Source organism: Pleurodeles waltl, chromosome 9 (assembly GCF_031143425.1).
Source record: "Pleurodeles waltl isolate 20211129_DDA chromosome 9, aPleWal1.hap1.20221129, whole genome shotgun sequence".
NCBI lineage: Eukaryota > Metazoa > Chordata > Amphibia > Caudata > Salamandridae > Pleurodeles > Pleurodeles waltl.
In genome coordinates this window covers 588,144,325-588,216,413 of record NC_090448.1, presented here as the reverse complement: position 1 = coordinate 588,216,413, position 72,089 = coordinate 588,144,325, and positions in this window count along the sequence as shown.

Genomic DNA, 72,089 nt, shown 5'->3' with positions numbered 1-72,089 from the left:
CAGATCGCCTTCTGGCCACCATGTATGCCACCACAAGACATTCCCCCGATGAAACGATACTTGCACACACATCTCCATGCATCCTTCCCACATGCATCATGCCCAAGGTGTAGGCCCATACACCAGACCTTACTGTGGTAGGACCCCATCCACCAATTGCTCCAACTCCTCTGCAGTGAAGGCAGGGGCCCTTCCCCCCCAGTCACACGGGCCATGGTAGGTTCCAGACACAGGTCACAGCAGCACACGCAGTGTAGGTGTTCTGCTGTTGGAGGTCAGGAAACAAGTGAGAATTCAAATAGAAAATGGCAGTCACGTCCGCGGCGGTGTACACCGTCACCCCTGGCGCTGATCCCCACTCGCCACTGTACTCCATAGAGCCCCATATTTTCCAATGAGGAGTTACTCACTTCCACCTGTCCAAACATAAAGGAACCGCGGTCGCCATTTCATAGTGGCGGACAGCGATCAGATGAACCTTAACTGCATCACTGCCCAGATTTGCACATACCTTGCCATTCCCACTGTCCCATCACATAAATGCACTACGTACACTAATGTGGGGGTTCTATTGTTCAAATTATGACTGCCTACTCACTCTTGTGTCCCTTAGATACCTGCCGCTGTAGATGAATGGGAGAAGACAAACCCCCATGTACAGACCCCTTGTGGCTACACTGGAGGACAGGCACATTATACTGACTTATAGACTGGACAGGGCCACAATCACAGATCTGTGTGCCCAATTGGAGCCTGACCTAATATCAGCTATCCATCATCCCACTGGGATCCCCCTCCTTGTGCTAGTGCTATCAGTGTTCCATTTCCTGGCAACTGGTTCTTTCCAGGTGACAGTGGGCTTGGCAGCAGGAATGTCACAGCCAATGTTCTCAATCATGCTGGCAAGGGTTTTGTCTGCCCTGGTGAAACACATGTGCATCTACATTGTTTTCCCCCCAGGTGGAAGATTTGGCCTCTGTGAAGGCAGGATTCTATGCAATGGGGCATATCCTCAATATTATTGGGGCGATTGGTGGAACACATATTGCGTTTGTCCCCCGGCAGAATGAACAGATGTTCAGGAATCGTAAAAGTTTCCACTCACTGCATATGCAAATGGTGTCCTGGTGGACCAGTACATCTCCCACATCACTGCCAAGTATCCTGGGTCGGTGCATGACACCTCTGTCCTCAGGAATAGCAGCATCCCAAATGTGATAGCCCAACTACAGAGGCACAGGGTATGGCTAATAGATGAGCCAGAGTTCCCACCCACTGCATGTCAGTGTATGCCTTCAGGTGTTATCACCATAGCATTGTGTAAGTCCAAATGTTGTACCTCAATACTTGCAGGTGACTCTGGCTACTCAAACCTATTGTGGCTCCTGACCCCTGTGAGGACTGCCAGGACAGGGGCTGAGTACCGTTATAATGAGGCATATGGACGAACAAGAAGAATAATTGAGAGGACCTTCGGCCTCTTGAAGGCCAGGTTCAGGTGTCTCCATCTGACAGGTGGAACCCTGTGCTACTCACCCAGAAATGTCTGCCAGATAGTAGTGGCATGCTGCATGTTGCACAACCTGGCCCTCAGATGATATGTGCCGTTTCTGCAGGAGGAGGAGACTGGAGATGCCCCTGTGGCAGCAATGGACACTGAGGACAGTGAGGAGGAGGAGGCAGAGGATGAGGATGTGGACAACAGAACATCAGTTATACATCAATACTTCCAATGACACACAGATGAGACAGTGGAACTGATCATTGCTCTGACTATTGATTTCATCTGTGTGGCTGTAGCATGATGGCATTCACTTCCTTTGCATCTCAACTTACTGTCACCTACGGCTTCTCATTTTCCAGATGTTGGTGATATGACAACAATGTCCTGATGTGAAATCATACAGACAGTTACAGGTCACTAATTGTATGCTATCACAGTGTTCAGATCATTTGCACTAGAGGTGACTGTTTCCAAAAATGCACATTTTCAACACATAAAAGTGTCACTCAAATTGTGTTCAAGGGTGTCTATTGTACTGCAAATAATTGACTGAAAATGCAATGAAATGGGGTGATGGTGGAGGAAAGTCCTGGGTATTGTTCCAGTCTGTTTGTAGCACAGGTCCAGTGTCCAAGAGACCATAGGAAGGGGAGCAAAGGCAGTTCAAAGTGGTCAAGGTGACAAGGTGGGACACAATCAGGAGAGTCTCATTTCCTGGCGGTGGTCTCCATCTTGACAAGTGTCTGGCTTCTGTCTGGCTCACAGGGAACGTTTGCGGGGTGGTTCAACTTCTGCAGGGGGAGCGGTGTTGGTGGTCTGTGGGTCCTGTGGCGGGGCCTCCTGTCCACTAGCAGCAGAAGAAGTTGTGGGCTGGTCGATAGACTGGCTAGTGGTAGGGGCCCGCTGGTGTGCTGTCCATTCCCTCATGATGTTGGCCATGTCTGTCAGCACCCCTGCTTTAGAGATCATGGTGGCCTGCAAGTCCTCCCTGATCTCCTGATGGTGTTCCTCCTGCAGCCGCTTGTTCTTCTGCATGTTGATCAGGATATGGCCCGTCGTATCCAAGGATTGCTGGTAAGCCCTCAGGACATTAGTGAGTGCCTCCTGAAGAGTCGGTTCCATGGGCCTGTCCTCCCCCTGGCACACAGCAGTCCTCCCAGTGTCCCTGTTGCCCTGTGCCCCAGTCCCCTGAACGGGGTGTCCACTGTCACTGACCCCAGGTCCCTGATTGTCTTTGGGGTGAGGTGTGAACTGGGGTCCCTTTACAGGTGGGCACACTACTGATTGATGTGTCCTTGTGACAGAGGTGTGGGGACGCTGGGTGGGAGATGTGTTGTTGGATACTGAAGTGGGAGGCTCTCTGGTAGACGGTGAGTGGGCTTGGGTGACCGACTGTCCAGTGGACCCTGATGGGCCAGGTTGTTGATCCAGATCCTGAAGTCCAGAGTTACTGTCATCACTGGGGGCATCTTCTGTTGAGGGACTGGATTGTTGTGGCACCTCCGCTCCACCGACTTTGGCTGGAGCACCTGTGGGGATGTAAGTGATGTATTATGCTTCATGCCTGTGACATATTGTACATCCCTAGCTTCCCCACTATTGTTGCTGTTGCCCTGCCACCTTTGAATGTGCATGGTGATGTATTATGGGATTGTTAGTACCCGTATGCTGTGCATGCTTTGGTGATGGGTGTCCATGCAGGGTTGGGAGGGCTGTCCATGCATTGGTATGCCATGCAGGGCTTTGCATTAGGGTTAGTCATCTGCGTTGGTGCAGTGTGTGGGATGGAGTGGAGTGATAGGAGTGAAGGTGAGGGTGTGAGATGGCATGCAGGTATGTGGGGTGATAAGTGGTAAATGTTGACTTACCAGTGTCCAGTCCTCCGGCTTCTCCAGTGAGTCAATCTGGATGCAGGATTGCTAAGTCTTGCTCCTCCTATGCTGTAAGCTGTGGAGGAGGAGGTGAGGGTCCACCACCAGTCCTCCGTATGGCGAGCTGGTGTCTTGCTGCCACGGAACATACCTTCCCCCGTAGGTCGTTCCACCTCTTCCTGATGTCGTCCCTTGTTCTTGGATGCTGTCCCACAGCGTTCAACCTGTCCAGGATTCTCCGCCATAGATCCATCTTCCTTGCAATGGATATCTGCTGGACCTGTGCTCCAAAGAGCTGTGGCTCTACCCTATTTCCTCCACCATGACCCGCACCTCCTCTTCTGTGAAATGGGGGTGTCTTTGTGGGCTATGGATGTTGTGTGGTGTGTGTAAGTGTGTGGGTGTTGGGTAGTGTGGTTAGGTGTGCGTAGTGTGGTGCGTGAGGGATGTATGGGTGTGTGTGTGTGTAGTTGTCACACTGGTATTGATGTCAATCTGGTGGCAATGATTTGTATTCATAAGGGGTTGGGGGTAATGTGAGTGTGTGTTTTGTAGTGGTGTGGGTGGGTGAGTGCAGTGTGTATATGAGTGTCAGGTGTGTGTTTTTTTAGTTGGCCAATGTTGTGTCGTTTAGTATTTGGGTGTCCGTTCTGAGCGCGGCTGTGTGTACCGCCAATGGTTTACCGCTGTTGAATGTCTGACCTGGTGATTCGTGGGTCATGATGTGGTCGGCATTGTTTTGTTGGCATAACGGCATGGGTGTTGGTACCGCCACTTTAGAACTGAACTTTGGGCTGGCAGGTTTGTGCACGTGGCTGTATTCTGTCAGTTTGGCGTGTGTGTCATAATATGGCCACTGTGGTAGTATGTTGGTGGCCGTCACCATGGCAGTTAGCGGGATTTACCGCCATAGTCATAATGAGGGACTAAGGCCCTCATTACGACTCTGGCGGTCGGCAGTAATTTGGGGAAAGGTACTGCCAACAGTTCACTCCCTGGCCCTGATAGGGGTCTCCCCCGCGCCCCTCCCCAGAGTTCTCCCCACCCTCCCCCTCCCTCTCCTGCCCCCCACACATTTACACACCCACACGCGCACACACATGCACACACGCATACCCACATCCACCAACGCATGCACACATACATACCCACACACCGTAACACATACTAACATACATTGTTGCACACACGCATTCACAACCCACAACATACACATACTCTCACATTCAGGCATTCACACACTCATTCAGTGCGACTCATACCCTAATGAATGCATTTATAAACAGACTCCCCCCACACACGCAACACCCCCACACATGCACACAACACCCTTCACCCCCTTCTCCTGTCAGAGAACCTGACTTACCTGCTTGCAGGGTGTCCTCCGGCTGGAGACGGGACGCAGCACTGTTGTCAGCAGCAGTGTCCGCCAGCAAAACACTGCCAGGCCACATAATTGCTCATGATACGGTAGGCGGTGTTTTGCTGGCATGGCGCTGCTGCTGACAGCAGCACTACCTTGCCGCCATGACCGTCGGTGGTATTCCGCCAGCCTTCTGGCGGAATTTCATTGAGGGTCATAATGCATGTGGGCGGCTGGTAGCCACGTGACGGTATGTTGGTGGCCATCGCCATGGCGGTAGGCGGCAGTTACCGCCAATGTTGTTATGAGGGCCTAAATCTTATCAGTTAAACACCGTACAAACAATTACTGCCATAATGAGTCAGATAACTAGCAGAGAAAAATCCTTCAAAAAAGATGATGCAATTGTGTAAAAAGCATCTTTACAGTTCAATACTAGATTTTTTTTTTCAATAAAATGTAGGTATTTATCTGTGATACAATATCAATCAATCAAGAGGGTCTTGTAGAGCGCAAATTTGTCATCCCAGGGGGGGTGTTTCCAGGGGCTGGAGGGATGCTGCGGGCCTTGTCCTGCTGGCAATGGTGGTCGAAGGGCCAAGTCTTGAGCTGCTTTCTGAAGTCCTTCAGAGAGGGGGAGGTGCACAGGTGAAGGGGAAGGTCATTCCAGAACATAGTGGCGAGGTGGGAGAATGAGAGACCTCCGAAGTGTTTGCAGCAGATGCTGGGGACGTGGGCCTGGGCGAGGGAGGCTGAGCAGAGTTCTGTGGTCGCTCAGTGTAAAGTGAGGCAGTTGTTGATGTAGGCGGGTCAGGCATTGTGAAGGGTCTTGTTATCATGCGTGAGGAGCTTCAAGAGGCATCTGTGCTGGACCAGGAGCCAGTGGAGAGCCCTGAGGTGGGGAGTGATGCTAGTATTCCTGGTGAGGTCGAGGAAAAGTCTTGCTGCCGCGTTCTGGATGGTCTGGAAGCAGTTAATTAGTTGTTTCGTGATTCGGGCGTAGAGTGCGTTTCTGTAGTCGAGTCAGCTGGAGATGAGGGCCAGGGTGACTGTCTTCCTGGTAGAGATGGGAATCCATAGAAAGATCGTGAGGAGCATGCTGTGGATGTGGAAGCAGGCAGATGAGACGGCATTGATCTGTTGCTTTATGGTCAGTTGTGTATCAAGGATAATCCCAAGGTTGTGTGCATGGTTGGTGGGTGCGGTTAGGGGACTGAGGGTTAATGGCCACCACGTGTCATCCCAGTGGGAGGGCTTGTTCCTAAAGTCTGAATTTAGCTTGAGGCATATGGTCCTTATCCAGTTGGCGATGTTGGTCATGGTGTTTTGAAAGTTGGTCAGTGTGGTGGTGACGGCGTCCGTGAGGGATAGGACGAGCTTGATGTCGTCAGCTTATGAGACGATGTTGAGTCTGTTGGTGCGTGCGGAATCAAGTAGGTATTGAAGAGGGTGTGGCTGAAGGAGGAGCAAAGTGGATGCCAGAGATTAAGGTGTTCATGCTGGCGGTCAAAACACTGACCGACCCCAGAGCCCCGCCGGCCAAATTAGGAACATTTCTGGGGGCCGGTGGGTGGAAACATTGTTTCCGCCCACCGGCTCACAGAAAGGCCCAGCCGGGAGACTGACGGTGGTTCACATGGAGCTGCCGTCAATGCCTCTGTGCGGCACGTGCAGTTGCACCCGTCGCGCTGATCACTGCCCAAAAATTGGGCAGTAACCTGTGCGACAGGGCACTGCACCGGGGCCCCTGCACTGCCCATACAAACTGCATGGGCAGTGCAGGGGCCCCCAGGGGTGACCCGGGGCACCCCCTCCGCCAGCCTTTTCGTGGCAGGTGAACCCGCCAGGAAAAGGCTGGTGGAAATGGGAACATTATCTGCAGGGTAGCGCAGCTACCCTGGGGTATAGAGTTTCCACTCACTGCCAGGCTGCCTGACTGCGGAAGCCTGGCGGTGAGTGAGGGCTGCCGATGGCGGCCCTCACCTGGTCCATTATGCAGCAGGTTGTCCCGCATACCGGCTGGCAGTTTCAGCCACCAACGTCGGCATGGCGGGACAACCCGCCATGTTCATAATGAGGGCCTAAGTCTTTGGGTGCAAAGACGAAGGGAGGGAGAGGATCCTCTGTGATCAGCCGGAGAGGAAAGTGAGATCCACTTGAGTGTGTTGTCTTGGATGCCAATGTTGTGGAGTCTGATGATGAGACTGTGGTGGGAGAGAGTGTAGAAAGCTGCTGAGAAGTTGAGGAGGATGAGGGTAGCTGTTCCCCCTAAGTCGAGGAGACGTCTGATGTCGCCGGTTGGTGCGATCAGGGTGGACTTGGTCCTGTGATTTGCCTTGAAGCCGGACTAGTATGAGTTGAGCATGTTGTTGTCTTCTAGGTAGTCCATGAGCTGGCAGTTGATGGCCTTTTCCAAGACTTTGGCGGGGAATGGAAGGTGAGAGAAGGGGTGGTAATTTTTTAGCACGTTGGGGTCAAATGAGGGTTTCTTCAGTAGGGGCTCGACCTCGTGTGCTTCCATGCACCAGGGACGGTGGCTGTGGAGATGGAGTGGTTGAGGATTTCTCTGAGGGCAGCTCCGATTACTTCTCTTCCTAGGTTGTAGGAGTGGTGTGGGCAGTTTTCCAAGGGGCATCTGGAGTGGATGGAGGTCATGATGGAGATGGTGTCTTTGGTAGAGAGCTGTCCCCTGTCAGTGATCAGGTGAGGGCGAGGGCTGGTTGGGGTGCGGGGGTGGTCGAGGTCTGCAGCCTGGGGGTCGAAGCTACTTTAGGTGTCAGCGATCTTGTGGTGAAAGTAGGTCAGTAGTGTGTCACAGAGGGCTTGGGAGGGGTGAATCATGTTCTCTGTGGTGGAGGAGCAGAAAAATTCTCTGATGATGCAGAAGAGTTCTTTGGCATGATTGGTGCTTGCCTCGATATGTGTGTGGTGAGTGCTTCTTTCGTGGTCTCTCTGAGTGGGTGGTGGTATCTGCTGAGGGAGGACCTGAAGGAGTCGAGGTTGGCCTCGTCTCAAGGCTACCCTCGCCTCGGTGTGGCGTCTTGTGGGAGCACCAGTGTCTTTCTCGTTTTCTGCAGCGGCTTTTGAGGGTTAGCAGTTCTGGGGTGAACCATTTGGCTTGCTTGGTGGGCTTACTGCTGGTGGTGCTCTTCAGAAGGACAATAGGGTTGGCAGCTGATGAGATCCACTTGGAGAAGTTTTGCACACAGAGTTCAAGGAATGGGTCTAACTTCCAACGATCCAGGGTGTTGTGGCGGCACGGAGGGTAGGGGGTCTCATCAGGGCTTCCAGAAGTCCTTCGATGGTGAAGTGAACGATATTGTGGTCAGTCTATGTTACCTCTGTGGTGTGTTATAACTTGGCTCTGTCATTTGTGGAGAAAATGGGGTCCAGTTTGTGCCCTGCGCTGTGCGTGGGGGCAGTGACCAGCTGAGAGAGGCCAATGATGCTCATGTTTTGAAGTAGTGAGGTGGAGTTGGTGTCGTCCGGATTTTCTAGGTGGAAGTTCAGGTCCCCCATGAAGATGTAGTGGTTGGAGTCGATTGCCGGGGGGGCAAAGAAGTTCAGGGTGGTGTTGCAGAAGCTGTGGCAGGGCCCCAAAGGGTATGTAGGCGAGGGTTTCTATGATGTTTTTTTTTACTTCAGGTTTGATCTGGAAGTTGAGGTGTTTCACGATCAGTGTGGTGTCGTCATCTGAGGTGGTGCAGTGGAGGGAGTTCTTGTGGGTTATGGCGATGACTCATGTGTGTCTATTGGGACGGTTGCAGTGTTTCATCTTATATCTGGGGGGGTTGGGGTGACGATGTCCGGTGCAGATGGGGGTGAGCCAGTTTTTGGTGATGAACATTAGGTCACGTGCGAGGGCGGTAATGGTGTCACAGATTTATATGGCATGCTTGCAGAGAGATCAGATGTTGAGTAGTGTGCAGTGGAGTTGAAGTTTGTGGCCGAGAGCCTGTTGGCCTTTAGTGGATCGAGGTGAGGTAATGCTGCAGTTGGAGTTCTGGGTCTTCGCCTGAGGTTTGTGATCTTTTTGGAAGAGTAACGGTGCCGGGTTGCAGATTCATGGGTTCTGGCATTGGGTGAAGTCCAGACACAGGTGGGCATTGATGGGCTTGCCCTTGGTACATCTTTGACATGCCGGTGATGCTTTCACACAGAAACCGCCTGATAGAAATGGGGTCTCTAGTTGGTAGTCGGTTTGCACCCTATCCTGACTTTAGTCAGGATAAGGGAGATACCCAGCTCAGATAACCTCTGCTCTTTCCCCTGGTAGCTTGGCACGAGCAGTCAGGCTTATCTCAGAAGCAATGTGTAAAACATTTGCACATAACACACAGTAATACAGTGAAAACACTACAGAAGGACACAACACCAGCTTTAGGAAAATAGCCAATAATTATTATATATATAAAACAAGACCAAATATGATAAAAATCCAATGTACAATAAATAAGATACTAATTTTGCAAGAATTACTCAAAAATACAGTTCCTACAGTCAATAGCTCCATCTTGGGCCATCACTGCATCGTGAACAACAAATCCAACAGTTCAGGTTGGCCACTGCGTCGCGGGCCAGCTACGGTGTCCGGAAGACCAAACAGTACCTTGGAATTGCAAGGGGTTGTGACCCTCGCGATGAGGTCCGGAGAGCGGTGTTGCTGGTGTCACGGTGTTGGCTTCCAGAGGTTAGGCCCTTGAAGTTACACATGTTGCAGATTGAACTCCTGGTTGATGAAGTCAGGAGTACTGGCATCGATGGTATCAGGGCTGTGGTGTAAAGCGGGACGATGAGACGTGCAGTGCCCATAGGTCACGGTGCAGGGAGCGGCGTCAGTGAGACCAGGGCTGCAGTATGAAGCGGGGCGCTGTGATGTGCGGTGTCACAAGGTCATGGCGCAGGCAGCGGCATCATCGTTGTTGAAGCGCTGTTGTTGGTAGGGCCAAGTCAGCAGTGCAGAACAAGACAAGCTCTGTGCGACATCCACAGGTCGTGGAGCAGGCAGGGATGCCTGGTAACAACACTGAAGTTGATGGTGCTGGCATCTGTGGACCAGGGCTGCAGAGCGGGACAGGGCTTTGTGTACCTCACAAACAATGTCCACAGGGCATGGTGCAGGTAGCGGCGCTGGTGTCAGCAGGAGTGTCATTGTTGGGGATGCCCAGGCTGAGGTGTGAGCAAGGCGCTGCCGAAGTGTGGGGCCCACAGGTCACGGTGCAAGCACCAGCTCTGGGGCAGCATCAGATGACGGTGTCAGTGAGACCAGGGTTACGGTGTAAAGCGGGGCGGTGCATCTCAGTGCGGTGTCAGCAGATGACAGTGCAGGCCAGCGGCATTGCAGTGTTTTTTCTTCCTGAACAACACAAACACACAGTTCCCAGTGCCGTAAACAGATGAAACTGAAGTCTTTGGTATCCCTGAGACATCCGACAGAAGGCAAGCTCTACTCCAAGCCGTTGGAGAACTCTCTCATGCAGGATACACAGCAAAGGTCACCCTTTGCTCTCTTTTAAGGCAGAAGCAACAACTGCAGGCCAACCCAGCAAAGCAACAGAGCAAAGGGCAGTACTCCTCCTCCAGCGCTTCATCTCTTCTCCTTGGCAGAGGTTCCTCTTGATTAAAAAAAGATTCCACAAGTGTGGGGTTTTGGCTCCATTACTTATATCCCTTTCTACCTTTAAAGAAGGTAAACTTCAAAGGAAAGTCTCTGTTGTTAACAAGATCCTGCCTTGCCAAGGCCTGGCCCCAGACACACACCAGGGGATTGGAGACTGCATTGTGTAAGGGCAGGTACAGCTCTTTCAGGTGTAAGTGATCACTCCGCCCTCCACTTTAGAACAGATGGCCCATTAGGATATACAGGCTACACCCCAGCTCCCTTTGTGGTACTGTCTAGAGGGAATTCACAACAGCTAACTATCAGTCTGACCTAGACGTGAAATACACAAGCAGGCAAAGGTGGCATTTTCAAACAGACAATTTAAAAAACAACTTTACAAGAAGATGTGTTTTTAAATTGTGAATTCAGAGACCCCAAATGTCATATCTCTATCTGATCACAAAGAGAAACTGCACTTAAAAGTTATTTAAAGACATCACCCATGTTAACCTATGAGAGAGATAGGCCATGCAACAGTGAAAACTGAATTTGGCAGTATTTTCTCTGTTTGGGCATGTACAACACATCAGTACATATCCCAACTTTAACATACCTTGCACCCTGGTACTTAGGGCCTACCTTAGGGGTACCTCCCATGTATAAAAAGGGAAGGTTTATGCCTGGCAAGTGGGTACACTTGCCAAGTCGAATTGGCAGTTTAAAACTGCACGTACAAGCTCCGCCGTGGCAGGTCTGAGCCATGTTTACAGGGCTACCCATGTGGGTGGCAGAATCAGTGTTGCAGGCCCACTAGTAGCATTTGATTTACAGGTCCTAGGCACCTCTAATCCACTTTACTAGGGACTTACCAGTAAATTAAATATGCCAAACAGGGAAAAAAACAATCACCAATACAATTTACACAGAGAGCATATGCACTTTAGCACTAATTAGCAGTGGTAAAGTGCCCAGAGTCCTAAAGCCAACAAAAACTGTTCAGAAAAAATAGGAGGAAGGAGGAAAAAAGTTTGAGGATGACCCTACAAAAAGGGCCAGGTCCAACAAACAAAATTTCTAAAAATCATAATTTAACATTCATACATATAATCTAAATTTGCCTAGATTAATTAGTTTGAGGTTGTGTGAATGAAGTATTTAGCAGGCTCCTAGCTAAAGTTGTCAAAGTTGGCTTTATGTGTTGTGCATATTTATCAACATGTAGTCTCCCACTGCTTCTGTGGAAACTGAGGCCCAGATTTTTAAGAGGCGCTTGCGCCTCCTTGCACCACATTAGCATTGTTTTTTACGCTAATGTGGCCCAACGAGGCCAAAATCGACACACCAGATCTACAAAGTGGTGCAATGCATGCATAGCAACACTTTGTAACCCCATGCCCCACATTATTCCGGCGCCAGGCATAATGTATGCAAGGGGGGCATTCCACCATTAGAAGGGCTGAAAAAATGGTGTAAAGAAATCTAAAAGATTTCTTTGTGTCATTTTTTTCAACATTGTTAACACCTGCTCAGAGCAAGCGTTTAAGGTTGTATGTCGGAACGCCGCCTGCCAAAACAACGAGTGCCTGAACAACGAGGTCGGAACACCGACCTCGTTGTTACTACTAATGCCTTGACCACGAATGCCTTAACAACGCTATTTCGTTGTAAAGGCATTCCTGGTAAAGGCATTAGTAATAGGCACCCATTGATCCTGCATGCGTCACCCCAACCCCCCAACCCCACCCCAATACCTAAAACGCCCCGCCCCCCAACCCCACCCCACCCCAAAACCTAAAACCCCTGACCCCCCACCCCGCCCCAAAACCTAAAACGCCCCACCCCAAACCCCGCCCCAAAACCTAAACCCCCCAACCCCCCACCCCAAAACCTAAAACGCCCCGCCCCCCCAACCCCCACCCCAAAACCTAAAAGCCCCCAACCCTGCCCCAAAACCTAAAACGCCCTGACCCCCCACCCCCGCCCCAAAACCTAAAACGCCCCAACCCCCAACCCCGCCCCCCAACCTAAAACCCCCTGACCCCCTATCCCACCCCAAATCCTAAAACGCCCCGCCCCCCAACCCCGCTCCAAAACCTAAAACCCCCTGACCCCCCACCCCCGCCACAAAACCTAAAACCCCGACCCCCCCACCCCGCCCTAAAACACCCCGCCCCCCAACCCCGCTCCAAAACCTAAAACCCCCCGACCCCCCACCCCGCCCCAAAACCTAAAACCCCCCGCCTCCCCAACCCAGCCCCAAAACCTAAACCCCCGACCCCCATCCCCACCCCAAAACCTAAAACGCCCTGCCCCCCAACCCCGCCCCAAAACCTAAAACCCCCGACCCCCCACCCCCACCCCAAAAGCTAAAACCCTCGCCCTCCCAACCCCCGCCCCAAAACCTAAAAAAAAAACGCCCCCCCACTTACCTGAGTCGTCGCCTCGTCATCTGCGTCATCCTCCTCAGCCGACTCCCTTGTTTGTACCTTAACCACGCATGTTCATTGTTCAGGACATGCGTGGTTAAGGCACAAAATAACGAAGTCGAGGTTAAAGAAAGCGTTGTTCCGCTTTCGTTAACCAGGACTTCGTTATAAAAAAGTCGGCGTAGAGGACGTTTCCCAGCGTTTAAAAGGGGAACCCCATTTTTAATAATGGGCCCCTATGTACTGTTCAGGGTTAGCACCAATATTTTGGTGCTAACCCTGAACAGTACACCAATAGTGTAAAAAATGTTGACGCTATTGTCGCCCCCTCTGCATCATGGTGCACCGTATTTTAAATGCGGCACACATATGGCAGCGGTAAGGGGCTCTAAGGGGTGCAGTGCCACTTTACTTAAGTCTGCCAATGAGTCTTTTTAAAATTCAAGTTGCCACTACCTCCATGTTTTCAACATGAATCAATAAACAACTGTGCCTTGTTGTTTCAAAGCACAAATATAGCTGACATGACTAATGTCATATTTATACCCTAAATAATGAAAAGTAGGTTATTTGACTATTTAACAAAGAGGTCTTCTTGGTGGTGCTACATGTCGCCTGTCCACCTATTTGCAATGGTGTTAAACCCACATGTTCATGATGAAAAACTGTAGCCCATGCCATGGCCTGTTACATCATCTATGTAGTTTGTGCACCCATTAATGTGCACTTTCATAAAAATGTGCAATTTAGGGTTTTACAAATGGTTACCACAGATGTTTTCCGTAAAAAGCGTATACATTTAGCAGAGTTTAGCAGCCCATAACTGTAAAGAATGCCCGAACATCAGCAATCTGGATCAATAAAAATAGAATGATCCAGGAGGCCACTTGAAAACCTGAGTGGAATCCCTTTTCAGATAAACAAACTCAACAATGATGGGTTGGTAGATATCACCCAAGAAAATAATTGCTGATGGCCTATCACAAGGCAAAACACTTTTGCTTTCTTTCTCACATAAAATGCGTTGTTATAAAAACAGACAGACATATCAGTACCCACTTTTCCTTGATTAAAATTGGAATACCTAGAATACACACCTAAATGTGGCAGACATGTTCTGGGTGTTCCTCTCCAAGTATCACTTGTAGAAAACAAGCTAGAAAAATTTTTGTATCACTGAAATATGGATGCCCACCTGAACCGGTAAGCAAATTCCAGTCACTGTTGTTTTAAAAAAGTCTCAACAAATGAACATCCCTTACTTCTTGCAGCCTTATAAAGCACATTTGTGTGAAATATTCCCTAATCCAAGTATGATCAGCCATTTATGATGGGATTACCAATGAGCAGCCTTCTAGTCATTTTTTTGATTAATTCAGAATATGTATTCCAAGATTCTACTATAGCCTTAGAACCCGCCGTAGCGGGCTCTACCGGCTATTAAAGGCCCGCTCCCGAGTTAAATGCCCGAGCCGAAGGCGAGAGCATTTAACAAGGGAAAGGGCCTTTAATAGCCGGTAGAGCCCGCTACGGCGGGTTCTAAGGCTATTAGAACATTCTGCCACTCAGGGCAGAATGTTCTCTTAAAAAAAACAAATTGCTCACGGAGCCCGAGGGGATTAGAATCCCCTCGGGCTCCATGAGGCTTTGTTCACAGCTGCTGCTGTGAACAAAGCCCATTGGAATGTTGGCGCAGCGGGCTTTTACCGGCCAGTAAAAGCCCGCAGCACTCCATTGTTTTCAATGGAGCTGCCAACTTCCAATGTTCTAATATGAAATTTGCTTGCCACTACTGAAGTTGTGTTGCCCCACATGCATATTCCCATAGGATCTCAAAATCAGGGTTCTCCGCTTAATAATTGATTCTTGCTTATGAAGACAAATTTTACCAAAGGTACAGATAGTATCCAGGCCATTGTTCAAACAAATTGTAATGATCTTGACATACATTTCTAGAGTCATTAAGAAATTTAGACTAAAATGCAGAAATGTGTGGCCTGTGTTGAGGTGCCATAATAATAGAAAGGGGGTGGTCTGATTGTAAACTTTGCTTGTGATGATTTTCCACAATGAATTCACTCCGCTCTGCTGAATGGCTTACCAGAGATTCACCTAGATGAGTGGCTATCTGGTAGAGCACAATTCATCAATGGTCATCGGAACAAAATCAAGATCACACCAATTAACATAGAACTCTACTTCGAGGTCCGGTACTTCAATATTGCACCTTAATTATCAGGTATCCAAGTGCCTACAAAATCCTGACATAATCTAGACATTACACTACTGCCTCTGGCTGCATGTGGGCATCATATTCAAGACTAACTGCACCTCTTACTAGAATGTCAACTCTGCCACCCATCGTACCTGGTCATCAAGATTAAGACCTCCATTCATCTGTGCATATGATGTAGAAGCAGCATTGTCAGTCTGAAAATCAGAAAAAAGGCAAAACACAGCTCTTTGTGTTATCTCTTTCTGGCCCTATGATGTAGAATGCCACTCAGTCTAGATTAGTCCAGCTCTAGCCCTACTCTACTAATTCAGTGAAATGAAAAATTATATCTTCAAATAACAGCTCATTGGAGCGTAGCCACCCAGATACTAGATAACTTGTTAATAGATGCTCTTCCCAACTCACTCCTACACCTACCAGTAGCTCTACCAGTATTAGTGTTTCAAGAACCTACTTGTAATCCCCACCTAAGGACTCCTCCACTCTTCACTTGAAGCCTGTGCCTTACTGCTGCCACCTTGCTTCCTCTCTACCCTTTGTTACTATAAAGCTCCATTGCATGCATGTCTAAACAGACAGAAGTGGATAACATTTTAAACTAAATTTTGTGTTGTGAAATATATGGTGTACTTGATTGCCACTTGATTCAAGAAACCTTTGTAAATTATTTGTAATAAATTGTTTTATTATTATTATTAATAATGTAATAATGTTTAGGTGGTTCTAATAGACCTCATTGTGCAGTTTTTGTGCCTTCACTTATAGTCAGGCTTTCTTCACCCTAGCATAAAATATATTTTCAATTAAAATATTGCCTTTTAGAATTCAGACATACGAGGTGCATGGTGCAATTTATTATCCGAGAATGGGTGGAGAATGATTCATGGAGCATATTCAATATCAACATTAGCAGTGTTTTTCTTTCTGAACAACAGTAGTTCTGACTTTCGGCCTATTAGGTTCAGCTATCCATGATTTATTGACAAAGAATAAGGTTACTATAAATTGGATTTAGAGTCTAAAGCATAGTGGCCTGCTGGTTCACCAGGCCAGCTTGTCTGTGATCGCTTTTAAAGAAAGCAATCTTTTTTTGATTAAAAAAAACACAGCCTGTGTTCTCATAAAAAAAAGGATGTGTTTTAAAATAATAAAAAGTTAAACAAACCTTTTTAGGTGTAGGCAGTGATCCCTTGGGTCACTGCCTACTTCTAACAATCTCAAAGGAGAACGGGAATCCAGGGGAGATAGGTTGATTAGTGTGAAGACGCACTGGTATATGCCAACGGTACCCCAATGGTGTAAGTTGACCGGACTGCAAAAGGATTCTGGATTGAATTGACTAACTGAATTTTGATTCAAATGTTGTGATTAATTGAAATTGTGTGAAAATGAAATTTTTCAAAGCTTTATGTGCTCTGAGAGGAGATGGGTTTATTCCATTTCAAAAGGGTGAAAAGGTCAAACCAAAGGGAACACCAGATTACAAAGTGTCAGAAACAAAAGGAGTTTCAGCATGCATATGGCTTAAACAATGGTGTAAAATACTGAGAATGAAGGTCAACTAGCTTTTCCTTGTTGTGGAACGTTTAATATGAGAATTTTAGACAATTTAAGGAGAGTAATGTTTGAATCAAAGCCTCCTCCAAGGCCCACATAATTGGAAGCCCTTACCTTTTTGGAAACGTGTTGCAAGACAGTAAGTAACAACAAAATTTGAGAGTATAATGCAGAAAGCAGTTAAGACATTAGTGGAAGCTAGATGGAATGAAGAATAAAAAATGTGGAGAGCAGCAATACTAGATAGAGTGAGAATACTATCACAGAGGAGGGTAAGTGGAGTACAAAATCAAAGACAAAAAAGAAGTGGGACAACTAAAGCAGAGCTGACAGCAGATGAGAGTGAAAAGACAGCCACATATGAAAGTGATTCGGAAGATGAGTTAATAAATCAGCTTCTGATAAATTGTCCCCCACTATACCATTCAGTTGTCGAAGCCGTACAGAGTGTAGACAGGAATTCGCCAACGACTCCCATTATACATGGCCCAGTTCTGATAGTTCCAAGTACACCTGCAAATTCAGTGACACAGGTGCCTATGGTTTATCCACCGGTTCCGACTGTCAATAAAGCACAGTCCATTACAAGTCCAGTTATGTATCAGGTAATGCCAAGTCAGCATGTAAATCAGATGGTGCTAACACCTAATGTAGCTACACTGCTGTAGAATTGTAATCAGAACCAGACTATGCCCAAGTATACACCAGCGCAGACAATGTCAAATGCTACCTCAAGTCACACAAGACAGACATTCAGTGCTGTCTTAACAGGTCAAAGTACTGGAATGGAAATTCCACTGTTTCAGAAGGGACCCATCAGATCCGATGCATTAACAGTTTCTATGACTGTAGGTCTAGTTGTTCCATTGTATGCTTAAGGTAACTCTGGAAGTGATGCCCAGTCAATGAATGTTTCAGCAGTCCCTGAAGCACCAGTATCTGCAGGATTGTCACCAATTGGTATGCAGGGATCAGTATATTCAAACAATTCCGAGACGGAGAGAAAAGCTTCTTGTGTCCCAACTTTGACCCCTACCTGCAGAACCTAATCAGATATTAAATCAAGCAGGACCAGTTCTTAATGTGAGATTTTCTCAGAGAACTTCACTTCCTTACATGTCCACACCAGATCATATTACCAGTGTGCATTGCAGTACCCCACAAAATATGCCCCAGAGAAATAATTTTAGTTTACGTGTTTTTTTCAGCACAGCAGTTAACTGAATGGTTAGACAATCTAAGCTCAAAAGGAGCAACAAGTGCAATGAATGTTAACGGTAAGTCGGAAGAGACACCAGAGAAAGACAGAATAGTGAATGTACTCCGATTAAAATTAGAATGAAATTAATTAATTATGGGAATGCTCAAGATAGAGCAGTTCAAAACTTACACAAAAGATGAATTGCGATTCATGTGCAAAGATGTTACTCAACGTGCAGGACTGGCTATGAGAAATCAGCAGAATTGGCCAAAAAATATAAAGTAGTTTTAGAAACATTTAAACCCTTAAGAAGAAGTTACAGATTGGAGTTCAGTGCCAAAGTTATTTAGAAAATGAGATCACCCAGAATGAGAATGCACATTAAAAAATTTATTACATGCATTCAATTGTGGGTATTAGATAATTGGGAAGGCAGATGGGCAAAGAAAAAACATCAGAAGAAAACAAAGCAAAATTTGTCTCCAGCTGGAGCAAACCAAGCTGAAGACAATGAACAAATGATGCTGATGTGAGAAAACCAGGTGGAGGTTATGTGCATTTACCTTGGAGTAGGAGGGATGTATTGTCATTCACAGATGATTAGCCGAGATTGAAAGAAACGCCAGCGGAATTGTACAAGCAGACAAAGACATTTGTGAAACTTTAAAAATTCCTGTGGGAAGATTTGAACACATTATTTGACAATGTGGTTCCAGCTGATCTGTGGACAGAGTGTAAAAGATGCGTTGATTGGGCAGAATGTGAGCCTCTGATAGATCGAGTGACAGGTGCACTGTCTGAAAAGGTGATGAAAGGGTTCTATAAAGTAATTGAATTCCTGAAAAACAAAGTTTCCCTGAAAGATGTTGAGTGGCAGAAGATTGACAGGACAGCACAGTTTTGACTCATGCCTATTATGAAAGATTATTGCAAGTTTTCAAACAGCGCAGTAGTTTTGAAGCCATTGACCTGAAAGATATGAGTCATTTTGTATTTAGGTTTGTGGAAGGATTGAAGCCTGAGATTAGTAATATGATTCAGCAGCATTTAATGTGTTGTCAGAACAAGCCCAATGATGAGGGTATACAGTACGCCAGGTACTGTAGTAATGAAATTGAATGAAAGCAGAAAAAGCTGAGAGAGAAATTGATGATAATGCAATTGAAGACTGCAAATAGAGGAAATCAGAATCCACCAGTGATGGTGACTACAAATGGAATACAAGGAGTGCAACAGCAAGTTAGCAATGTGGGTCAGCCTAGAGATAGAGGATGTGGTGTCAATGTAGATAAGAACAGAAATGCAGTTGATGTGCAGTCATTGAAGAAAACAAGTCTATGTCATGCTTACAGAAATTCTGGACAATGGTGGAGGGAATGTCCATAAAATAATGTGAATAATATGGTACAGAATGCTGGAGTTGCTCAGTTGCAAGATAACCATCAAGTTAAAATTCAGAGAGTCCAAAAACCCTGAATCCTGAATGTGCAAATGTCCTCAGTGCAACAGAAGCAGGTTCCACAAGACCTGGTGCCACAGCAACAGGTAATTGTTCCTCAGCAAAGCCTGAATCAGATGGCACAAGGAAACACTAATCAAATGGCAACTTCAAATGTAAATCACATAGCTCCACAATGTCCTTCAATCCTTCAATTGATTTAAGTGATGAGGAATTCCAAGAGACACTTCACAGTGATAGTTCTGATGTTGAGTATTGCATGTTAGATGCTTCCTTAGAGGTAGGTCAACATGGTCCCTACGTAAATGCAAGAGTTAGGGGACATGGGGCCTGATTCTAACTTTGGAGGACGGTGTTAAACCGTCCCAAAAGTGGCGGATATACCACCTACCGTATTACGAGTTCCATAGGATATAATGGACTCGTAATACGGTAGGTGGTATATCCGCCACTTTTGGGACGGTTTAACACCGTCCTCCAAAGTTAGAATCAGGCCCATGATGTGTTATCCTTTGTGGACACTGGAACTACACGCTCCACTTTCAGAACAGCAAAGGTACCAGACTTGCCACTACCAGGAAGAATAATTCAGGCTGTAGGAGTAGCAAACAAACAATTGACAAACCCAGTGACTGAACATGTCCCAGTAAAAATAGGTTCCTTTGAAGACAAGCATCAGTTTGTGGTTTGTGATTCGAGTCCAGTAAATCTGTTAGGGCGGGACCTGTTGAGCAAGTTAAACAGTTCCATTAGCTGCACACCTACAGGAATTGAAATTCAATCAAATGAGGAAGATGTCCCTTGTAACATTGTAGAACAGTACCCACTTGTCATGTTGTATCTAATGATGACATGTAATAATTTGCCAGAAGAATTGCAGGAAACATTAATTCCTGATATTTTGGATTTTTCTGGAAAAGACATTGGTCTTATAAAAGTTAGAGATAGTTACGGGAATAACCCCTTCATTTGATTGAGCAAGGTGTTCTGAAGGACATTTTGGGAAGTTCTTGTAATTCCCCTATTATAGAATTGCAAAAGCCCAATGGAAAATACAGCATAGTCCTGGATTTGAGAAAAGTTATCTAGATTGTCATTACATGTTGCCCTATGGTACCGAATCCAGCAGTGATTGTATTGTACATTCCTTGTGAAGTGGAAAGGTTTATGGTCATTGATTGGTGCCAAGCATTTATCTCCATTCCACTCCACAAGGAAGGTCAATTCCTTTTTGCGTTCAGATTTGGCAGTCATATTTTAACATGGTGCTGTACTTCTCAGGGGCATATGGAATCACCATCAATCTTTAATCAGATTTTTAAAAAGAACCTGTAAGCACTTAAAATGCCCTAGTATTCAGTGTTAGTGCAGTATATTAACAACCGATTGGTTGTGTCAAATAACACAAGATGCATGCAGGAGAGACACCATAGCTCTCTTGAATCATTTAGGAGAAACATGTTCATAAAGTTTCTCCAGCAAAGTCGCAGTACTATAAAAAGGAAGTCTGATACTTAGGTCACCGCATAGAGAAAGGTACAAGAATAGTGTCCCAAGAGAGAATTTCAGTAATCATGCAGATTAATCCCATATCTACCCAGAGGGAATTCAAAATGTTCCTGGGAATGGGTGGCTACTGCTGGCAATGGATTCAGAATGTTTCCTTTCTATCCAAACCCTTACAAAGATTGACACACAAGGATGTGTCTAATCCAGTACCATTTGATGACAAATGCTTGAAAGCCTTCACTAAGCTGAGAAGAAGCTTATGCCGAGCCCAGGCTCTGGAAATGCCAGATTATGAAAATGTTTTTCTTTGTTTTGCTGTAAAATGGATGAATGTGCTCTCTCTGTTTTGAAACAGTTACACAGAAGTGCTAACAAGCCTTTGGCATATTTTTCAGCCACACTTGATCCTTTAGCTGCTGCGTTGCCCAGCTGTTTCAGATCTGTGGCTGGACTGAGCATCATCATTTTACAGTGTGAAGGCATTGTTATGGGCCATCCCCTGAACATTTTAATTCTCAATTTAGTGGAAAGTTTACTCACCCATATTAAAACAGAATTTCTCACATGTGAATTATTGACCTGCTATGAACAGGTGATCCTTGAATCCTCCAATGTAACTATAAAACAATATAATGTTCTGAATGTGGCAACTCTTATGCCAGATCCTGTTGAAAATGAAAGCAACCATGAAGATGAGGTTGAGCATGACTTTCTTGATGTGACTGAACTATGCATCAAACCAAGACCCGATATTCAATATGTCCCGTTGAACGAAAAAGATAATGTCCTTTTCGTTGATGGCTCCTGATCCTGAAGGTCCCTGAGACCTGTCTATGCAGTTTTCCCAGTCTCATGTGTGATAGAAGCTTCCTAGCTTTGAGGAGTCTTTTCAGCCCAAGTAGCCGATTTTGTTGCTCTTACTAGAGCATGCTATATTTTGAACAGCTCAACGTGACTATATTTACTGATAGTCAAAATGGGTTTGGTGTCATTCATGAATTTGGACAGTTGTGGCCCCAGAGAGGCTTCATGACCTCCTCTGGATCGCCTGTCTGAAATGGTGACAAAGTCTACCAGTTGCTGAAAGCATTACAGTTACCTGTGAAAATTGCAGCGGTAAAATGTCAGCTCATCAAAAAACAAGTGATTAAATTTCCTTGGGAAATACCTGTGCTAGCAAAGTAGGAGGATACTGTGCCTTACAGTCTTATGACAGCCATTGACACTTGGGCAGAAGTTAAAAGATTGCAGGAAGAAGTCACAGAAGAAGAAAGGCGTGCTTGGACTAGAGCAGGGTGTGTCCAGAGGGATGAGGATGATATATGGGTTTCGGGTAAAGTTAAAGCAGAGTTGTCAAATAGCTTATTGTACCTGATGGCAAGATACTACCATGGACAGGCACATATAGGTAGAGATGCAATGGTCAGAACAATCAGACAAACATAGCACAATCCTAAATTCAGATTGGTTGCAAAAGCAGTGTGTCACAGATGTGTAACGTGTCAGCAGCCGAATGTAGGACAATGCACAGTTGGTGTAATGAGTCATATAGACAGATCAGGAGGACCTTTCAACTGAATGCAACTTGATTTAATTGAATTGCTAGTGTCCAATGGATTGAGATACGTGTTGGTGGTGATGTGTGTTTTCTCACATTGGGCCAAGGCTTACCCAACCAGAAGAAGTGATAGCCTCACAGTTGCAAAACTGCTATTGAGGGAATTGATACCTTGATTTTTTTTTCCGACTTCTCTGGAATCAGACAGAGGAACTCATTTAAATAATGGGATCCTTAAATTGTTGTGTGCGTTTTACAAGTTGAACAAAAATTGCATAGCAGTTACAGAACAGAAGGCTCCAGTCTGGTAGAACAGATAAATGGAACACTGAAGTCCTGACTGCTGAAAATATGTGCATCTACAACACTGAAATGGCCTGATGTATTACCACTTGTCCTGATGAATATGCACAGCCCACCCAACAGTAAAACAGGCTTGTTGCCTCGCAAGATCATTAAGGGGCAAGCTATGAGATTTCCAGCAGTGCCTGCGAATGCTCTTGTCAACATTACAGATTACTTGATTCTGGATTATTGCAAGGACTAGCTGCTGTGGTCCGTTCTTTATCTTGCCAGCAGGTCAAAAGCAGCTGAAGGTGCAGAAGGGTTGTGACAGAGTCGGGCGACTCCTGCTACCTCAGATTACAATGAAATACCAGTAGTGCAAGACAAAATAGTTGTTACTGGAGACCAGTGGCCTAAGAAAAGTCCAGACCCACTGTTAAAAGTGCCTCCCAAGATTGCTAAAGTAACTAAAGAATTTGAGCAAAGTGACAGTGAAATGGAATGTTGTGTGACAAGGATATCAAAAAGAAAAAGAGTGCCAAGTCACAGATACTCTGCTCCCAAATGGACGTATTTCCCAACTGATGACTGGGAGATGGGGTTAGTTGCCTTTTATGCTGACAATTTTGATCCAGCTGAATATTTTGGAGTTTGAGATTTCTTTGGAATTAAACTTTGAAATTTCATTGCCACTTGATGAACAGAGACACTGTTTGCTGGAAGTGCTAATCTTATTAGAGGCATTTGAACATTTATTTGGAACATTTCAACTTTTGTAAATAAGAGAGACTCTTGAGCTTTCAAACTTTGAATTCTGTTTTTGAAAAGACTGTTTTTGAATTCGCTTTGCTCATATAAACGAAGACTGAAAGCGAGACTGAAGTAATTGAAAGCCGCTTTTACATTTATTGATTTTGATTTTTGAATTTGATATTTTTTGCTCTGAATCTAGACAAGTCATGAATTCTGATCAAAGTAAGAAGAGTAAATGTAAGTACAGGTGCGTGGGTTTAGCGGTAGCATGTGTGATTGTGATCATATTGATGATTACTGGATTGCGCTTGCATTTTAAGGATCAGAGTGAGAAAATTTCAGTCACAAATGCCCCAAATTCAAAGGGTTCACTCACAAATCAAAGTCCCCTATATGAAGATGAGAAACTTTTACACAAGGATTGTTCTAATTGCTAATGTGAAAAAAAATGACATTGTGGGAGGATTCTTTGAACCTACCCTGACATTTGGAACAGCATGTGCACACAAGAATAATTTTACTTGCATGCTTACTTTAGTAGCGAAGGAGTTCATTGGACAAGTTGACTACAGAAAGAGGGCAATTAAAGCGAAAATTGAAAACGGAGTAGTTTTACAAAAATAAGAAACAGATGCAACACCTTCAGTGTCTGAACATCAGGGATTCTTAGCTTTCGATTGGCCACATGTAGGGAAATTATGTATATAAAGACCAAAATCAAAGACAGGGACACTTTTTGTAGGTACTAGTGAATGTAGACATGTTTTTGGGTTTCAAAGTACTTTTTCATTTATGTTAAAAAGACAGAACCCGGCGATACCAGGTGTTTATTTCATGTGTAGAAAGAAAGCTTATTACAAGCTGCCAAAAGGCTAGTATGGAACTTGTTACCTGTGATTAGTTTTTCCAACAAATTATCATGTGGACAGCACTTATGAAGCAGCTTGGGATGAAAAATCAAACACCAGAGTTAAAAGAGGATCGAGTGCCGTGACATACCGTGACCGCAGCGTATTCCGCTATGGGTATTATGACCCACACTGAGAAAACTGCCACTATACAGACACACACACAAGTCCGCCACACCAAAGGTCAGTGATAAACTGGTGATAGCAAAACCCACACCGTCACGCCAACAGGAATACGGCCACAGTATCACGACCCACAAACCAACGCAGCGGTCTTTCAACCGCGGTAAACCATTGGCGATACACACCGCCACGCTCAAAATACACACACACTTACAAAACTACACCACATTGGAAAATTCAAACTACACACACCTGGCCCACATACACACACCACACCCACACACTCACACCACTATAAAACGCACACCTACATTACCCACAACCTCTCACAGCAAAACAATCTGAACAAGCAGAGAGAGAGAGAAAAGCAAAGACCACACCATCACCTAGAGGCACAGAACACCATCACACATACACCATCCACGAACCTCACAGCACACACCCCAACACATCACCCCACACATCACCTCACATATCACTCACACCACATCATTGCACCTCAAAGACACCCCAGGTTTTCTGATGAGGAGCTCAGGGTCATGGTGGAGGAAATCATCCGGGTAGAGCCACAGCTATTTGGATCACAGGTGCAGCAGACCTCCATTGTAAAGAAGATGGAGCTCTGGCAGAGAATCTTCGACAGGGTCAACGCCGTGGGACAGCATCCCAGAACCAGAGATGACATCAGGAAGAGGTGGAACGACCTACGAGGGAAGGTGTGTTCCGTGGTTTCAAGACACCAGATAGCAGTACAGAGGATTGGTGGTGGACCCCCACCTCCTCCCCCACAACTAACAACATGGGAGGAGCAAGGCCTGAGGGTCTCGCAGGAGTAGCAGGAAGACTGGACTCTGGGACTCCTACCCCTACCCTCACACACATCACTACAATACCTCACATATACCCCACTATCACAACCTATCCATCCCAATACCAAGCCCTGCATGCAACAACAATGCATGGATACCCTTATCGCAGACCTGCATGGATACCCTTCACCATAGCATGCCCAGTAGAGAGACTCACCAAACCCACATAATCAACAATCACACAAGGCCAAGGTGACAGGGAAAGCACATTAATACATGGAAGCACACCCATTGCACAAGATGGCACACACAGAAACAATAACAATGCATTTACATCCCAACAGGAACCCTACCCAATGCCACCGGACAGGAGGTGCCAGCCATATCCAGTCCCCCCACAGAAGAGGCACACAGTGATGACAGTAGCTCTGCACTCCTGGATCAGGATGACCAGCCTGCCCCATCTGGGACCTCTAGACAGTCGGTTACCCTGCCATAGTCCCAAACCACCAGAGAACCTCCCGCCTCAGGAAACACCAGCACAGCACCCACCCAGCAGGCCCATGCCACTGTCCCCAGGCACGTCAATCAGCAGAGTGTCCACCACTACAGGGACCCCAGGCAACCCCACTAACCCAGGACAATCAGGGACCTGGGGTCAGTGGCAGTGGGCACACAGTTCAGGGGACAGAGGCACAGGACAACAGGGAAGCAGGGAGGAGGACAGGCCAAGGGAACCGACTTTCCACGAGGTACTCTCCAACATTATGGGAGCATGCCACCATTCCCAGGAGACCATGGGTACAGTATTGGTCAAGTTTCATGAGACCCAGCGGCAGCAGGAAGGACACTACATGGGGATCAGGGAGGACCTAACCAAAATCTAAACCATCCTGGTCACCATAGCAGGGGTGCTGGCTGACATAGGCAAGACCATGAGGGAGGCAGTGGCACAACAAAGGGTCCCTGACATTAGCCAAACCAAGGAACAGCCTTCCACCCCTGCCGGCACTAGTGGACAGTAGGCACTGCCACAGGAACAGCAGGCCACCAGCACCCCACCCTCTGCAGGAGAACCAGCCCGCAAACGGTCCCAGCGATCCAGGCAGAAGACAGAGAACATTGCCAAGAACCCCGCCAGGAAATATGACTCTTCTGATTGTCACCCTTCTGTCCCACTATGTCACCCTGTTCACCTTGAACTGTCATTACTCCCCTTCCTATGCCCATTGGACAATGCACCTGTGATACCAATAAACCGGACTCTACTATGGACCTAACTCCACCCTCCCCCCAGCCCCTTGCACATACCCCTATACTCATTAGCCCCTAAATAAACACCCTTTAATCACATACAAATCTGGAGTCAGTCTGATCTTTCACAAATGTATTATTACAACATTAGCAACAAATAGCAATGTAAATGTTCATTTACTCATACCAATGTATGACAGTTGTTGGCCAGCAGTACATATAGCAGAAGGCAGAATGTGGAACCCAGATCTGAAAAAAGTAAATCCAAAGGGAACAGTCAGTGTCCATAGACAGAGGTTAAGAGGCTGACATGTACAATGTCCTACAGAATTCTGAAATGTGAGGAGGAGTTACAGGGGGTCATTCTGACCCTGGCGGTAAAAACCGCCAGGGCCAACGACCGCGGGAGCACCGCCAACAGGCTGGCGGTGCTCCCATGGGCATTCTGACCGCGGCGGTACAGCTGCGGTCAGAAACGGAAAACCGGCGGAGTACCGCAGGTTTCCCGCTGCCCTGGGGAATCCTCCAAGCTGCGCCGCCATGGGGATTCCGAGCCCCATACCGCCATCCTGTTCCTGGCGGTTTTGTACGCCAGGAAGAGGATGGCGGTATGGGGTGTCGTGGGGCCCCTGGGGGCCCCTGCAGTGCCCATGCCAATGGCATGGGCACTGCAGGGGCCCCCGTAACAGGGCCCCACAAAGATTTTCAGTGTCTGCCATGCAGACACTGAAAATCGCGACGGGTGCAACTGCACCCGTCGCACCCCTTCCACTCCGCCGGCTCCATTCGGAGCCGGCATCCTCATGGAAGGGTGTTTCCTGCTGGGCTGGCGGGCGGCCTTCTGGCGGTCGCCCGCCAGCCCAGCAGGAAACTCAGAATAACCGCGGCGGTCTTTTGACCGCGCAGCGGTATTCTGACGGCGGGACTTTGGCGGGCGGCCTCCGCCGCCCGCCAAAGTCAGAATGAGGGCCACAGTCTCTTACCTGTGTGTCACTGGAAGTACTGCATGATGATGTTCGTTCTGTTGTCAATATCTTCTTCCTCCTCTTCCTCACTGTCTACAGGCTCCACCGCTGCCACAAGACCATCACCAAGTATTTCCTCCTGCAGGAAAGGCACCTGGCTTCTCAATGCCAGGTTGTGCAACATGCAGCATGCCATGATTATCTGGCACACCTTCTTCAGTGAGTAGTATAGGGAGCCACCTATTAGATGGAGGCACCAGAATCTTGCCTTCAGGAGGCCGAACGTCCTCTCAATAATACGCCTAGTTCGCCCATGTGCCTCATTGTAGAGTTCCTCTGCCCTTGTCCTGGCATTCCTCACTCGGGTCAGTAGCCATGAGAGGTTGGGATAACCAGAGTCACCTGCAAATTCTGAGGAATACCTGTTAGACACACACTAACGCCGCCGCGCAACTCAGCATTGATTATCATTGGGCCCTAAGGGTTTCAGAAGCCAATGGGCATGTAAGCCGGTGGTGACGGTATGCACCGCCGCGGACATGACCCCCATTTTCTATCTGTTCACTCACTTGATACCTGACCGTAAACAGGAGAGGACTTACGCTGCAAGTGCTGCTGTGACCTGTGTCTGGAAGCGACAATGGCTCATGTGTCTGGAGAAAGGGCCCCTGCCGTCACTGCGGAGGAGTTGGACAAACTGGTGGATGGGGTCCTCCCCCAATACACGCTACTCTACGGTCCTCCAGACAAACAGGTGAGTACACTGTGAGCATGATGCGTGGGCAATGCCTGTTTGGAGTGGTGTGGATGTAAGCCACATGTTGGGGGGGCTGAGGGCTTAATGTGAGGATGGGCAGTGTATGTGCCTCAGGGCATGGGTGGGAACTGGTTGGCAAAATAGTATGACTGTCCGGACGGGTGAGTAATTTCCTTCCCTCCAGTACTTTTCCTCTAGGTCAGCCCCCACCAGAAAAAGGGTATTTGGCGTGCAATCGCCAAGGAAGTGCAGACCCTCGGGGTCTATCACAGACGGAGCACCCACTGCCGCAAGAGATTAGAGGACCTGCGCCACTGGAGCAAATCAAATCAAATCATTAACATTTATAAGGCGCGCTACTCACCCGTGCGGGTCTCAAGGCGCTAGGGGAAAGGGGGGGTTACTGCTGCTCGAATAGCCAGGTTTTTAGGAGTCTCTGGAAAGCGGGGTGGTCCTGGGTGGTCCTGAGGCTGGTGGGGAGGGAGTTCCAGGTCTTGGCGGCCAGGAAGGAAAAAGATCTCCCACCCGCCGTGGAGCGGCGGATGCGAGGGACGGCAGCGAGTGCGAGACCAGAGGAACGGAGGAGGCGCGTGGGGACGTAGAAGCTGAGGCGTCGGTTGAGGTATTCCGGTCCCTTGTTGTGGAGGGCTTTGTGTGCGTGGGTGAGAAGTCGAAAGGTGATCCTTTTGCTGACTGGGAGCCAATGCAGGTGTCTCAGGTGTGCGGAGATGTGGCTGTTACGGGGTACGTCGAGGATGAGGCGTGCCGATGCGTTTTGAATGCGTTGCAGGCGATTTTGGAGTTTGGCTGTGGTCCCGGCGTAGAGGGTGTTGCCGTAGTCCAGGCGGCTCGTGACGAGGGCATGGGTCACGTTTTTCTAGTGTCGGCGGGGATCCAGCGGAAGATCTTGCGGAGCATGCGGAGGGTGAGGAAGCAGGCGGAGGACACAGCGTTGACTTGCTTGGTCATGGTGAGAAGAGGGTCCAAGATGAAGCCGATGTTGCTGGCGTGGTCTGTGGGGGTCGGTGCGGTGCCGAGGGGCGTGGGCCACCAGGAGTGGCCCCAGGCGGACGGGGTGTTGCCGAGGATGAGGACTTCCGTTTTTTTAGCAAGAAGACGGCAGAGGCCCAGCTGGGGCTGGCCTCCCAACATGGAAGGGGTGCCCATCGCACCATGACCCCCCTGATGTTCCGCATCCTGGCGGTGGCCTATCCGGAGTTGGATGGGCGCTTCAGGGCATCACAGCAGCCTCAAGGGGGCGAGTATAGTGTCATAAAGCTGATTCTGTGTGATTTAGGAGGGATCCGGGTGGGGGGTGTGGGCTGTGGGAGCTCCTAGGCCAGAGCGGTCATGCCAGGGTAGGTCCATTGTTTGCAGGCTCAGAAGCACCCCTACTCCAATGGTACCATTGGACAGCTACTAGTGTGCAGGGTCCTGTGGGTGTCATGTGTGCATATGTTGGCGTTAGGCATTGTATCCCATGGGGTGGTGACTACCATCGTGAGTGGTTGGGCAAGGCTTGGTGCACAGGGCAGCTCTGTGACTGTTGTGTCCGCCAACAGTAGTGGTGTTGCTGGCATTGACCATGTGTGTACTCTGTCTCTTGCCACCCCTTCTTGTTTTGTCACTCTGTCCTTGTGTGCATTAGCATCATCTGGCGGTGGGGCAGAGGCACCGGCGACAGAGGGAGCTGCATCCCACATGGCCCAGGAGGGTGAATCCATGGAGGGTGAGGGGAGCTCTGCGACGGGGACAGGAGGGGATACCAGCGACAAGGACTCCTCCTCTGATGGAAGCTCCCTGACGGTGGCGGACACCTCTGTGCCCACCCCAACAGCTACCACCCCGCTTACCAGCACCGCCCTCCCAGCAGCCCCTCAGCGTGTTTCCCGTGCCCGCTCACCCAGGAGGGTGGACATCTCCTTCGCCCCAGGCACCTCAGCCCCTGCCCCAGTCAGCCCTGCTGTCCTCAGTGAGGAGGCTGCTGACCTCCTGAGATCCCTCACTGTTGGGCAGTCAACCATTCTGAATGCCATCCAGGGTGTCGAGAGGCATTTGCAGCAAACAAATGCATACCTGGAGGGCATTTATTCTGGAGTGGCAGCCCAACAGAAAGTGTTTCAGGCTCTGGCCTCAGCACTAATGGCAGCCATTGTCCCTGTGTCCAGCCTCCCCCCTCCAACTTCCACTATCCCGACCCAATCCCCTCTACCTCAGCCTATCCCAAGCACTCCATCAGACCACCATGCACACACATCAACAGACAAAAGTGGCTCAGGAAAACATAAGCACCACACATCCCACAGGCACACATACCAATATCCACTTCCTCCACTGTGTCCCCCTCCTCCACATCCTCCACCTCCCTCCCATTCTTGTCTCCACTCACACCTGCATGCACAACATCATCAGCCACTGCCTCCATCACTAGCACGCCCATCACTACACACCGCTCACGTGCAATCACCACTCCCACTACCATTCACACATCCCCTGGGTCCTCTCCCAGTGTGTCTGTGAGCCTTCCTCTCAAAGTACACAAACACAGACACACACCCACTCAACAGCCATCCACCTCACAACAGCCTCCAGCCCATGCACCTTCACCCAAACTCAGCAGACATACACCTCCTACAACCACTACCTCTTCCTCCACTCCCACACCCCCTCCATCTTCCTGTCCCAGTGTGTCTAAAAAAATATTTCCTAGATAATTTGAAACTCTTCCCTACACCTCCCCCCATCCGTCCCCTAGGGCCAGGATGTCTAGATCCCAGTCCAGCACCTCAGCCACCACATCTGCGTCTGCTCTGATCCGTGCAAATCGGGGTGGTTCGAAGGGGGTACCCGTCAGAGCTGCCAGTGTGCCACCTACAGATGGGAAAGACCACCCTATTCCGCTACCTGCAAAGGTCAAAAAGGGGCCGGCTTCCAGCAGGGAAGAGTCGCACCAACCACCCAGCAAGGCCTCGCACAAACACAGAGAGGACAGTGCCAAGGTCCCAGCAGCGACTGCCAAGGTGGGGAAGGGCCACAAGGCAAAGGGCAAGTCACCTCAGGGCACGATGCCTCCTGGTGAGGGGCTGGTGACCACCATTTCATCAGGGATGCCAGTGATCTGTTCCACAGTGACCACCACCACAACAACCGCCACCTGCACTGCCACTGCCACAAGGTCAGTCTGCAGCATCGTCCCCAAGGATCAACCATCTGAGGCTGCCGAAGATGGTATGGTGTCTCCCTCCACCACAACAGACACTTGCACCATGGCCAGCACCAGCAGCATCTCCGCCGCAGCCACCACCACCTGCACCACCATCTGCACCGCCACGTGCCCAGCCGGTACCACTCTGTCGGATATTAGCAGCATCACTAGTGGGCAGGCGTCTGAGGCTGCAGGCAACATCCTGGACCCTGAACACGCCACTTGAGGCACCACCTCCAGCACTGGCACTACCAGCAGTTGGCAGCCTAAGTCGCTGCAGGATGGAGTGAGGCTCTGCCTCCATGGAGTATCATGCTACCTGTTCCAGGTACATCACGTGGCTCAGACAGCAGGTGAGAGGATGTTAACTGCCACACCCCAGGTACAGCATCACTGGGCACAAAGCCCCCTCCAGAACCAGTAGAGACATACAACCACTAACCCAATCCTTGGCAGGATGAAGCACTCTGGGCACAAAGCCCCCTCCAGAACCAGTGGAGCGATACATCTGCTCACCCAATCCTTGGCAGGATGAAGCACTCTGGGCAAAAAGCCCCCTCCAGAACCAGTGGAGAGAAACATCCACTCACCCAATCCTTGGCAGGATGAAGCACTCTGGGCACAAAGCCCCCTCCAGAACCAGTCGAGAGATACATCCACTCACCCAATCCTTGGCAGGATGAAGCACTCTGGGCACAAAGCCCCCTCCAGAACCAGTCGAGAGATACATCCACTCACCCAATCCTTGGCAGGATGAAGCACTCTGGGCACAAAGCCCCCTCCAGAACCAGTCAAGAGATACATCCACTCACCCAATCCTTGGCAGGATGAAGCACACTGGGCACAATGCCCCCTCCAGAATCAGTGGAACATGTCACCCACTTGAGAGACTGGGGTTTGCACTCCCCAGGAGTGAGCAGTGGGTGACCCACCCACTTGAGCGACTTGAGAGACTGTGGCTTTGCACTCCCCAGGAGTGAGCTTTGGGCAACCCACCCACTTGAGAAACAGAGACTGTGGCTTTGCACTCCCCAGGACCAAGCAGTGGGTATGAAGCCCCCTCAAGTAGCAGTGGCGTCGTACCATCTTCCGGCTGAGGTGCCCCCCTCTCTTTCCCCCTGAGGTGCCTGTGTTTTTTTGACCTGATGCCCCTGCAGTGTTCTCTCCGTTTTGAGGCAGGTGTCATGTGTGGGCTTTGCCCATGCTTTTTGGGACCACTGGTCCACGGACATTTACAAGGGATAGTGTACAGCCTTGTGAAAATAATGTAAATATTTGTATAATCGGATTATTTGCTTTTTCTCTTGATATATCTGAATGTTCCAATATAACACTGGTTAGACTCATTTCCTTTTGTTCTAGCACTCCCCTGTGTTTTAGGTGCAGTACTCACCGTCGTCGCCGCCGCTGCCTTCTTTCTACTTCGTGGTGTATTAGTAGATACACCAACATGGGGAGGATCTGCAATTTGGGCCCCTGGCATCCTGGTTCTTCGTGGAGTGTCGAGAGGTGAGTGGTTTCCCCTCTGTGTTCTGTTTCCGCCATGCTTTTGATGGCGTTGTTACCACCCCGGAAAAGCTGGCGGACTGGGCCTTGTAATACAGTGGGTGATACATTGTCTTCTGCCTGTCTGTTGGCGGTGACCGGCACGGTGTTTGTTGGTACCGCCGTGGCGGTCGGAGTGTTGAAGTGGCTGTCTATGTTGTCGGTTTCCACCGTGGTCCTGATCTCCTTTTTTGTACTGCCAGCCTGTTGGTGGTGTTACCGCCGCTTTAACACCTACCGCCAGGGTTGTAATGAGGGCCTAAATGTGCAACATCATTGCACATACATATCTGACAATACTAAGAAGATAAGAAAGTACATTGGAAACTTTACTGACCTGGAGAAAGACATGAAAGGTCTGACAGAGACAGGTGCCTGGGAAGCTATTGGAAAATGGATTGGAGACCTGGGGAAGGAAATAGTAGGAATCATCTTGAGACCCCTGTTGATTGTGATTTCGTGTATTATAGGTACACTTGGATTTTACAAACTGTACAAGGCACTGGAAGAGAAAAGAGCAAAGAATATGTAGGCGAAAGAGGAGTTAGAAAAGGAGAAAAGGAGATGCATTTATTATTGTGATCCAAATAAAGTGGAGAATTGGAGCAGACCTTACTGAAATAAGACAACAAAATTCTGAATTGTCTTATTGAAATGAGAATTTGGCCTATTGTAATGGCGTATTTCACCATCAAAGGAGCGACTGAGAGAACGTACATTTTAGCTCTGTTTCTTGTGTCACTAAAGTCAGCAGACTGCTGTCACAAATGCACAGAAGTGAAAAACAAATGCAGAAAGCTGTACTGTATTTCAAACTTGACATTAGTGCCTTTCTAATTTAATCACATGGTTGAAGGTTAAAGTTGATTTTGAAATATGATTTAGACCCTAAACTAATAGCTAATGTGGAACAAAGGTGAACTTCTAATGTTTAGTGAAGGATTGAAGACTTGGATCATATGTGCGAATGAGAAAAATGAACTTCTCTGTTATACTTATTGCAATGCATTAAAAACGTTTTTTCAAAGTTATAATGAAATGTTTTACTTGTTCTGATAGCATATTATTAATGCTGAATGTATATGTTTGCTTATTATATGTGTGTATCAAGTATTTGTAACGTATGTTATATTTTCTTGTGTTGGCAAAACTTAGGCCTACAGAGCTTGCATTTTGCATTCATGTAGACATGCTGAATTATTTTTTCTAAAGTAAAGCTTTCTTTCAGATTCTTTCTCATGAGAAGCAAAGTCATATTTGTAAAAGCCTATTGTTTAACTGTAGAAGAACTGTGTATGGTTGCCCTTAAGATACTTTTGTTTCAAAGTGTTTGGATTCACACTGGACTGAGAAAATCTGATGGTAAAAACCTGGGAACAAAGTGAACTGTTGCAAAGATATACTTTTGTTCCAAACTGTTTGGAGTCACACGGAAAGAGGAGATGTTCTCATGGCGGACCTGGGAAATTGTCGGACTGCTGCAAACTCAAGGTTTCCTAACATTTTAATTGGATGAATCCCCTTTTGTGTGACCTGATGCTAATAATCTGACAAAATAATGTGGTTTATGTGTTTTATATTAGGGATGGACTTCAAAGCTTTAGCCATTGTCTCTCTGCACCTTTCTAGATGGCACTACTAACTGAACTGTGCTGTTGATCTAGACGCTTTGGCTAAGAATTCCTGAATGCTGTATTCCTTGGATAGGTATCATCCTTTCTGCCATTTGCCCCTGCCCCTTCAAATGCCCTTTTTAGGTTACACTCTCCACTATGCTGACTCTTATTTTATTTTTCCTTTAGCTTGTGTCCCTCATTATTCTGTTTTTCCAAATTATTTTACCCCTTTTTGTATTTTTGTTTTTTGCCCACATGTGTTACACACCACACATGTATGGCCCTAATTTGGCTAGCTGTAGGATTGACACGTGCCCAGCCAATGATTATTGACTTGTTGAATTTGAATTGACTAAATGATTGGGCAATTTGACCACTGTGTTATATTTGAAGCTCAGATATTTCTGTTAACTTTCTGTTCATTCTTCTTGAATACTTAGTTTTACTTATGTTAGTTTGCTTGAACTTCTTTTGTCGCCTTGGGCAACCCTTGGTGATTATGCATCTCTATAGCTTGGTTTTAGGCATAGTCTACATGACTCTGAGCTCATGTTTGTAATAAAGCTTTGAATCATATTCCTGATTTGAGTTTACCTTCCATGGTCACATTTGAGAAGTAATTGTCTATGGTTCACCACACATCTTTCTGGGTCAAAGATTCATTGATTGTGTGCATTTGAGCCCTTTAAAGAATGAAAAATGAGTTTTCTGAGCATTTGCACAGCTTGGCTCCCACCCAACAACTGCAACTTCAGAGGGGCGTCATGGAACGCTCTCCCAGCCAAACCATGGCCTCCTCTCACCCTAAGCTCCCTCTCCTCTTCTCCCAAAGCCCTGGACCCACAATAGATACCCCATCCTGTTTACCACCTGTTTAAAGCAAGTGGTATATGGTATTGGAAAAGGGATCCTTTTGTCTCTGGTCAATGATCCTCATGTTCTTGAATGGTAAAACCAGGTCTGCACAGTAGTCTTAATTCTGGACTGAATAAATTGGTATAGCTTGATTTTGGTGCTTGTATACCACCCGGAATCGGAAATTCCAGAGCCCCATTATTACAACACCTAAATCCGGGTTACTCATAATGAGGTCATAAGTGTGGTAACATTTCAGGTTTCCAGTTCTGACTGGACATGTGCTGGGAGGAGGTGCCTTCTATAGCTAAAATATGATAAAACAATTTCATTGATCCCTAACCTTACACATGTGCACTGTGCGCTGTGCAAATAGCATTGGAAAAATACTTCTAAATCAACAATACATGAAAACACTATATCAATTTTCGTAAATACTATATAAATATTTGAATACATTCTGAGAGGTAAAATTTACACTTGAGCCGGACTGCATTTGCATGAGTACCTTGACACTCGTGACATTTGTAGGTATATAGTCACATTTCCCTGATGTTGTTCCCACTGCTGTCAGCTCTGTTAATTGCTGCAGTTATCTAAATACTTGAAACAGTCTCAAGAGCCGAAGAAGGAGTATTACATTTCTCTTTTCTTTTGACAGATAATGGAAGATAACATCCACTGGCAACGGGTTGATTCGTACATTGATGGCTAACGGGCCATGTGGGGAACTGATGAGAATGATTACCTAGGTAAAGGCATACTCCAGCAGTGCATTGCTCCTGACCTTTAAGGTAATAGCGTTTTATTAAAAGTATCCGCCCACCCAGCATGCTTAAAATTTCAAGGCAAAATGCTGTGAGTTCATTGATGGCTCTTGTACTGGATAAGAGGGGCGTGTGCTTAAGTGCTGTATGACAGAAATGGTGTGGATTGGTGGAATGGTTCGGATGAAGTAAAAGAAATATGCATATATTTTGTACAATAATTTAAGTTGTGTAGATTGTAATGGAGATTTGTAGTTTCCACTGCTAGAGAAATAAGGATGCAAATATGACTAGTCGTTTTAGGTCTTGCTACAGACAGCTTTATGTGGCAAATACTTCATGTCATCAATTCTTAAAAAAACTACAATAAGAATTACAGAGAGGGTGGGCTTTAGGTTAACCATCTTCAGTCATGAGCTTTCATATGTTTTTTAAAGTCTACAATTGCTTTGATTGGCTAAAAAGGGGCAAGGCATTACGTGGGTAGGTTCATTGTCCCATTTGTTTCCAATTACATTTTGGTTGTGGGGCATTACCTATTGTTTTTCTCATTGTTTTCCGTGCTGTATTTGGTTTGATAACACACAACATTTTACTTACTGTTAGATAGTTGTTTTATTTAGGTAGTGTATTGTATTTGACCACATTAGCCCGTCATACAAAACACAGTGCTACTCACAATTTGCCTTTACAGATTCATTTGTTTTACATTGCTGTCATGATGAGTTCTTGGATTTTCTATTTACGATTTTTGATCAGTCAAAACCACATCCTGCAGCTAAAGCATTTAGAAAGTTTAATGGGTAAGTGATTAGATGTTCTTCTTGAAAGTACTAATGTGTATTTGCTAACTGTTTTGCAAATAGATATGCAGACTGGATTTTTACTATTCAAGAAGGTGTCCTTACCTCTTTCTGTAAAAGGCTGAATAACATGTCTGCATAACACATCTGCTGGCTCTCTAACAATATGCACTATCTTGTCATGCTATCATCTATTGTTAGTTCTTGTATGTAAAGGACAATGGGGGTCATTACAACATCAGCGGTAAAAGCCGCTTACCGCCGTGCAGAAGACCGCCAACACACCGCCGCGGCCGCGGAATTCCAACACAGCTATCATGACCCACAGCTTGGAATCCGACAAAATTCAGACACCCACACAAGTCCGCCACACCAAAGGTCAGTGATAAACTGGCAATAACAAATCCTCCACCGTCACGCCAACAGAAATACGCCCACGCTACCACGACCCATGAATCCACGCAGCAGTCTTTCAAACGCAGTATTCCAATGGCGGTACACACCGCCGCGCTCAAAATACACACACTTCCACAAAACACCGCCACATTGGACAATTCCAAATACACACACCTGATACCCATACACACACCACTCCCACACACCCATTACAATATAAAACACACACCCTCATCACCCAGAAACCCCTACGACCACTATTACAGAGAGAAGGCCAGAGAGAGACACCACCATCCACAAACTAGCATCCACAGGTACTCAACACCATCACCCACACAACTTCCACGCACAAAACACCACACACCACTACATATCACCACACTTATCACCACACACACCACCCCACACATCACCCACACCACTCCATGGCACGGCAAAGACACCCCAGGTTCTCGGAGGAGGAGCTCAGGGTCATGGTGGAGGAAATCGTACGGGTAGAACCACAGCTATTTGGAGCACAGGTGCAGCACACCTCCATTGCAAGGAAGATGGAGCTATGGCGAAGAATAGTCGACAGGGTCAACGCAGTGGGACAACACCCAAGAAATCGGGACGACATCAGGAAGAGGTGGAACGACCTACGGGGGAAGGTGCGTTCCGTGGTCTCAAGACACCACCAGGCGGTTCAGCGGACTGGCGGCGGACCCCCACCTCCTCACCCACAACTAACAACATGGGAGGAGCAGGTCTTGGCGATTCTGCATCCTGACGGCCTCGCAGGAGTTGGTGGAGGAATGGGCTCTGGTAAGTCAAACCTTTAACTACCATATCCCCCACCCTACCTGCATGCCATCACATACCCCCACCCTCATCCCCATCACTCCAACTCCTCACAAATGTCCCAATATCACAAACCACCCATCCCAACACCAAGCCCTGCTTGCAACAACAAAGCATGGACACCCATCACTAAAGCATGCCCACTGCACATACCCATACACCCCCCTTAACCATCATCACACAAGCCCCCTCACAGGAATGCAAGCACTGGGGTACACGGTCACCCACCCATTGCACACCATGACACACACAGATGCAATAATCATGCTTTTACACCCCTGCAGGACCACTACCCAACGTCACCAGACAGGAGGGTCCAGACATCTCCACCCCACCCACAGAAGAGGCCCACAGTGATGACAGCTGCTCTGTCCAACTGGATCTAGATGATCAGCCCGGACCATCGTGGGCCTCGGGACAGTCGGTTCCCCTCATACAGGCACAGGCCACCACAGACCTTCCACTCTCTGGTAACACCAGCACAGCACCCACCCAGCGGGCCCATACCTCCGTCCCCAGGACACGTCAATCAGCTGTGTGCCCACCACTACAGGGAACCCAGGATAACCCACCACCCCAACAACAACAGGGACCTGGGGGCAGTGGCAGTGGGCACACGGTCCAGGGGACGGAGGCCCAGGAACACAGGGGAACTGGGAGGGCTGCTGTGCGACAGGGGGCGGACAGGCCAAGGGAACCCACCCTCCACGAGGCCCTCTCCTCCATCATGGGAGCATACCACCACTCCCAGGAGACAATGGCAATGGTCCTGGCCAAGTTTCAGGAGACCCAGCGCATGCAGGAGGAACAGTATGTGGGGTTCAGGGAGGAACTCAGAACCATCAGCTCCGCCCTGGGCACCATCGTAGGGGTGCTGAAGGAAGTACTCAACACCAGGAGGGACACTCTGGCACTACAAGGGGCCCCTGACACTAGCATGGACGATGAACTGCCCACCACCTCCGCCGGCGCTAGTGGACAGGAGGCACCGCCACAGGACCACCACACCAGCACCCCACCCCCTGCAGATGGAGAACCACCCCAAAAGCGGTCCCTGAGATCCAGGAACAAGACAGAGCACGATGCCAAGACCCCCGCCAAGAAATGAGACCACCCTGATTGTCAACCCACTGTCCCACTTTGTCACCCTGTCCATATTGGAACTGCCCCAGCTCCACTTCCTATGCCCATATGGGCAATGCACCTATGAGACAAATAGACTGGACTCTGCCATGGACACTCCTCCGCCATCACCCCTCACCAGTTAACTTCCCCCTCCAATATTTTGTATGTAAATAAACACACCTAAACCACCAAAAGATCTGGAGTCTGTCTGTGATTTTGAAATAGCGTATTTGAAATTACAGTGACAAAATATCCAGCAAATAGTAATGTCAACATACCTATGTCACACAGCTCTAGTCCATGAGGAATCTAAGCAGATGACACACGCTGGGACCCACACCTGTGAAATCGTAAGGGAAAGTGACAACTCAGTGACCATACACTGGGTGAAAACGACAGACAGGAGAGAGGTAGAAGTGTAAAAGCACTTGTAGTAGGCAGGAATGTATTCTCACCTGTGTTTCACTGGAAATATTGCTGAATGACTGAGTCCCTGTTGTCAATGTCTTCTTCCTCTGCTTCCTCCTCATCACTGTCCACAGGCTCCACAGCTGCCACAACACCGCCATCTGGACCATCCTCCTGCAGAAAAGGCACCTGTCGTCGCAAAGCCAAGTTATGAAGCATACAGCAGGCCACGATGATCTGGCACGCCTTCTTTGGTGAGTAGAATAGGGATCCACCTGTCATATGGAGGCACCTAAACCTGGCCTTCAGGAGGCCGAAGGTGCGTTCGATCACCCTCCTAGTCCGCCCATTGGCCTCATTGTAGCGTTCCTCTGCCCTGGTCCTGGGATTCCTCACCGGGGTCAGTAGCCATGACAGGTTGGGGTAACAAGAGTCACCTAATAGCCACACCCGGTGCCTCTGTAGTTGACCCATCACATAAGGGATGCTGCTATTCCGCATGATGTAGGCGTCATGCACTGAGCCAGGGAACATGGCATTCACATGGGAGATGTACTGGTCTGCCAAACATACCATCTGTACATTCATGGAATGATAACTCTTCCGGTTCCTGTACACCTGTTCACTCCTGTGGGGGGGGACCAAAGCCACATGGGTCCCATCAATGGCACCTATGATGTTGGGGATATGTCCAAGGGCAGAGAAGTCACCTTTCACTGTAGGCAAGTCCTCCACCTGAGGGAAAACGATGTAGCTCCGCATGTGTTTCAGCACGGCAGACAACACTCTGGACAATACGTTGGAAAACATAGGCTGGGACATCCCTGATGCCATGGCCACAGTTGTTTGAAAAGACCCACTTGCGAGGAAATGGAGCACTGATAGCACCTGCACTTGAGGGGGGATTCTTGTGGGTTGGCGGATTGCTGACATCAGGTCTGGCTCCAACTGGGTATACAGTTCCTGGATTGTGGCACGGTCAAACCTGTAGGTGATGATCAAATGTCTTTCCTCCATTGTCGACAGGTCCACCAGCAGTCGGTACACCGGAGGATTACGCCATCTCCTCACATGTCCCAGCGGGCGGTGCCTAGGAAGAACAACAGCGAGCACAGAGTCAAACAACTCAGAGGTATGTACCCACAGTCTACACAGAACACCATTCATACAAAAAATATGGCCTGTGTGTGTGTTGAGAGTAGGCCTAGGTGTGTGTGACGCAGTTGGTAATTAGGCCATGTGGGCCCCTGAAATGGCGGCTGCCTGACCTCTGAAGCGGGACAATGGGATGTGAGCTAACTGCACTGGCATTGTACACCGTCGCGGTAGGCGGTCGAAGACCTCAGCGCAGAGCTGCATTGGTTAACATTGGACCCTATGGGTCCCAGGAGCCAATGACGATGTACGCCGGCGGTGATGGTACGCACCGCCGCGGACGTGACAGCCGCGGACGTGACCGCCATTTTCTATCACTTCAATCACTCGATACCTGATCTTCAACAGGAGAGGACCTACACTGCAAGTGCTGCTGTGACATCGGTCTGGAAGAGACAATGGCTCGTGCGTCTGGGGAAAGGGCCCCTGCCTTCACATTGCAGGAGTTGGAGAAGCTTGTGGACGGGGTCCTCCCCCAGTACACGTTACTCTACGGTCCTCCAGACCAACAGGTAAGTTCCTTGGGAGCATGCTGTATGGGCTATGCCTGTGTGGAGAGGGCTGGTTGTAAGAAGGAAGGGGGCAGAGTTCTGAGTGAATGAAAGACGGTGGGTGCATGTGCCACATGGCAAGGGTAGGGATGGGGGCCACTCACTTTGACGGTGCAGGTGGTAATGACTTCTCTTCTTCCCCTGTACATTTCATGTAGGTCAGCGCCCACCAGAAGAAGGATATTTGGCGTGCCATCGCCAAGGACGTCCGGACCCTGGGGGTCCACCACAGACGGAGCACCCACTGCCGGAAGAGATGGGAGGACATTCGCCGCTGGAGCAAGAAGACGGCGGAGGCTCAGCTGGGGATGGCCTCCCAACGTGGGAGGGGTGCCCGTCGAACCCTGACCCTCCTGATGTTCCGGATCCTGGCGGTGGCCTACCCTGAGTTGGATGGGCGCTTGAGGGCATCACAGCAGACACAAGGGGGTGACTAAACTCTCATTCTGCTGACTTTGCGCGCAGTGGAGGGGTATGGGTGGGGGAGGAGGGCTGTGGGTTTCCCTAGGCCAGGGCGAGTTCCATAGGCTGGGCCCCTTCGTAAGGCATGGCCCTGTGGCCCCCCACCCCACCTCTGTAGAGTGCCAAATACAGCTATTCATGCACCTGTCTCATCTATGTGTGCAGATGTCGTCCATAGCCTTGTAGGCCATTTCCCAGGAATTGCACTGTAGATCCCAACAGCGCGACGTAGTGCAGGGGGCTGCTGTGTCTGTCTTGTCCGCCAACGGTAGCGGTAATCCATGCACCCAACCTGTCTTTCTTCTGTTCCCCCCCCCTTCTTTTTGCGGTCTCCCTGTTCTTGTGTGCATTAGCATCATCAGGCGGAGGTGCCGTGGCACCGGAGCACAAGGGAGCTGCATCCCACATGGGCATGGAGGCCCACACTACGGACTCTGAATACACAAGTGGGACGGAGAGCGAGGGGAGCACCACGGCGGTCACAGGATCTGTAACCAACAACACGGACTCGTCCTCCGATGGGAGCTCCCTTGTGGTGACAGCAACATCTGTGCCCCCCACTTCAACAGGTACAGCCGCCACCCCCCCTACCAGCACCGCCCTCCAGCAGCCCCTCAGCCTTCGCCCTGTGCCCGCTCACCCAGGAGGGTGGGCATCACCTTCGCCCCAGGCACCGCAGCCCCTGCCCCTGTCACCTATGCTGCCCTCAGTGAGGAGGCCATTGAACTCCTCAGGTCACTCACTGTTGGGCAGTCTACCATTTTGAATGCCATCCAGGGTGTAGAAAGGGAGTTGCAACACACAAATGCATTCCTGGAGGGCATTCATTCTGGTCAGGCTGCCCTTCATCGAACCGTTCAGACTCTGTCCTCAGCACTGATGGCAGCCATTGTCCCTGTGTCTAGCCTCCCCTCTCCAACTTCCTCCACCCAGACCCAATCCCCTGTACCTCTGCCTATCCCAAGCACACAATCAGACCAGTCTGCACACACCTCACCACACAAGGGAAGCTCAGGCAAACATAAGCACCACACATCCCACAGGCACTCACGCAAGCATCACACACATACAGACACACCAACATCCACTGCCTCCACTGTGTCCCCCTCCTCGTCGTCTTCCTCCTCCCTCCCAGTCTCGTCTACACTCACACCTGCATGCACTACCACTACAGCCACTACGTCCCTCTCCAGCACACCCACCACCACACCCCGCTCACGTGCACTCACCACCCCAACTACCATTCACACGTCCCCTGTGTCCTCTCCCAGTGTGTCTGTGACACCCCCTCCGAAGATACACAAACGCAGGCACACACCCACCCAACAGCCATCCACCTCACGACAGCCTCCAGCGCATGCACCTGCACCCAAATCCTCAAAAGTTACACCTCCTACAACCACCTCCTCTTCCTCCACTCCCAAACCCCCTTCAGCTACCCGTCCCAGTGTCTCCAAACAACTTTTCCTGTCCACCCTTAACCTATTTCCCACCACCCCCGTCCAACTCATAGGTCCCGTACTACCACCTCAGCCACAAAATCACCGGGACCAGTGGTGCCTGTTGTCACAGGTATGTGGAGTGCACTGGCCACCAGGCCAGCCAGTGTATCACGGAGCCAGAGCACAGCCAGTCCCCCCCCTGTGAAGCACCAGAAGTTGGCCAGTGCCCAGCGGGAGAGGGGGAAGACTCCAGCCACCCAAGCCGCTCACAGGGGTCCCGGGGGGAGTGTGGACTCAGCTGTGACCCCTCCCAAGGTGGGGAAGGGGCAGAAGAAACCCGCAAAGTCTGGAAGGACCAGCACGGCGGAGAAGACCGCCATCATCCCCGCTGGCCAGGAAGCCACCGCCAGCCCCATCGTCGCTGTCCAGGAGGACCCCGCCAGCCACAGCCCAGCTTCCCAGGAGGGCCCCGCCAGCCACAGCCCAGCTGCCCAGGAGGACCCCGCCGGCCACAGCCCAGCTGCCCAGGAGGGCCCCGCCAGCCACAGCCCAGCTGGGCAATGAAGGACCGCCAAGTCAAGCACCGCTGAACAGGGCAAGCACCGCTGAACAAGCACCGCTGAACAGGGCAAGGACCGCCAAGTCAAGCACCGCTGAACAGGGCAAGCACCGCTGAACAGGGCAAGGACCGCCAAGTCAAGCACTGCTGAACAGGGCAAGCACCGCCAAGTCAAGCACCGATGAACAGGGCAAGCACCGCTGAACAGGGCAAGGCCCGCCAAGTCAAGCACCGCTGAAAAGGACAAGCACCGCTGAACAGGGCAAGGCTGCCAAGTCAAGCACCGCTGAACAGGGCAAGCACCGCCAAGTCAAGCACCGCTAGCCCATGAGCGGCAGGGGCAGTGACGCAACAGGGACCGTCACGGGGTGAGTGATGCACTCTGGGCACCAGTCCCCCTCCAGAACCAGTGGAGAGAAACATCCACTACCTCTGTCCTTGGCAGGATGAAGCATTCTGGGCACAAAGCCCCCTCCAGAACGAGTGGAGAGAAACATCCACTACTTCTGTCCTTGGCAGGATGAAGCACTCTGGGCACCAGTCCCCCTCCAGAACCAGTGGAGACATGCATCCACTCCGTCTGTCCTTGGCAGGATGAAACACTCTGGGCACAAAGCCCCCTCCAGAACCAGTGGAGATTGACATCCACTTGAGAGATTGTGGCTTTGCACTCCCCAGGATTGAACAGTGGGCAAACCACCCACTGTATAGACTTGAGAGACTGTGGCTTTGCACTCCCCAGGATTGAACAGTGGGCAAACCACCCACTGTATGGACTTGAGAGACTGTGGCTTTGCACTCCCCAGGATTGAACAGTGGGCAAACCACCCATTGTATGGACTTGAGAGACTGTGGCTTTGCACTCCCCAGGATTGAACAGTGGGCAAACCACCCACTGTAGAGACTTGAGAGACTTTGGCTTTGCACTCCCTAGGATACATCAATGGGCATGGAGCCCACTCATGGATCTGGCGTCATGCACTCATCCGGCTGAGGTGCCCCCCCCCTTCCCTTCCCCCTGAGGTACCTGTTGTGTTTCTATCTTATGCCCCTGCAGTGTTCTCTCCGTCATGTTCGGGTATCTTGTGTGGGCCTCGCCCATGCATTTTGGGCCCAGTGGTCCACGGACTATGAATGGTGCATTACCTGGACTACTATTCGTGGTGTATATTTTGTTAATAGTGTATATATGTCTATTTTTGCTTGCTCTATTTTGATATAGTACAATGGTTACACTCATTTCCTTTTGTCTTTGCATTCTTCCGGGGGGGCGGGGGGTGTTACTGTAATGTTTGAATATGCATTGGTGTGTGTGTTGTAGTGGGTGAGGGTGGGGGTGGGAGTTGGGGTGTTGCGTGTGTGTGTCCCTGTTTTTTGCCTCCCCTATGTCGTAGGTGCAGTACTCACCATGGTCTTCGCCGCCGGCGTTGGTGCTCCTGGTACAGGAGCAGGAAGACTAGCGCAGTAAGAATATGGAGTTCCGGCTCCATGGTGTTGTCGTTCCTCGTGGAGTGTGTAGAGGTGAGTGTTTTCCCTTCAAAATGCCTGTTTCCGCCGTGTTTTTATCCTCAGTGAATCCGCCCCGGAAAAGGTGGCGAATTGGCCTGTCATAATAGTGTGGGCGGTACATTGTCTCCCGCCTGTCTGTTGGCGGTGACCGCCGCGCTGTTTGTTTGTACCGCCGTGGCGGTCTGAGTGTTAAAGTGGCTTACTTTGTTGGCGGTTTCCACCACGGTCGTAATTGCAACATTTTTACCGCCGGCCTGTTGGCGGTCTTACCGCCGCTTTAACACCGTCCGCCAGGGTTGTAATGACCACCAATGTCTGCCCCATTTGCAGGGAATTTCTTTCTGATGTGGTATGACATATCTTTCTTGGAACATGATAATGCCCCTGTCCCTATGTAGGTAACGCCTGGGCCCTTGCCACTGTGTCCATGCTGTATTATTAGTGACTTAATATCCTTGTTCTACAACAGTAAGCTCGTATCAGGTTATCATTGTCAATGTCTGCTTCCCACTTATTACACACCATGCCTTTGTAGTGATGTTTAGTCTCCACACCTTCCCATTTATCAATGTCTCTATTTCATTGCTAGAATTTATTTCCAATAGTCTATATCTACTTAAGCAGTCTGGTCTGTTGCACTATGTCTGTCCCAATTTCTTTTCGAATTGTCCGTCATCATGGCCTAGTGTCCTTTCTGTGGCCCCCTGTCTTTGTCTCAATGTTCTTGCTACAGTGTCTTTATCCCAAATGTCATTGTTGAGTCTTTGATTTTGCCCCCTTGTCTGTATTCCAGTGTTCAATTGTCTTTATTTGAACGGTATTGTTCTTGTCCGCATGCATCATGCATGTTTTCAGGAACCTGTGTACATGGCTGTATATCAGAATATCAATTATTGTCTAGCATAATATAGTGTGCTTGTTCCAGTCTTTTTGATCGGGTTTTCCATGTTGCAGTGTTTATGTCCTTCTAACTGTGAACCCATGTCTGGATATCTGCCCCCCACTATCATTGTTCTAGGAACTGACTCTGGGCCCCCCTCAGCTTTCAAAGTACTGGATATGATAGAGTCATTAATAGAGGTGTATTTATTTTTATTGTGTTTTTATTGTGCATATAGGGAATGTTAGCTGTAAGATAGTCCACCATTCCTCTGTGCCCCTCATTTGTCCCCTTTAAGATCAGATGTATACTCCAGTTCCCTTTATTTGCACTCAACCACCAATAAGGAAACGGATGAGCCTCTGGTTAGATCCCTGTAATAATTCAGGTTAAGTCCTGGGTCCACAGATGTGCCAGTGACATCATCAGTACTTACAACACTTTTATCATAAGTGGCATTGCCTGGGGGAGAGAGAAAGGTTGCATCATCATGTCATCCTAGCTTCCGTACTGTTGGTACCATTTCTACTGGCTTGCATGGGGCAATGTGGGGTCACTACATCCCTCCCCCGGCTGGTTGGGTAGGCCTTACCTGTAGAAGGAGTGGTGGTGTAGGGTTGGCTAAACCTAGAATTGGAGTACTCTGTATTTACTAGGTTACAGACCCTGTCCCCTTTGAAACTTGGGCCTGCCTTTCTTTTTTGCTGACAAGACGCATTTCTCGTAGAGCACTGTATTTTCACCTGTACCATTGAAACCATGGAGTGTAAGGGTGGTCTGCAGGAAAAAAGAGTATATTTCCATTCATGGGTGGATACCCAGTGACAGTCCCTATATTGTGTTGGGATCTTTGTAATGTATTTTCACATCAATCTACATCAGACCAGAAGAGTTCTATGGATTTGTAAGAAGGACGTTAAGCTGAAAATAATGTTTTTCTGTGCCTTTTTTTGGTTACTTGCTTTCATCATCAGAACATGTCACTGTGGTAGGATGAGCCTCAGGGGCTACCGCCACTTGTTTAAGGGAAGGCAATGTGGAGTTCTCCAGCCTCAGCCTATTTCTTTAAATAAGTATAGCAAAATATTCAGGATGACTCAGATTTGTACCAAAGTTGAGCAAGTTTGAACCAGAAGAATGCTACAGAACTGATCAACTTTAGACAATCATTAAGAATCAAACAATTTAAAAAAGTAAACTCACTGGTCCAAACTTTAGGCCATAATAATATTTGCTGAATCAAGTCTGATAAAAACAGGGCCCCTAATTCTGCATGGTAAACAAAGGTGGAACAACAACTTGGGACAGCCAAAAGATTCCTGAGAAATGCATTCTCTGATGTGTGGAGCTGGATGATGTTATTGAAGCCCCAGATTCAACCCCTGTAAAGGTCCACGGATACGCATTTTGAATTGTAAATGATTAACTGCTAGTGCGCCTGGTCCTTAGAAAGTAAACTTACAAGGGGACGTGTATAGGCCGATGAACCTTTTGGATCGCATGGAGTATCCTAGCCATGTAGTGAACAATGTTGTCAATATTCAATATAACCAATCAATAATCACTAAGTGAATCATTAATTATTAGACAATTATATCAACAATTCATGAATAACCACAACGCAATATACATTTTAACAATTTTTATTTCCCTATTAGTTACAATTCTAGCGCATAAGGTTAACTCAGACTTTATTCAATCAGCTCAGAATTAGTTTATTAGCGACCACCAATAACATAATCTAATCAGAACTTGAGAAAACATATACTCTAATGCTTCAGCATAGACCAACAAAGATGAATATGTCAACATCAATAGCAGAGTTCAACAATCAGTTTGTCAATCATTTGTCACTGTCAATGACACCCAAAGAATCCTACCTAACCCAGATTAGCATTAGCATGTGGGACGTCATGCGAAAACTATTTAGAAATATGAATTTGGAAAACATCTAGCTAAAAGATAAACTATAAAAACAGTGCAGTCGGTACCTAGAAGAAAAGGCACAAACGTTAATCAGTCACATTGTCATAGCTACCTATCCACGGAATGGATCAGCAACAAAGTCAGTCTTCATCTACAGGTCATCAATTGATCAGCAACGCATCAGGAGCTCAAGCGTCTAAGCCCAATGACAGAATCTTGAATCGCGTCTCCTGACGTCATCAACTCTCCCCTTGCAATCTGAAGTTTTAGCCCCTTGTCATGACTTTTTATTAGAGTCTTCCAGTCCATCCCCCAGTTCCTAATTGGTCAATTTATCACCAGTTATTACCCTAACCAATAATGTCTATTTTACAAATCTATAAATTCTAAGATTACGCTGTTCTCAGTTCGTTGATTGGTTCACTGTACGATGTCCTCATCATCCGGCTCATCAGGTATCGAAAATGTTGCATCTTCCTCTTCAGTCAGTGTCTCTATTATTTGAGTCCTGGGAAAGTACATCTCGTCTACTCTACACATAATTGTATCAATTTGATTCCATCATCTTCTGCTAAGTTAACTCTACAATATAATGCAAAACATTGCTTATACATCTCAATATGGCACATAACTACATTATTATTAGTGTTTTTCATTATTTCACACATTTTTAATCATTTTAGTATGAATTTGTATAGGTGGCTGCCATTCTCCATGGGCACATTTTCAAACATGAACATTATTTTCTCTACAATTAATTTCTCTATGAACTTTTGGTTAATCAAAACACATAAACATTCATTAATAATTTCTAATTAGCATATCTTCTTCAACAGTTAACATTTCTCTAATTTTGCCTTATTGCCTAACTTAATAGCAAAACTGAGCAGTGCAGAAATAGATGTATTAAAACACTGCTGTCTAATATCAACAGCTGGGGACCATAGACCACAGTTGTCAAATACAATACTGAGATAACAAAAATGCAGGGTAAAACTTAAAATTGCTTACCATAAAATCACAACACATCTGGATTTGCCTCCTACAGGTCATTACAAAATATTTTCCTCTGTTGACCGTCAAACTAAAGTCAGACATAAAGCCTACGAAGAGGTTAAGTAACTGCTGCAGCCCCTGCGGGTTGCAGGACATAAGCGCTTCATGGTCGGCATAGAGCAGAGAAGGGTCTATGACTGATCTGGGGGGGATAGCTGCAGGTAATGCTTAGAGCAGACTCTAACCTGTTGAGGTACAGGGTATATAAAAAGGGTGCAAGCTCACAGCCCTGTCTGACCCCTCTCCCAAGATAAAAAATGCTGGTGCATTCTCCCCCGAGGCCTAAGCTTACTCTGGCTTTGCCGCTGGAGTATAGATCTCTAAGAAAGGCTATAATCAGTGGGTCCACCCTTATTTCTGATATCCCATAATTTAATGTGAAGAACTCTCTCAAAGGTGCTTGATGAGTCAACAAAGGCTAGGAATAAGTGGCTTTATGAGGTATATTTATGAGGTAGGTCATTTGAGACCCCATTGGGAATCGCAAACAGTGTCATTGACACTGTTGTACATCAGATTTTGCGACTCGCAAAACCTGATTTTTGTGCGTGTGGCACTCAGTGCTTTGAACTGTGCAGGTCTAAGAGGTGGGTTAATTTCATACAATACCCTTCTCAAGTTTTCAATGATTCTCAAAGTAAATGTGCCATAAAGTGGGAACATCAGTGCCGTGTTCTCTGTTATCTTATGCCATTGACTTAGCCAAATACATGTATGAAGGCCCACGTTTATGGCCATATAATGACTCGGCGTTTTTTTGGGTGGTTCTGCTTCTCCTTCCCGAAGAGGTATACTCACATCTCCCCTAATCAATTTTTGTAAGGCCTTAAAACTTTTATTTTTCATCAGCAATATCAATAATCACAAATAGGATAGAGTTTCAAACAAGAAATACATTATTTTTGCTTGCAAATGTCGTCTGTTATCAACAACCAATAACAGAGCGGCTCCACCTCCAACCGTCCAATCTCAGCATGGCACACTGTGATGATCTTCTCACTCCATGCGCCAGCTCACGCTCCTTTACAATTCTTCATGAACTTTGCAACACAAGCAGAATGACAATCCCTAGTAAATTCAACTAATTTGTCTGCTGCACTAAAGAATCAATAGTATTCAATCACACAAGAAATGGTCCGGAGCAACACTCTGACTAACACTTAAGTGAAACTTTGACCAGCAGGGACTCACACGACTTAGTGTAGCTTCACCCCTTCGCAAATGCACACACCACACCAACCACGCCTTACTCTCACACAAAAGTATTTGGCCCTATCTGAATTGCGTAGCTGATGGTACCTCATGGCTAACACCACCAAACTTAACAGATAACAGAAACACAATGGGGCATATTTACAAGCTCCTACTATCACCTTAGCTTCATTTTTTTATGCTAAGGTGGCGCTAACCAGTCCCTCAACTTGCGCCATATTTTCAAATTGGCACAATGCAAGCCACTTTGTAACCTCTGGTGCCACATTATACCTGCCCCAGTTATAATGTATGTGAGGGTGGTGTTCCCAAGCAGGGGGACACAAACAATTGCACAGTGAAATCTACAAGATTTCACTACAACATTCTAGCTTCATTTTTTAGCGCCTGCCCAGAGCAGGCTTTAAAGTGACGCTAGTGGTTTAGCCTATGGGCCTCCCTGTGCTTAGCTGGACTAGCTTCAAAATTCCAGTAAAGCACCATAATAGCAGCAAAAATAGTGACGCTATTGTCCTAATGTGCACCATGGTGTACTGTATTGTAAATACAGCGCTACCATGGTGGCATTGGGGGGGTGAAGGGTGACGCAAGGAAACTGGTACATCAGAGTTGATGTGCCAGTTACTTGTAAATATGCCCCAATGCCTTCTACATTGATATATTACTATCCTGGGATCTTAGGCTACATCAAGCCCAATAAACACTTCAACTTCGTTAAATTAAGTGTTTCCACATCCACACAACAACTTAAAACATCACTGCATCACACCACACAATCTCAGCAAAACACCACAAGCTAGACATTAGCAATTACAATGCATGGCCCTATTGATACTCACTCTTCCACTGTTACAACTTCATTCCAAATTTCTGGAATATCGCTGCTCCCCCAAATCAGGACATAAGCTTTGGTATCAGGATTGGGCTTAGGCAAGAATGGGCTCTGACACAGATACAGTAACTCACCCATTGTGTTGTAATTATCTGTTAAGGTCTCAATAACTGAATCATCCAACATGATACCATTTGAGACTGCGCAGGAGCATGATTTACAGTCTCTCATCTGATGGATATTTTTAGGGTTGACTAAGACGTTGAGGGAGTTAACAGTAAAAAAACATTCAAATTTCATGAAGCCCATTTTGTCACACAACAAGGACCAAGAATCAACAATTTAAGTTACCTAATTTTATTGGCAACCAATAATCAATCCACTATATAGGCATGTTATAAGATTATTAAAAAGATACAGGATTACAGCTAGTTCAGTCTTAATAGATTAAAATATATAAAAGGCAATAACAGCCACACATAAACTGAGAATTAAAAATAAGTGTTCTATAAAGAAATTCCTACTCTATCCCCTAAACATGAAATGATTCTGAAATCATCTAATTAGAGTTCTAGGTACGAAATGAGAATGGTTTAACTGAAATCTTAAGGAAATTTGAAATGGAAGAAGGTGTCAGCTTAATGAAGACTCCAATAAAAATCTTCGCGGTAAGGCAATAAGGGGCTGATTTAAGAGCCCGTACCGCATCTTTGTGCCACATTAATGTCATTTTTTTATATGCTAATGTGGCCCAACGAGGCCAAAATCGCTGTTCCATATTTACAAAGTGGTGAAGTGCATGCATTGTGCCACTTTGTAACCCTTTCAACTACATTATGCCTGAACCCAATTAGGGGGGCAGAACATTTTTCACAAAGAAATCTAAGAGATCTAAGAGATTTCTTTGTGCCATGTTTTTTGGCACTTTTAATGGTTGTTCAGAGCAGGAGTTAAAAAGAGGCACAATATTATTTATAATGGGCCTCAATGGGCTTTGCAGGATTAGCATCAAAATATTAGACGCTAATCCTGCAAAGCTCTGAACTAGCGTCAAACAATTTGAAGCAAGTTCCCCTAACTACCTCCACGGTACATTGTATCTTAGATACGGTGCATACATGGTTGCATTAGGGGGGTGCTAAGGGGCGCAAGAAAAGTGGCTCTGCACTGGGTCCAGTGCCACTTTTCTTAAATCAGGCCCTAAGCGTTTAGCACAAAGCTTCACAATTGCAAGAATAAAAGAAGCAAAGAGGTCTGTACCACTCAACGTCTATGAAGATTTGCCTTAAGTCTTAACAGTATAAGTATTAAAATAAAACAAACAAAACATCCAACCTCAATCATATATCTTCCTTCTCCACTGGGAACCAATTGTCTCTTTGTCCATTGTGTGCATTTGCAACATCACCTGAATTTCTCATCCCAGAGAACTTTAGACAGTTACGGCAACCTTGAACATCTCTTGTTCCTTATACATGATAATACGAGACTTCAGCTGCTCATTAGGTCTTCATGTTTCTTGCCAAGGTTTCTCTTCTCAGGTCTTACTATCAGCAAACAAATACATATAATAATACTCCTTTTCTCTAGCTAATGAAACCTTGATACACACCTGCAAAAGAAGGAACACGCTAAACAAGTAAAACACATTTTAAAATCAGGGCCTTTAGTCAGACTAACTTTGATTATACATTTAATGCACATTTCCAAAATATGAGTATACATACACACATAACTTTCAAAATAAATGCAGAACAGTAATAAAAGAATGCACGTTTACTTATGAGGTGCAAATATAAAATGTGACTAATGAATACATCCGAACATTAGTGCAAACATTTATAAAGCTTCAGTCTTTCAGTGGTGCATTTCAGTAGTCACACATGTTAATATTATTTGATGTACACAATAAATATAATGTAAAAAATCCACATTTGCACAATTATGACGTATAACGTATGAAATCTAAATTATGCTGCTCCAGGGTAAGGATGAAAAGAGAAAGGCACTGGAAAAATAAAATTATTGCCAGCCATCCCTGGAACGGAAATATATTTGTTTTCATTTGGATATGGATATCTTACCAGTTCAAATGCTGCCACCGACAGCTGAAGGCAGTCAATGGATGAAGTGTGTTGACCCATTTCTCCATGAGGAAATGTGAAGGGCTATTGAACAGACTGATGGATGCAGACTATTGACCCAAGGTCCCTTTATGTCTGTATTTATTTATGATTTTTTTCATTAAAAAAGTGTGATAGTTCCCCACAAGTAATCATAAATAATGTAGAGGATGATTTAGAGTTGGATGGGGAAGGTACTCCTTTGCAATTGCAACAACGTACCCTCCATACCAAACTCTCAGTCTTCCTGCCTGATTTAGAGATGGGCGGACTAACAGTATGTCGACAATGAAGCTTACCCTGGCTCTGTCACCAACATAGTCCTCTGATAGCCTGACAAAGTAAGGGTTGTCAGAGTCAAGCTATCCAACTGTCAGTCCATTTTAGAGTGGGTGGTCAGATGTTTTTTTCTTTAGTGTTCATCAGTGCTGGTGAAATCTGGAGGTGATGGACAGTAAAAATTTAAAAATACTACATAATATGACAGAAAACTCACATTGTGTGGAGACCATTAGTTTCACATTTTTCATAAACAAACTCCCACTTTATGAGTTTGTTTTTGAATAAGGTAAAACAATGGTAATGTTTGACAGCCAGCAGTCATGTTTGACTGAGCTATTCATCAATATTTCCCAACATTGAGAGGACCCAAAAAGCCGACAGTCCTTTTCAATGCAGAGAGATGTCTATGGGGCTAACAGACTTCTCTAAATTTGGTGGATGGGATGTCCATGAGGTTGATGGAGTAACGTACACTGTCACCCCACATTAACCTGTTTGTCAAACCCTAGATCAGGACCATAGTGCATATTCAATATATGGTGCATGTGGATTAATACCAGGGAGCATGACCACTATTAAATCTCTTTTTTATGAACCTGCCTGTGATTTGTCAATCATTTTGTCTTTGAGTTATATACTAGACTTCTGTGACATAAATTATTGTGTGGGATTCATGGTTGAAAGGCATACGATGCCATTGAGATCAAAGGATGTGTAATGATACTTCCGCTGCGCCTGGCGTTTTAGTGAATCAACATCCGAAGCTTTGGAATTGTTTTTCATACATCAGATACATTTTCACTGATGAAGACCCTGCTACTTGTGCCAAGCTACCAAGCTGTCATTCACATACTGACCAATATCAACTCATAAAGTTAGATGTATTTCCAATTTCTGCATCAACTGTTTGCAAAACCTGTTGTATTTGGTGAACTGATCTATGCACTGATAGGTCAGTTCAGAATAAACAGAATCGTAATGGGCCACAATTCAACTTACATCTTGAATATTAATGAGGTAGGTTGGAAAATGCAACCCACTATGATCCATATCACAGGGATGGCAGCCTACTGGAATCATACAGCATATTTTCTTTAAAGGAAAATGAGATGTTAAACACATATTTTCACAAGTATTTTTTAAGAGTAGGGAGTGGTCCCATGCATCAAGACCCCGTCCAGTATTTATTTTGTTTTATTTTCTTTTTACCACTCTCAAAGTCCTTGATGACCAGTACCATTCATTAGTTGGTAAAATATTATTGTTTTATGCTGTAAACATGCCCCTTCCATGCAGCTATTTCTAATGGCTTCCTAAACCCATTTAGTGATTCATGAACATATCACTGAATCGCTAAATGCGTTTACTACATCCAAAAACACATTTTCTTGTTGCAAACCCTACAATTTACCAAATTTCAGGGTTTTACCATCAAAAATGCATTCATACGTCAGGCCCATTGGGCAGTCAGTTGTGCATATGTGAAGGTGATATTAATCTCTAGTTTGTATATATGCTAATTTCAACTGGTCCCAATAACTTTAACTGTCACAAACTAGATGCAGCTCTCAGAATTCAGCCTACTTTCAACTGCTTTGCCGACAACTCAATTCATACACCACACTTTAAGTAATGGCCATCTGATTCATGTTGCCCCATTGCACATCACTGCATGGCAATGCAATGCAGAAGAATCCATAGTACAACCTAATGGTGGCTGGAAAGCAGCAATTCACTTCAACAAACCAAGTGGACATGAAAGAGAAGAGGTATAATGCGCTACTTCTAGGTTCAGTACACAACAAAGTGCACTACACCAGGGGCACAATGTGCAAGGAACAGGAAAAGCAACATGGCTCATGCAGAATGAATGCATAGTTTAAAAAAAACTTTTAATAAATTAGGTCCTGTAGTACCAGATCCAACAAGAAGCAGCACATCAGAGATGGCAGTGGAAAGACAATAATGCATTTAATACAGCTCTTTTCAGTTCACTCCTTTCCACATATTTCCTCTTAGAACATCATAGAATGGCCTTGTTCTTCTTTGGACCCATTACTGCCTTTTTATCTATGGATCCTATTTTATCTGCTTCAATTGCTCTTAGATGTTTTTCATACTAGTGCTACTGACACCTTTATCTATAGTGCATTTACTCAGTTCCTCACTTACAAGCGACTGCCACTGTTACTGCACTCTGCAAGCAGTCTACTCTTAAAACCTGATGCCAACTTTACAATAGAAACTATGAACGGTGGGGGCCAGAATGAATACATACCATCAAGGCATTATCATAATACAGTCCTCCTATCAATATTGCAAACACCAGAAACATTTATTGTCAGCTCGCCCACTGACTTGGAGGTAGGCAGGCCTGCATGTTTCAGTGCATTCGGGCTCTTTAGCGCTTTCATGCAGTGGTGGATTTGAGAGATTTGCAAACCTCACTGTCTCACTCTTGAGTGCAAATATTGAGCATATGGAGATTCATTGCAATCAGTCAACAATGAAGGTGCACTACATGGAATACCAGAGCACACTGTGAGCCTCATTACGACCCTGGCGGTCGGCGGTAACACCGCCAACAGGCTGGCGGTGTTCTGACAGCTATTATGACCGTGGCACAATAGCCATGGCCATACCGCCGGCCCCTCCAACATACTGCCAGGCTTCGGCCTGGTGGTCATAATCCCCAGGGCAGCGGGATTATGAGTCCCCGACCGCCAGCCTGGCAATGGCAGTAAACACCGCCATGGAAAGGCTGGGAGTAAGGGGGACTCGGGGTGCCCCTGGGGGCTCCTGCACTGCCCATTGGCATGGGCAGTGCAGGGGCCCCCGGACACAGCCCCATCGCGCATTTCACTGACCGAATATTGGGCAGTGAAATGTGCAACGGGTGCTACTGCACCCGCTGCACATCAACATTGCCGCCGGCTCTATTACAAGCCGGCTGCAATGTTGATGTGACTTCAAAATAGGGAGCCAGATATACCGCCAGCACTGGCGGTATACTGGCGCCCGCAGCTTCGACGGTCTTTGGCAAAGACCGCCGAAGTTGTAATGAGGGCCTGCGTCATGCCAAAATGCATGTCCCTTCATGGTAGTGTCAGTTGCATACAGTTGGCACTGCAAGCACTGCCAGTAAAGGCCACTTATCCTCTCTTAAATGTCATTTTCAAATATCAAAGGACGCTTCAAGAGAAAAATGCAAGTGAAATAATCACTGCTTTCAATGGCCTGCAATGTTCAGTAACCAATGTGCATGCAAGGGGAGTGCGCTGGTACACCGGTGGTGCACAGCATTGAGTAATAGTGACAATACTTCAAGAAGTACCCTGTAGTCCTTACTTCAGATTCATGTTTCATGTTATTGGCATGGTTGGATGGGATAGAAGCACAAGGTTAGGTCCTTGGTTCAATGGTGACCTATATGTTGAGTGAAGTATTTGGCACCTATGGTGAGGAAGGTTAACTGTACTTACTCAATGTGGCCACAGCCAGGTGTTTCTGTCATTCACTGTCCTGATGAGAACTCAAATTGCACACAAGTTTGAAACATCATCAAACTCATTATACACACATTGATTTGGTTGAAGTTTATTACCTATATATACACATTAATAAATTCATATTCAAGACTTTCCATCAGCCCGCAGTCTATCTCATGCTGGCAGACCAAATGGGGATTCTCCATCTATGTTTCAAATCTGCTGCCTTATTCTGCGTATAAAGCTGAATCATTTTCCCCCTATTACTTGACCATTGTTTGTGTTCTTTCTTCTAACATAAACCTTATCATTGTGAACCTATATAACAATGTCCCCCACCTTGAAATTAACACGGTACTTTCCCTGCTCGAGCAGGGATTGTATGAAATGTGATGCCATGAAGGGAAGGAAACATTTTTATTGTGGGCTGGTGACTTTAATATTCATCTATGTTCTTTCCAGCTAAAATAATTTGTGGTATGGTGGATTTGAATAATGATGATCAATCTCATTTTTCACACAGTGATTATAGGCTGAAATTGTATGATTTAATGTTAACATTTATCCTTGTTTTTTCTAATGAACCGTGTCCTCCCACCCCCAGTTCCCTTTAATCCTACCTTTTATGGAGGACCACATAATTCTGTTGTTGACTACATTTTATGTTCTGTTAATTGGCAGTATCCTTTAGGCAATTTCATGACTCACCCCACTTGTATGAGTGACCATTTTCCTAAGAGTATTTTGGTCACAGCGGAGTGCAGCTGTAGAAACATCCATGTTGAACACACCATTGATAACTCAGCTTTAACAACTCACAATGGTACCACCCTGAGCTGGTCTCTGGTGAACTTGGAAAATTAACTTAATAAACTGGTTATTGCTCACAGGGTGCTTTTGATATGTGTTTGGATATTTCTTCTAGTAATATCGACACTATGGTTGCATTTCATTCGATCTCTGGTGGCATCAAAGGGCTTTAACTAGAATACAGCCCCAGTCAAATCTTCAAAGGCCTCTGTAGTTTGACAATAACTGCTCTAAAGCCCCTAAACATCTCTTGTTATCCCTTTGTAAGCATCCCAGTTGTCCTTTTGAGTTGAAAATGTGCACATCAGATTATAACTTAGCACTGAAAAAGGGAAGAAAGAATTAAATAATCTTGCATGGGAATCCATGCATCTAAAAACACCTCTGCTTTCTGGCGCTTCATCAATGGTCCTTTCTTAAAGGATGATTGCGCCCTCAGTTTGGAGGCCGCTATTAATGAAACTGACTTGGTCATCCATTTTTCAAAGATTTATTCTAACCCAAGCCAGTTGCTCATGGGACCTGACCACAGTTACACTGAAGTTATGTCCTCAGACTTCAGTAAACTGTGCTTCTCCTTGAATGAAATCAACAGGGCAATAGCAGACAGCAAGGGTGGTAAAGCCCCTGGCCCAGACAGCGTTTCAATTGACTTGTTCAAGGCCAACACCTCCTTCTGGGGCCCTGTCTTAACCAAGGTTTTATGGACTTGTTGTTCCGGTATATTTCAAAAACCTGGTCGGAAGCTATAATTGTACCAAATTTTTAAGACAAGTGTATGTCCTGATCCCACATGTGATTGCCCTTTTTCACTCCTCGGTTCCATGGTCAAAGTTACAGGGAGAATCTTGCTAAATCATTTGGAAGAGTGGGCTGAGACCAATACCATACACCTTGACCTTCAGTATGCCTTCCGAAAAAAACACGGGGACTATTGATCAGGGGTTACCTCTTAATTTGCTTGTGGGTAAATACAGTGTCTGTGGGACCACTGCCTGCTCTGAAAAAATATTTTTGCTGCCATTCACAAAGAGGACTCCTTCCCATTTTTGAATGGGTTAGCCCCAATTTGAAACTAGTACTAACTGCATTTGTTTTGTGACCGCATTCACGGTCACAAAATAATCCTACATCACACTGCGACTCGCAGTCAGGAAGGGAACACCCCTTTCCTAATTGTGCATCGCAAACCTATTTTGTGATTCAATAATTAGATTACCGAATCACAAAATAGGGTCTGTATATAACAAAACGCTTTTTTCTTGACGCAAATGGCCCAATTCTGCGAATTGAGCCGCTTGTGACAAGATAAATGGTACGTACATTTGGCCTTTAATGCTTTGGAGCTCAAAGCTCAAGTTAGGGAAAGGGAAAAATATCAGGGAAGAGTCCAAAAGCCAGTGCATAGCTGTGCCTATGCTAGATGGAATTCGGAACAATAGTGGGGGAGAGCTGATAGAATAGAGGGATCTAGCTTGTACTTTGCATTGACAAGTGAAAAATCTGAGAAAAAGAAAGGAATGAAGGAAAAGAAGAAGGATGAAAAGACAGGAAATCCAGAGAGTTCAGATGAAGACAGTGATAGTGATTCTAGTGATGATCTACTAGATGTGCTGTTATCAGCCCTTCCACCTCCATATAATGTGACCCAAACTGAAGGAATGATTGGTGCAGTTGTCAGTGTAAACTCTGGAAAAGCTACCACACCAGTAAATATGAGTCAGAACCTGACGGGAGAGAGTTCAGGGATTAGTGTCCCTGTTAACACCACTGTTCCTAATACTACAGATGCAAACACTGTTCCGGTCACTATTGGTCCCGCAGTCCCTTAGTATAAACCTGAGTCAGCAGGAGCCATGACACTTACTTTGACAGTCCCTACTTTTGCGACCCTACTCCCTTGTGCTACAGCACGCTCATGTGCAATGCTACAATTCAATGGAATGTGCTTGTAATGTTCTTGAATTAAGGTATGCATGCATTTGACGGGGTCATGACATTGTGTTTCTCCGTGGTACTCGTTTGCACTGGGGTGTATGTATTTATGGTTCAATTTGCCTGTGCTTGGCCTTGTGTCTACTCCTTACCTGAAACTAAAGCCTCCTGTAGCCTGAAAACAGACTCTTCCTCCTTCGACTGGAGTTCCTCTTCAGCATCCACTCCCTGGGTGATGCTTCTCTCGGCAACCATCCTCCACACAGCTTCATCTCTACGTCTCCCGATCTGCAGGAAAAATGAAAAGGGGCAAAAACTTGATTGTAACAAATACCTGGAATCACATTGTGCAAGGCTTGTTGAACAATGCACATGGTATGGCTTATTTGATCCATTTTAGGAAAAAACGATCAACTGCATAACGGACAATAATCTTTTGGTGAAGTTTTTGCGAGGAAGACTGGAGTGCTTCAATTTACTGTTTTGTGTTGTTTGCAACAATTGACTCTGAAAAAGTTGCTCATTTTATATGTTTAAAAAATAATTGATTGCTATTGTTAGCCAAGACATTCTTGGCTGCTGTGAAGAAACATGAGCCCAGATATGATGAAAGACTAAAGTATTTTTTCTTTGAGAACTTTGTTATATGCGTTGTATGGGACAAAAGTCATTATATACGAATAAAGCCCATGTTTAGATGTGTGATACTCTAACATGTATGTCCTTTGACATTGTATGTTTTGTGGCATAAAATCAAAGCTGTGTTCAGAACAGCTTACATGCTAGTAAACTAATTGTTCCTCTTTTTACAGACCTGTTCCTATGCTGGATTCTTGCTAACCAAGGGGCCCGATGCTCATTACAATCCATTTTGTCTACCCAGCCCTGCCTTGATAAGAAGGAGTGCTTTTTTCCCTCTCTTTTCTCCTCCAACCCCACTTTCCCTTTGGGGCTTCGCCCGGTGCAGCGTTTAGCTAAATGAACCACTTCAACCGCAGCCAGGCCCTAGAGAGAGTTGGGCCATACTCACCCCATCGGAACAACCTGGAGAATTCAGGTGAGTGGCTTGAGACACCTGCTGAAGTAGATATGTCATCTAATACTCCTATGGTCCCGGGAATAGGAGGAACTCCTTTAGTCTCAACTCAGGTGAATGCCACTTATGTTGCATTGCCAGCATCAACCATGAATCAGACATGAATTTCTACTGCAGGAGAGCCCACTCTAAGATAACACAATCCTAACATGTCTATTTGGAATTCACCTCAGGGTGTGATCAATAGTAGTCCCAGAGAAAGAACAGAGTCCAGTACCTCTGTAGTACAAAGTTCTATTAATCCCTGAGCACTAGATGATTTGATTAGATTTCACAATAGGTCCCCAAGAGAAAGTGAAGGTTCAGGATCAGGCACAGAAATAATTCAGTCCCCGGTGAGCGAAAATGTTGTGGATGTGCTCAAACTAAAGCTAGAACTGGATGAGATGATATAAGGAAAACTTGATCTCTCCCGATTAGATACCTACCAAGAGAATTAACTTGTATTCATGTGTAAAGATGTTACCAAACGTGCAGGAAAGTTTCACAATAAATTGTATGAATTGGCTTAAACTTATGAGATAGATTTGAACTGAACGAAGTCACTGAAGAAAACCTATCATGTTTGTTTTGATGATAATGACCTTTGCAGTAGAAGAACATCAGGAATGAAAATGCAAATTAAGAAAATAATAATTAGAAGCATCTGAAAATGGAGTGAGTTGGAAAAGTGGAAAAGCAGATGGAAGAAGAAGAAAGAAGAAAGGAAGCCAAAGGGAGACCTGCCTCTGTCTTTCATGGATAGATGGGGTGCCACAAATTTTCCATTGATGGAAGTGCTTCGTGGAGGTTATGTCCTTGTGCCTTGGAGTGAGAGTCATCTAGTGCCATTTTTTTATGACTTTCTAAGATTGAGAGAAAAATCTGTGGAATGGTATAAACAGGTTGAGCAATGAAGATTTTGCAAGTGTTGTGGGTGGATTTGAATACATTTCTTGACATGGTGGAACCAAGTGACTTGCGGGCAGAATGTAAAGTGGCTGTGAAGTGGCCAGAAAAGGAACCTAAGAGAAATCCAATAGCAAATGCCCCTTCACCGTTGGTGATGAAAAAGTATCAACAGGTGATCATTTTTTTTAAAGAAAAAATGCAAAATAAAGACATTGATTGGGTTAAGAGTGACAGGATGGCTCAATAGACCAAAGATTTGGTGCATGCTGTGATAGATTTTTGCAGGTGTTTAAGCAGCACAGTGGAATGGAGACTCTTTAAGCTAAAGACATGGCAGACTTTGTGTCCCGGTGTGTGTGACCAGATTGAGACATGAGATTAGCATTTAATTTGTTGGCAGAATAAGTCAGTAGATGAGATCATAAGATATGCAAAATACTGTAGTGATAAATTGGAAATGAAGCAGCAGTGATTGAAGGAGAAGTTGCAGGTGGCATGGATGAAAGCAGCACAGAGAGGAAGTCCATCAACTTTTGTAGGGAATGCTGATTCTATGCAAGGAGTGTATCAACAGGAACATCCTGTGATGCAAAGTGTGTTTGGGTTCCCGCAACAAGGTAGCGGTTGTGGTGTGTTCCAATTGACCCGAGTACTAGGATTGATTTGGCAACTTTGAAGAGATGGAATCCTTGTTATTATTGCAACAAGGTAGGGCATTGGAAGTGGGAATGTCATCTTAATCCAAATAGAGTGATGAATGAGAACCATGTTCAGAATTTAGAGTTTACACAGACCCAGAGTAATAACACCGTACAACCACAGAATGTACCAAGACTGAGAATTTCTAACGGGTCCTCAGCTCCAGTGATACCGTTTCCACAAGGCCCGATGCTGTAGAAAAATGCGAATGGTCTCTGATTTAATTGAAATCAAGTTCAAAATGTAAACCAAAATTCCTTCCAAATTCAGAACCTGTTTTAGCAATTTCCTGTGTTTGATGCCTTAGAGGGCTATGTTTCTGATCAGTCACAATGACGGTGCCTGAGGAGGGAGAAAGATTATATGCTTGGAACAGTCTTAGAGGTAGACCACAGTGGTCCATTTCTAGAAAGTGAAGTGAATGGCCACTCCATTTCATTTTTGATTGATACTGGTGCCACCCTCTCTACTATTGGAACAGTGGAAGTTCTAAACCTACCCGTCTCTGGAAAAAGAATTGAAGCTGTAGAAGTCTCAAATAAGCAAATGACAAACCGTGTACCAGAAGACGTACCTGTTAAAATAGGATCCTTTGAGGAGAATCACTAGTTTGTGGGGTGTGATTCGAGTCCTGTGATTTTCCAGGATGTGATCTATTCTGCAAGTTAAATGGTGCTATCTATTGCACACCGAAAGGTGTAGAGTTCCAAACCTAGTATTAGGACATAGGCATTAAACTGGTTTGTCAAGGGCCAGAGATTGAGTTGTATCCTGTAATGTCATCTGAGAATTTACCACCAGATCTTAGAGACATGGTCAAGTCTGGGACTTTTCAGGAAAATATATTGGTCTCATAAAGGGAGTCGAGCCTGTTCACACCAAAGTAAAGCCTAATGTTGAGTATCCAAGCACCCCACAATATAATCTGATCCCTGAAACAATTGCTGGGATTACTCTGGTGATCCAGTCAAAGTAGATAATGGAGTGTCCATTTAATTCACCTATTATGGGCTGCAGATGCCTAGCGGTAAATTCTGCATAATGCAGGACCTGATAAGGATTAACAGCATCATTGTTCCCTGTTGTCCCATGGTACCGAATCTAGCTGTGTTATTGTTTCAAATTCCATGTAAGGCTGAGTGGTTCACTGTTATCGATCTGTGTCAGGTATTTTTTTCCGTTCCCCTGCAACAGGGCAGTCAGTTACCCTTCCCATTCTGGTTCCAGAAACATGTTTTCGCATGATGCTGAGTCCCACAAGGGTATCCAGAGAGTCTGTCAATCTTTAATTGGATGCTCAAAAAGAATATTGAGGCTTTAATCATGCCCTGAACCTTTGACTTAATTGAGTACATTGATGACCTGTTAGTGGCGTCTGATACTCAAGAAGCTTGCAAACAAGACACCATTGTATTTTTAAATCACTTAGCTGAGAATGGACATAATGTGTCCCTGAGTAAGTTCCAGTACTGTCACAAAAAATTCCTGTACCTCAGACATCACATTGACAAAGGAGCGAAGAAGATGTTACACAAGACAATAACAGTGATTCTTAAAATGAATCTTCCAACCACCCAGAGAGGTCAGGATGTTTTAGTGAATGGTGCGCTACTGTTGCCAGTGGATGCCCAACTTTTCCCTAGTGGCAAAGCTTATTCAGAGGCTGACACACAAGGGCATGTCTGATCTGAAACTATAGGATAACAACTGCTTGGTTGCCTTCCTAGAGCTGAGATAATGTGTCTGTCATGCCCTGGCACTGGGAATGCCTGATTACAATAAAGCTTCTACTCTTTTCTGCAGTGAAAGGGTGGGATCTGCTCTCTCAGTGCTCACATAGATGCACGGACATGCGACACAACCTATGGCCTACTTCTCTCCTATTCTTGATCCTGTAGCCACAGGACTGCTCAGATGTCTTAAAGCCATAGCAGCAGTTAGTGTCAGCATAGAATGATGTGAAAGTATTGTGAAGGGACATCTTCTAACTTTTCTTCTGCCACATTCAGTTGAGATATTGTTGACATGTACTCATACTCAGCACCTTACCAATAGCCGCTTGACAAAATATGAACAAATTATACTTGTGGATGAGTACGTCACCCTGAGGAGATGTGCTACTTTGATTTCTGACACCTTAATGCCTCTCCTAGAGAATGAAAAGGATGCTGGAGAGGTTGAGCATGATTGTCTCGATATCACCGAACTATGCACCAAGCTGAGACCAGATATACAAAATTAACCACTGGTAGAGTCAGATTATATACTATTTGTGGGCGTGTCTTGACTAAGAGACAATGAGGGAAACTTGAGAGCTGCTTATGCGGTTTGAACAGTCTCAGCAATAGTTAAAGCTTCCTGGCTTCGCGTTGTGTTCCCTACACAAGTGGCTGAATTGATAGCTATTACTAGAGCTTGCTGTGTCTATGACCACCTCAGAGTGACTACTTTAAAATAGTCAGTATGGATGTTCATGATTTCAGACAGTTATGATCACATTGAGGATTTATGACATCATGTGGATCCCGATCCGCAATGGGGAACTTGTCATGAGATTGCTTGAAGCACTAAAGCTGCCTGCACAAACTGGTGTTGTAAAGTTTTCTGCTCACTGCAGTGGTAATGATTATGTGACAGGGATCAACCATTATGCTGATGAGGTCACCCAATACTTTGTGTATGGGTCACAAACCTTCAATGGTGAGTACATGAATGAAATCAAAGGTGAGACCACCTATATTCTTTTGCAGTCAAAATCTGATACCTGATAGGAGGTGAAAAGATTGCAGGAGGAAGTGTCTAGGGCACAACAGCAGTGTTGGACCCAAGAAGGATGTGTAGAGAGAGATGATAATATATGGGTTCCTATACATGGCAGACTAGTGTTGCCCGATAGCATGCTATCCCCATAGGCAAGACATTTGCATGGACCCACACATATTGGCAGTGACGCCATGGTCAGGTTGTTCAAATAACATTGGTTTAACCCACTATTGTTTCACAGATATGTTGTGTGTCAACAGATAAACCCAGGGAAAAGAACTCCACTGAATTTGAGCCACATAGAAAGATCAGGAGGGCCATTCAACAGGATGCAGATGGACTTCATCAAAATGCAAAGGGCTGAGATATGTCCCAGTGATTGTGTGCATCGTCTTGCATTGGGTGGAGGCCTACCCCATCAGGAGAAATGACAGTCTCACAGTAGCGAAGTTGTTTTTGAGAGAGTTGATACCTAGGTTTCGTTTCCCGACTCCGATGCAGTCAGACCGAGATACTCATTTCAATAACGAGGTCCTGAGGATGTTTGTGCAACATTACAAGTGAAGCAGAGACTGCATTGCAGTTGCAGTTATCGCCTGGAGACTTCTGGAAGCATGGTGTCGTGTAGATCTCATTATCCTAATGAGACTACTGGATTCGGGCGGCAGAATCACTTGTACTGCGGGTGATTGAGTCTAATCCCGCACCTGTCGGCCTAATTCGTGTTTGTTCCGGCTAACTAGCAGTGCTTCATCTCCACCCAAGAGCAGGAATGATTGGGGCAACCGGGCGCATGACATAAATGACTCCTTAGGGGATTCGTAAAGTTCAATAAGGTTTTATTGAAGTGACTGCATCTTAGAAAATAAATCATGCATTGCAATAACTAGGGCGATGAAGCCCAATAGGATTAAAATTGTGACAAGGAGGGTAAAACACAAGAGTATTGCTACCATACTGTCACTGAGGTTTGTAGGGATAGTTCCTACCTAAGGTATATTAGAGCACAGCATGTTAAGCTCTAATTCTGCCCTTCAGGTTCCCCCTGGGAAGACATCATCCCTCATACCTGAGCAAGAGGCCTGTAGCCTACATAAGCAGCTGTAGCGAAGCAATCAGCAATCAGCATACAGTTGCGGTCATCTAGCTGGAATCTCCCTCTAATGTACATGGGTTAAAGTAGTGTTTTTATAATAAAACATCTGATGTTCCAGGAAAGGATCCCAATATAAGAGTGTGTATGTTTCTGTGAACATTGGAGACAAAGCGTACCAGTTTTACCGGCAACCTATCGTACTGCAGCCTTGAGAAAAGCACAGAGTGAAAGAAATGTCTTGTTTAAGAAAGCAGTGCTGACCTAGGCGAAGAACAGCTAGATAGAGAAAATAAAACAAGACTGCAAATGTGGCTAATGTGAAAATATTATACCAAAGCTAAAATAAAATATATCTAGGTTAAAGTGCACAGCGGCAGGCCTAGTTTGCTAAAATAACTTGTATAAACTATAGCTAAAAATGGCTACACAACAGTGGAACAGGTGAATAGAACATTGAAAGCCAGATTGGCCAAAGTGTGTGCTTCAACATCTATGAAGTGGCCAGACGATTTGCCTCTTGTGGTAATGAGACTTTGTAGCATTCCTGGCAGGAAAATTAATTGTCCCCTGTGTGGGATACATCTGTTTATTTCTTTCAAGGGATATAAATATTTAAAGGCAAGGAAGGAAAAGCAAAATTGAAAGGGACTGAAAAGAACTAGGGGCCAGATGTATGAAACTTTTTTGCATTCACAAACGGTGCGAATCGCAAAATTCGGCCATTTGCGAATGCAAAAACGTGGTCTGCGATGCATGAAAGGCATTCGCAGACCAAAAATAAGAAATCTCAAAAATTGCAATTTTTTGCGTTGCGACCTGTTTTTGCGATTCGGTATTTCCAGTAGGAAATTGCGAGGTGCAAAATGCGATTAGCAAAATCCAAGTCGCAATTCAATGCACCAAAAAATCGCAAATTGCGATTTTTCGCAGAATGGCATTTTGCTCATGCAAAATACCACTAAGTGAAACCAGGTGGTAACCAGGTGCAACCTATATAAAGAGGCCCAGAATGCCTCAGACTCTTTTCCACAATGGCTGCACTCTACGTCATGGCGAGGAGGATGAGGATCTTGTCAGGTTTGAGGAGAGGGGAGCGCATTTTCAGAGTGCGCATTACACTTTTTGACCAGACAGAGGAGGAAATATTTGAGAGGTATGGGTTGATCTCAGCCATGATACTTGATCTGATAGATGAGCTACAACCCATACTGCAGCGCAGAACAAATAGGACTCATAGTATCCCCACCCATGTGCCGGTATTATGCTTCCTACACCTACTTGCCTCAGGGATCTATCATGGGGTCATATCAGCAGCTGGAGGGGTCTCACAGAGTACCCTCTCTAGATTTTTCAATGCTTTTATTAATGCCATGCTGAGCAGGATACACCAGTACATCAGATTCCCCCACACCACACAGGAAATAGAGCAGACAAAAACAAATTTTTACCAGATAGCACAGTTCCCCCATGTCCTAGGTGCCATAGATGGGACACATGTAGCAATCTGTGCACCATCAGCCACAGAATATGTGTACCGCAACCGTAAATACCAACATTCAATGAATATACAGGTGATATGCAATGCCTCCTATATCATAACTGATCTTGTGGCCAGGTACCCAGGGAGCACCCATGATTCATACATCTTTCGCCATAGCGGCATTCACACACGACTGCTAACTGGGGAGTTTGGAGAAGGATATCTACTAGGTATTGTCCCTCTGTACACTGGCGCATTGATGGCGTGCTGATGTCAGATGGCTCAGTTACTCAATATACCCTCTGTCCCTTCCAGGAGACAGTGCCTACTCAGTGCGCACCTACATGATGACGCCCTACCTAAATCCTACTACACCTGCTGAACGGAGATACAATGCAGCACACAGGGCGACCCGCAACGTGGTGGAGCGCACCTTTGGCCTGCTGAACAGCCGCTTCCGGTGCCTCCACAAAAGTGAAGGGGCACTACAGTACAGCCCAGAGACAATATGTAGAATAGTGGCTACTTGTGCAATCTTGCACAATATCGGTACCACCAGGAGCATACCTGTGGAAATATTGGAGCCAGACTCAGATGAGGATGATGATCCCATACCACCCCTACAGCCAGCAGACAGGACCAGCGCAGCAGAGGGAAGGCAAAGGCGTGCTGACATCACACACAACCATTTCAGATGTAAGTATGTAAACACAAATCCACTGACAAATGTACCTGTAGTGAGCAAATTTATTACCTTAATGTCAGGTAATGTTAGTCCAACGAATACCAACAAAAGTGATTTAAAAAAAAACAATAGCAGTTCACAGTAAAGCACTATTCCTTCATAGTGTACTCATTCCAGACACACATACAGTCCCCTGTGGCCACTACAGTCACTTCTTTCGGCCACGCACGCCACTCAAGTGCCCAGTTGCCTCACTGGCACCTCGATTGTCTGCCTCTGTGGCAGTGCTGTGCCTGGCACTGCGCCGCCTGGTGTCCATTGCGGTCACAGCTAGGCTGCTGAGGCTGGATGTGTCCTCCGTATCCCCCAGTCCAAGCTCGCTAGGTGTGGCTGACCTGTTTCCCATGATATTGTCTATCACATTAGTGATTTGGACTAGTCCTTGAGCCACATCCCGGCTGCTGTGTGCTGCCTCAACCTGTGCAGCCACTGCACAACGTGAAATTAGGGACGTGGAATTAGCCAGCCTAGTCACAGAGCGACAAAATCCCCCAAACATGCCCATGAAGCTTTGCTCCTGCCTGCGGTGGCCCACCCTGTCATGGTGCAGCTCCTGACATAGTTCCCTCACAGCAGAAGTGAGCTCCCTTGTGTCCTGCGATGCCTGGACCTGTCCCTCATGCAGCTGTTCAATGTTTGCATTCAGGCACTCCAGCTGGCGATGCAGGCCCCCCATGTTGGCATTATGTTGCTGCATCCGTTTTTGTAATGCAGTGATCTTTTTATTCTGCAGGCGCTGCTGCTGCAACATAGCCGATTCCAGGCCACCAAAGAAGGAGGTTCCCTCACCTGCCTCATACGCCTGTGCACCTGCATATGTAGGCATCCTGCGGGATGTTGTGGTCTGTTGCGAACAGGGCTCCTGCATCTGGGTACATCTGCCATTTGGGGATGGTGTATGTGGGCCTTCCTGCTGCTCATCGGAGTCCTGACTGAGTTCTGGCAGTGCCCTAGGCCTGTGTTGGAGTGGCGCAATGTTCTGAGACCCACTCGTATTGGAGTCTGAAGCAGGATGGGTGTCAGTCTCCCCTAAACTGGCACATGCTGTGGCTGCTGGGCCTGGCCCACCTGCAACAACAATATGCAGCATGTCAGTTATGTTTGTTACAATTAGGGTCACACAATGGTAATAAAGGTACAGGTACTTCTCTTCACTGTGTTGTGGGTGTCGTGTTCTTCTGGGTGTCGCTCTACTTAATTACATTGTATGTGCTACATTCAGCTCTGGGTTGTGGACTGCCACTCCCATAATGCATTGTTGTGCTGCTTCTAAGATGTGGAATGGACTACTTCTCACAATGTTTTACATTACTTGCTAATTCCTAAGGGGCTTTTGTGCATACACATATGGGGTTACAATTCAATATTGCACTTACCTTTGCTGGTTCTTGGTGTGCCGGAGGTGTCAATCTCAGTAACCCCACTGACTGCTTCAGGGAGGAATGTGGACTCCACTAGGTCCTCTATCGGGGGGAGGGTGACTCTGTGGGTGGTCCGCCTCCTGTGCTCCTGGCCTCCTGTAGTCGTCTTGCCACCCTCTCCTTGGCACGGGACCGCAGGTCGTACCACCTCTTCTTGATTTCTTCTACTGAGCGCTGTGCCACTCCAACAGCGCATATCTTTGTTTGGATGTCTGCCCAGAGTCTCCTTTTCTCACTCTCAGGCACCTGGAGTGAGCTTTTGCCAAAAAGCCGGTCATGGCTCCTGACCACCTCCTCTGTCAGCACCTCCAGCTCTTGCTCGCTAAATTTCAGCTTACGCTTTCTTTCTTCCTTCTCCTTTCCCTGGGCAGAGGTGTCCATGTTTGTTCAGCTGTGCTGCTGCCTTCTCCGGAGACCTGCTCAGTGTGGCTGGGCTGACTCTCTATGAGTGCTGGTTTGGGTGTGGCACCTGAAACTGCCTGGGATGACTCACTTCCTGCTTGTGATGTCATCAGGCTCCTCCAGGTGTGCTTTCTCGCAATTTCTCGCAATTTGCGATTTTCATTTACCGAATCGCAATTTGCGAAAATGCTAATTGCGATTCGGTAATTGGGCCTTGCAAACCACAAATTAGCGATTTTAAAAGAAATCGCTAATTCCGAATCGCAATTATGATACATGGCCTATTGCGACGCGGAAATAGCGATTTCTTAAAAATCGCTATTTGCGATTCACAAGGCCATTTCTTCATACATCTGGCCCTAGAAGAGATATGGAAATGGAGAAGAAGCAGTGTAGATTTTATGGTGACATAAAACGGTTGGAAAATACTAGATGAAAGTTGTTGGTTCACATGTGTGTTAATGTGAGGGCTAACATCACCATCAGAGGGGCCGATTGGAGCAGCACAATTAGACTCCATCCTTTATACCTCATCATTGCGAAAATGCACACTTTTTTTGACATTATATTTATTGTGTGCCTTAAATAATATTAGCATATGTGAACACCTAAACGTATCAATGAAATGTAACCACTAATAGACTGAAAAGACTGAAGCTTTATAAACGTGTGCACTAATGTTCATTTGAAAAAGCTTACATGTATTCCATATTCACATTTTATATTTACACCTCATAAGTAAACGTGCATTCTTTTATTCATGTTCTGCATTTATTTTGAAAGTTATATGTGTGTATGTATAAACATCTATTCAAAAGGTGCATTAAATGTTTAGTAAAAGTTAGCCTGACTAAAGGCCCTATGGGCATATTTAAGAGCCCCTAGCACCTCGTTGTGCCACATTAGCATCATTTTTTCTGATGCTAAAGTGGCCTAACAAGGCCAAAATCCCTGTGCCATATTTATAAAGTGGCGCAATGCTTGCATTGCGCCGCTTTGTAGCCCTTTGCGCTACATTATGCCTGCACCAGGCATGATGTATGCAAAAGGGGCATTCCCCCGTTGTTGGGGGGGGGGAATGGTGTAAGGAAATCTAACAGATTTCCTTGCATAATTTATTTCAGCACTTTTAGCGCCTGCTTAGAGCAGGCATTATAAGCGGGCACACCATTGTTTACAATGGTTCCCTATGTACTCTGCAGGAGTAATGCCAACATTTTGGTACTGTTCCTGACGCTATTGCCCTCTACTCTGCACCATGGAGCACCGTATTTTAAATATGGAGCACACATGGTGGCAGTAGGGGGGGCAGTAGAGGGCGCAAGAAAAGTGCCACTGAACTGTGTGCAGTGCCATTTTTCTTAAATATGCCCCCTAATTTTAAAATTTAATTTTGCTTGGTTAGCGTGTTCTTTCTTGTGCAGGTGCATCTCAATGTTTCATTAGCTACAGAAAAAAAGTATTGTTATATGCATTAGTTTGCTGTTAGTAAGTTCTGAGAAGAGAAATCCTGCAAGAGACTTGAAGACCTAATGAGCAGTTGAAGTCTCCTATTCATCACTTATCAGGAACAG